Raw genomic sequence first — 72,089 nt, forward strand, 5'->3', positions numbered from 1 at the left:
TACAAAGGAGAGAAACTTTGCTAAAGCACGGGGAACTTTATCAATGGTCATTTACCAACTGCCCAACAGTAAAAAAGGACATAACTTTGCTAAAGCACGGGGAACTATATCAATGGTCAGTTACCAACTGCCCAACAGTCTGTAACAAGACAATTAAGGCACTAGACACATCGCATAAATAGCAGGAACAGTGCATAATGTTAGACCGAGTTAATAAATTGATGAATTGTTATTTTATGAATTATTTTTTATTGCGATTCTTTTGCGAGATTGAGTAATTTTAATTTGACAGTTAAAAGGCTCCTATATTAAGAAAAGTAATGGAAAACCATTCACAAAGAGCATTGAATAAATGATTGTATAAAGGATATTTCATTACAATACTACAACTAGTAATATAGTGTATTTATGAAATACTCATTAAAATACGTCAGCGGTTACTGGCAACGTTTTAAATGTCTGTATGATATTACCTTTACATAAAATTATGATATAACGTTTAGTTGTTCTTCGTGTACCATTTTATAAAACGATATGATAGTACCTTCACAAAGAAAATATGTCTAAAATTTGAACTATGACATGACTGTTTTTAATTGGTTAGTGGAACTGGTTCTTTATAAAATTGAAAATTTTGAAAAGAAATTGACAAACAATATTTAAAAATGATTAGTGATCATTTTAATAATAATAACAATAATAACGAAAAAGCATGATGAATCTTAATAAAGTACACATAAAACACGTTAATTTTAAAGTCACTGTTTTGAAGGGTCTACAATTATTTAATTTTCTTTTATAAATCCTTCTAATATTGAACGGATGTGCTGTCGTCACCATTATGAAAAGGTATCTGATTTTCCTCATCAAAACACCACGACATACCTTTGTGACAATCCTCTTTAAAACATGATTAAGGACCTTTGTGAACACCATGACAGACAGATACTGTATTTATTAAATACAGAAACCTTCCTTAACAACACTGACCAATTTAAGCAAATATTAGTCGAATTTACATGTCCGAAACATGGTCTAAACTTATTCCGCGGCGAAAATTATAGCACTGCATTATTATTGCAATTGCTTCGCCTCTTACATAATGCGTTTGCATATGATGTTTTAAAACATATAGAGTTTTAATACTTGAATTTACCATTTGTTAACTCACTAATATAATGAGTGTTCAAATAATAAGCCATTTTGCACATAATAATTATTAATGCATATTCTAGATGGATGGAGCTCAGCGAATTGTTAAGGTCATGCGCATTTACATCAAAGTTTATTATTGTTGCATTTTATAATTAAAAATAAATGTAGAATTATTAATAATTAATGTGTGCATTATAAGATGATGTCTTGTGCAAATAGGTTGTTTTTCCTGCATGTTTATTGTTAAATATCAATGATTCAAGCGGAACTATTTGAAACGCTGTAAGATTTACTGATGCAGAATTACGACTTGTTTTGTTATAAATGCATGTCTTAAGGCACTGATAGATATATGTGTAAAGATTAACTACTTCCTTTAATTAAGATGTTATATGTATATGATTGTTTCAGTTCCATTATTATTGTGTCATGACCGCAAATGGTTTACTCCTTTTAAACCGGTTTCCCCCACAGCACAAGACCACAACAACACTGAATATGTTTGTTTGTATATGTGCCTGCTCAAACTCTAATTGGCCGTACGTCCATTACAAAAATGTAGAGTCATACGAGTCGATGAGAGTATTATTTGTAAGGTAGCTTACAGTAAGGACGGTTGTGAATCCCTCCTTGAACAAGGCAGTCCAGAGACAGTTATATTCTCCGTGAAGATTCTCTTGACCTTGAAGTGGTGACCTTGATTTTAAGAAAGCGCGATTGGCTCAAGTTCTGGACGTCAATATTATGATATTTTCTTGTCATACAAACTCATTTAATAAAGATATGAAGCAGGTATGAAAACAATGAAGGCTTAACATTTGGCCATTAAATGTGACATTGAACCAGCGGGGCTGACTTATGCCTTCTACACATCGTCTCAATTGACGCACAATTATAGCCAAGTTTGAGGAAACTTCTCTAAGGCTTTGGATAACTGGAGCAAACATAAAACGTTTGACCATCACATGTAACCTTGACCTTGAGTCGCCATGACTGACGACTGCTTTCTGCATACATGTATCACCTCAATACCCTCAACGATGTAGTCAAGAATCATGAAAACCCTTTCATGGGTAAAGGAGATATAGATCGGACACAACAATAGAACAACTTGTGACATGGTTCCGATGTGACAGACTCATGCCTCTTGCATATCGTCTGAATAACCTGAACATTTTAGTAATGTTTCGCGAAAATCATTCAAACGATTATTTTAATACTGGAAGTACACAAAAAGTAGGCTTAAATGTTTGACCTGAATTAATGACCTTAACCTTCAGCCGGCTTGACTGACTCGTGCTTTGTGCGCATCGTCTCAATACCCGTAACATTTGATGCAAGTTTCATAAATTCCATGAAATGGTACCGGCGAAAAGCAGCGGACAATAGCGTGCTACCGAAAGACTCACGGACGAATGGACGAACAAAGAGTAAAAAACCCAAATATGCTTTGAGGCTGGATACAATATTATTTAAACATTTTTAATTGTAATCTTTTACAAGGAACAAATCTTCTTATGTTAACATTTCCTTTATTGAGATTTATATAATAAATGTAGTCATTTCAAAAGAATATAATATAATATGACAGCAACACGTCTTTGGAAAACCCAAAGGCATCCGAATTTGTAATTCTCTTGTAAAATGCAAGCAAGCAAATGTTCACCCTCAATAGGTTACATGAATAATATTTCAAATACAACTTAAAACTTTTGATTTTACGATTATAAACAGGTTCAAAATTATTTTCTACGTAAAAGTACTACTAATTAAATCCCACATAAATAAAACGTAAAATATAATGAATTATATAACATAAACCCATATCATCCCAATACAAATCATAATAACATAGACAATATCTTTTTCATCGACATTAACATCATTCACTTTCAATATAAATAATACAATTTTTTTAATGGGTAGATATTCTTTCTTTCTGTGTCATAAATGTATGCTATGCAAAAATTGGCTCCATCATTGTGTAAGCATATAATATGATTGTGCTTTCAAACTATCTGTCTTGTATTCGCCCAATATAAATGATCCTGAGAAACACCTATAAATTTAGAAAACCAAACTCATTATTTAAAAGCTAACTTTTGATAATTAAATCTGAATGAAATATAAATACAAAATGCGCATTCAAACTGAACAATGCGCTGTGAAAAAAACGCAGTTAATTAATATATAATAGAGAGTATATAAATGCACATACAATACTAACAACCTAGAAGATAAAAGAGTACATTCAATATAGGTGATGCTAATTATCATCATGGCACTTTCTTGAATATTTAAGGTGAGAAAAATCACAATAAATGTATATGAATAAGTATACATATTCCGGCAAGTGCATACAGCCCCTTTTATTTTAAAATAAGTACACCGATATCATATATAATAAGTTGAACAAGAGATGTGTTTGTCAGAAACACAATGCCCCCTATTGCGCCGCTTTGAAATAAAATTTCAATATAATTATTATCATTTAGCATTTATAAATTATCACCCTTTTAAATCTTATTACTTCCCTTGGATTAGTTTTTTAGACCTTTGACCTTGAAGGATGACCTTGACCTTTCACCACTCGAAACCAAGGTTAAAGTTTTGGGACACACACAATTAATGACAGACAGACAGACGGACGAACAGACAGACAGGCCAAAAACAATATACCCCCGATCTTTCGATCTGGGGGCATAAAAACAGCGCCATGTATACACTCATTGAGATTTTTGGATTTCTTATGAAAATAAATGACAATGGCTACAATGCAAGGAAATCCTGGTTTCTGGTTGGCTTAAATTTCTGCAGTTTGGCATAATTCTTAAGCAATTTCTTCCAGTAACAAGATACGTCCTCCATCCGTAAGTGGTCCCATATAAATTTGCGTCCTCTAAAAAAAAAAAAAGATGTTGTATATTAAATAGCGTCCTCTAAAAAAATCAGAAAAAAAGATCACCAATATAAATTTGCATACTCTAAAACATGTCCAATATTTATCCATTATCGTCCTTTGAAAATAAGCGACAAAAATAACTGAATCATGAAATATGTCCAAATTAAATATACTTACTACATCTAAACAAGAGGGCCAAGATGGCCCTATTTCGCTCACCTTTTTTACAAGGCCTTGTCTATTGCTTATTTGAAAATTCAGTACTCTAGAGCATATTTGATTGGTTCTCTTCTGTTTACTTTTGCAGTGTGGTGAGCATATGATTAATTCTGATTGAGTACTGTCCACCAGCATGTTTTTTTTGCATGCAAATGTTTGTTAGTAATGCTTATTCTACATGTGTTTACAAGGTTTTTGTAAGATTTGGATTTTATGACCAAGATTTTGACCCCACATGACCCAATGTCAAACTTTGTCTAGATATCATTAAAAAAAACCTCCTGGTCAAGTATAATCATTACTGGACCAAAATTATGGCCTCTAGTGTGTTTACAAGGCTTTTGTAAGATTAGACCCAATGACCTAGAATTTGTCCCCACATTACCAAACGTCAAACTTGACCTAGATATTGTCCAGACAAACATCCTGGTCAAGTTTCATCATTATTGAACCAAAACTCTGTCATATGGAGTGTTTATGATGTTTTTGTAAGTTTTGACCTTGTGACCTATATTTTGACCCCTCATGACCAATCATCAAACTTTGCTTACAAAAATTAATATTATGTCCAAGATTCATAAAAACAAAATTGTGACCTCTAGAGTGTTTACAAGTATTTTGTATAATATCATGAAAATGTTGACAATGTAAGGGCAATAATGCTGGCATTTATTATGCGATTTTGCTCATTATCAAACTTGACTGAGATCTTGTTGCCATGTAGCTTCTCAGCAACTTTGATAAAGAAAGCTATAGTGTTTACTAACCAAATCTGGACCGATGGACGACGGACAAAGACAGATCCTTACACCTCACCTGAGCATCAGGTGAGCTAAAAAGTGTTTTTTTCACCGATCTGAGCCATTTTCCAACTTGTCCGAGATATCCATAAAACCAATGTCTTGACTAAATTTCACAATGGTTAGGCAAAAAATGTGACTTTTAGAGTGTTCAGTTCACAAGGTTTCTCTATAGTCATATAAGGAAAACTGCCTCCCCCCCCTGGCGGCCATTTTTTAGACCGATCGGGACATATTTCAAACTCATCTGAGATATAAATAAAACCAATGTTTTCACCAAGTTTCATGATGATTGGGCAAAAAATGTGACTTCTAGAGTGTTCATAAGCTTTTTTTGTTATATAAATATAAGGAAAATGCGCCCCCCCCCACCCCCCTGGCAGCCATGTTTTTCAACGGACCAGAACCATTTTTCGAACTCAACTCTCGTATCTAGAAAACAAATGTTCTGACCAAATTTCATTGTGACTTCTAGAGTGTTCACAAGGTTTCTCTATAGCCAAAGAAGGAAAACTGCCTCACCCACTGGCGGCCATGTTTTTCAACGGACTGGAACCACTTTTGAACTCAACCAACATATCATTAAGACAAACATTTTGACAAAGTTACATGAAGATGGGGCATGAAATGTGACTTCTACAGTGTTTACAAATTATTATTTATTTAGTTTTTTACCTAGTGACCTAGCTAGTTTTTGACCGAGCATGACCCAGTTTCAAACTCGATCAAGGAATCATTGGGACAAATGTTCTGACCAAGTTTCATGAAGATCAGACAAGAAATGTGCCCTTTAGAGTGTTTACAAGGTTTCTCTATAGCAAAATAAGAGGAACTGACCCACCCACTGGCAGCCATGTTTTTCAACAGACCGGAACCACTTTTGAACTCAAACAACATATCATTAAGACAACCATTTTGACAAAGTTACATGAAGATTTGGCATGAAATGTGACTTCTACAGTGTTTATAAGTTTTTTTGTTTTTTTTACCTAGTGACCTAGTGTTTGACCCAGCATGACCCAGTTTTGAGGTATCATTGATACAAATCTTCTGTCCAAGTTTCATGAAGACCGGACAAAAAATGTGGCCTCTAATGTGTTAACAAGGTTTCTCTATAGCCAAATAAGGAAAACTGACCCGCCCACTGGCGGCCATGTTTTTCAACGGACCGAACCACTTTGGAACCAACATATCATTTAGACAAACATTTTGACAAAGTAACATGAAAATCAGGCATGAATGTGACTAATACAGTGTTTACAAGGTTTCTCTTTTTTTTTACCTAGTTACCTAGTTTTTGGCCAGGCATGACCAAGTTTTGAACTCGACCGAGGTATAATTGGGACAAAGCTTCTGACCAAGTTTCATGAAGATCGGACAAGAAATGTGGCCTCTAGAGTGTTTACGAACAAATGTGGACAGATGGACAGACGATGGACAAAACCGATCACAAAAGCTCACCTCAGCAATCAGGTGAGCTAAAATTCAGCAAAGATGTGATAAATGGTGCCATATACATATACCATATACATGTACCTCTAAGAACATGAGGAAGACATAAATGAACTAGAAGTGGTACGAGGTTAATCTGTTAAGAGGTGCTATGTTAGTCTACATCATCTAAAGATTATGAGTGATATTTAAATGATAAGCCATCGCATAAACATGTGCATCCTCCCAAAATCAGGAAACATGCCAGTTAATGGTGCTGAAAAGTGGAAAATTTTTATCACTGGTAATGACTTAATTGAAAATGTTACAATAATTTTAAGTTGTTTTATAAGTGTTTAGATTTTGCTTTAAGAAAAATCTTGTGTTTAGATTTCGCTTAAATAAAAATCTAGTGCATGATTGTAAAGATTGTTGTGAAGCTATACGGATTATAAGATTTTCAATGATCTGAAAATAGGGCCTGTATTCGCCAACTGGTTCTTCGACATAAGAATAAAGAATAGACTTAGAACAAGAAAAGTATGCACAGTGTTTGAGTCTTTACAGTCTACCACTGTTGATTTTGCCATAAACAAAGCATTCTTCATGAAGAATGATGTAGATATAGCACCTGTGATTAATTCCAAGTTAATTTGACTCTGAAATAAAGCAGCTCTTGAATATCCAATTTAAAGAATATTCTTTATGCAGTCTAAGAATTGGTTGGTGAATACGGGCCCAGATGTGTAATAAAGAAAAACTAAATTCATTCAAGTTTTGCAATGGAGTTAAGAAAATTTACCTTTTAGCTATTTCATGAACAACGTCATCGTTTTCTTTAGCAAATTCCAAAAGTTCTCTGAAATAACAGGAAACAATAAACTGACTTAAAGCTGCAACTTTGTGGACAAGGAAATGGTTAAAATATGTTTTAAATCTTGTAATAAAAGTTGAGTCATTAAAAAAATGTATTCATCAATCCATTGATCATTCCTGGATGCGGATGTGAAACATCTACCATTATAAAACTTCCTTAATTATTACTATTTTTGATAAGTGTCTTGTTTTCAACTGTTCACAAAATTATTTATGGGTGTGTTATGCATCAATAAAGTTAATTTAACACAATCAAGCAATTGCAAGTCATAGAAAAGACAAGAAAATGGTTGAAATGATATCGACAACATAATTCCCAATAACTTACTTTACATCACTAAGATCCTGTTTGACAGGTATATAATGGACCCAGGGTTTCATGGCCGGATAGAAAAACTCCAGCCACTCTTCTCCAACATGGAACACCACCGAGTCGCACAGGAACAAATGCTTTAAGCGAAAACTGGCTGCCACACCACGGAAATTGAACAGATACCTGAAGTGAAAATTTACACATATGAGTTGTGTTCTGAGAAAACTGGGCTTAATGCATGTGCCTACAGTGTCGTCCCAGATTATTATTATTATACCGGATTTATATAGCGCCCTTTTCATGCAAAAGTGCACGTTCAAAGGCGCTAAATTAGCATTGCAGTCCACACAGGCTAATCAGGGACGACACTTTCGACCTAAACTTGATTTGCGGTAAGCAGGAACTTCCTTGAAACTAAAAATACCATAAAAGCGGAAAGTGTCATCCCTGATTAGCCTGTGTGGACTGCACAGGCTAATCTGGGACAACACTTTACGCACATGCATTAAGCCCAGTTTTCTCAGAACAAGGCTTATATAAACAAAGTGAATCTTCAGCTGCACCAGCAGTAGAGAAACCTTTATTATAGCATGTTGTACTTCATTAATGACAAGGAACAAATTGCCCATCAGTGTGACACAGAACAAACACTTAAATACCATATAACAAATTATCATCAAACAAGTGCAACAAAATCTACCTTTGTGCCATTATTGATGCAAGGTAGTTAAATACAGAAAAATATCAATAAGATAAAGTCTTATATCAATATGACTCCAATACTTTTTAATGAGAGAACAACTAAAAATGATATTGAGCCTCGTTCTGGAAAAACTGGGCTTAATGCATGTGGACAACACTAATCTAGGTTTTTTCTAAAAAGAGACCTCCATGAAACAAACAATTCCATAAAAGCGGAGAGTGTTGTACTTTATTAGCCTGTACACACTGCTAATCTTGGAGGACTCTTTACACACATGCATTAAGTCAAGTTTTCCCAGAATGATTCTCATTTTACTAAGATATAGTCTAGTTTGAAGACTGCCCTACTTGTAATCACAATGTTGTTCTAGTCTTATCTCCTCGGCTGGTTCCTTTCCCAACGTATCCTGTATAATACAAATAACACACATCAGTCAGTTATCATTTGGCCTTATGGTCCAAAAAGTGATCTCTCTAATATTTGGCAGGTGAAAATGCATGCTTTACATTACCATTAGCTGAACATTTGCGACTAAAAAGTAATAAACAGCTGCGCCATGAGCGCATGATACGCCCGTCGTTCGCCAATGAAGTAGTAAGGTAATAAATAACCCTTTGAATCATTTTTTTACTTCAGTTTATTTGTATTTGAATACATGGTTTATTTTATAAGTACATGAGCATGGAGCGCCGTCTCCTTGACATTCATACCATATCTTTTTTTGAGTATATGTATGCATTTCTTTAGAGGATATGGAGTTGAAGTAAACCTGTTATAGATATTTTGACCAATAATAAAAGAGAAATGTAGATGGGTAAGTGGTAGTGTACAATCGGAATAGAAAAAAGCTCACCTTGTTCAATTTTTCAGGGATACTAAAAAAAAAAAAAAAAAAATCCATCGAAGGATATTTGAGCTACAGTAGGACATTCAATGAAATCACGAAATTTTGACGAACAAAGTCCCATAACTCTGGAACGACAATTCAGAATTCCGTCAAAAACGAAAGGGGATCAGGGTTTATCAATATTAAGATTGTGTTGAAATTTGAAAAAAATCCATCGAAGGATATTTGAGCTACAGTAGGACATTCAATGAAATCACGAAATTTTGACGAACAAAGTCCCATAACTCTGGAACGACAATTCAGAATTCCGTCAAAAACGAAAGGGGATCAGGGTTTATCAATATTAAGATTGTGTTAAAATTTGAAGAAAATCTGTCAAAGGATATTTGACGTAGCGTACGACATTAACAGACGGACGGACGGACGCGGGGTATACCATAATACGTCCCGTCATAGACGGGCGTATAAAAACAATTTCTTTGGCATGTGTTCTTATTGTGAGGGATTTCGAATAAAATCTAGAATGTTCAGCTTGATTTATCAACAATTCTATATCCTTTGCACACCTGTAACATATAAGAACGTACACGTTTTTTCTCTCCTCAAAACCGGGTCTATTTTTACAGTGAACGACTACAACGTTGAAGAACGCATACAAATTTAGTTGTTTCAAAACCTGACTCCTATTAAGCGTAGGAACCCTGAAACTTTTTTTCTTAAAAAATACAATTATCAATGTTTGTAAATGAACTGAAACTTAATCAAAGACAAAAATTAAAAAAGACTGCAGAGTTCGAATGTTCAATATACAGTCTGTTGACTATAAACTTGTCAAATAAAGTTTCGACCATTTATGGTTAATAATTGAGAGTTAAAATCAATAAATATTTAAATGCTCAAAATTCATCTTAAAAAGCAAATGAGTGGTATTTTGAAAACAATGATTTTCTGTCATGTTTGTTGTATAAACTTAATAAAGAGCTGCGCCATGAGCGCATGATACGCCCGTCGTTCGCCAATGAAGTAGTAAGGTAATAAATAACCCTTTGAATCATTTTTTACTTCAGTTTATTTGTATTTGAATACATGGTTTATTTTATAAGTACATGAGCATGGAGCGCCGTCTCCTTGACATTCAACAAAGTCCCATAACTCTGGAACAACAATTCAGAATTCCGTCAAAAACGAAAGGGGATCAGGGTTTATCAATATTAAGATTGTGTTGAAATTTGAAAAAAATCCATCGAAGGATATTTGAGCTACGGTAGGACATTCAATGAAATCACGAAATTTTGACGAACAAAGTCCCATAACTCTGGAACGACAATTCAGAATTCCGTCAAAAACGAAAGGGGATCAGGGTTTATCAATATTAAGATTGTGTTGAAATTTGAAAAAAATCCATCGAAGGATATTTGAGCTACAGTAGGACATTCAATGAAATCACGAAATTTTGACGAACAAAGTCCCATAACTCTGGAACGACAATTCAGAATTCCGTCAAAAACGAAAGGGGATCAGGGTTTATCAATATTAAGATTGTGTTGAAATTTGAAAAAAATCCATCGAAGGATATTTGAGCTACAGTAGGACATTCAATGAAATCACGAAATTTTGACCAACAAAGGTAATAAATAACCCTTTGAATCATTTTTTTACTTCAGTTTATTTGTATTTGAATACATGGTTTATTTTATAAGTACATGAGCATGGAGCGCCGTCTCCTTGACATTCAACAAAGTCCCATAACTCTGGAACAACAATTCAGAATTCCGTCAAAAACGAAAGGGGATCAGGGTTTATCAATATTAAGATTGTGTTGAAATTTGAAAAAAATCCATCGAAGGATATTTGAGCTACGGTAGGACATTCAATGAAATCACGAAATTTTGACGAACAAAGTCCCATAACTCTGGAACGACAATTCAGAATTCCGTCAAAAACGAAAGGGGATCAGGGTTTATCAATATTAAGATTGTGTTGAAATTTGAAAAAAATCCATCGAAGGATATTTGAGCTACAGTAGGACATTCAATGAAATCACGAAATTTTGACGAACAAAGTCCCATAACTCTGGAACGACAATTCAGAATTCCGTCAAAAACGAAAGGGGATCAGGGTTTATCAATATTAAGATTGTGTTGAAATTTGAAGAAAATCTGTCAAAGGATATTTGACGTAGCGTACGACATTAACAGACGGACGGACAGACGCGGGGTATACCATAATACGTCCCGTCATAGACGGGCGTATAAAAAAGATATGCATGGAATGTTTATATAACAACGTTTTGGCAAAAATGATCAAATCATACAACGGATCATGTGTAATATTGTCTATGGATCTGTATTGATTTTTTCAAAAATACGTTTTTGTACGTTACAGAGGTTTATTTGCTATTGACAAAGTTTGTAAAAATACGTTACAGTTCTTAGTATTCTCATGCACTTCATTTTTCAGTTGTATAAAAGCGTAAAAATACGGTAGAAACCGCCATGGGGCATCCCTTTCTTAAACAAATTATGAAGTATTTAAGCAGATAATTGTTTGACAATAAACAACTGTGACGGGTAAAAACGTATTTTAGGCCCGATTTTCATTGTGAACTGTAAAATGTATTTTAAAAATCGTGAAAATCCGTTGCAGTATTGAAAATTGTGAAAAACGTGCATGTTTAACAACATTGTAGGTGTTACCTTTTAAAAAAGCCCTGGTTCTGAGAAGATAAAAACGTTTCAATATGCTACAGCGTTTCGCTGCGAAAATCGACCAGGTGCCTAATGGATATATGGCGATTTTTTTTTATTCACGTTTAACCTCCAATTACTGACAATTAAGTTGTTGCCCTTATTATGAAAGTACTTATAACATCAGGAAAGACAAGTTAAAGACTTCAGGCAAAAATAAATTTCTCAAAAACGTGGGGTGTAGGCCAATATTTAAGCCCCAATTTAAAACTCACAAACTTATTATGGTAAAATGTAAGTCTTTAATGAATACTTCTAATGACTTCCAGGCTTGGTTTTTCGTGTACTCTGCATCCACTAAAGAAGGTTCTGACCGTGACAGACGGACCAGTGGGTCACGTTCCGAACTCGTACGGGAGCCTCGGAAGAACCCCTTGTTGTGTTTCTTTTCCCAGGGCCACTTTTCAGCAGCTCTATGAATATACCAATTTATATTTCATTACACAATGTTCATCAAGAGCACATAATTGATTGCCCTTGAAGGCATTTCGCTAAGTTTTGAGCATGTATGCATATTCTCATATTACAGGTATTGTGTATGGAGACAATTCTATAAATTTCCTTCAAGTAATACTGTTACTGTTACAACAAAATATGAATGTCTTATATCAATATTTTGCTAATTTGTTCATATTTACATCATAACAATGAATAATTATTTGGTATCTTCATTAAAATGAACGGAAATTGAAGTTTTTATGTACGTTAGCAATTACACAACGTTTGTATGTAATGGGAAAATAATTAAATAATAAGAACTGGTCAGCAAAATGTAAAACCCCAAAAGCCTCTCCCTATACTAACTTTGGTATGATTTCTCTCTGCTCATCCCACCTTCCCAGGCCTGTGGGGTAGATAGGCCACACTGCCGGACCCCCCTCCCAGAATGTCCAGGCTGGGTACATAATGTCCCAACTCTGGGAGTCCTGTAACAAATTTGTTGTCTGGGGTATATTATTTTTATTTTTTCTCATCACAATAATTAAGGCATGTACACGAACTAAGTCTTTCTTAACAAAATGATTCTTTTTCAACTCATTGATTTGGTCATGTTTCTTAAAAAAAATATTGTTTAACATAATGATTAGGACATGAATATGAATGAAGTCTTTCAGATTCTACACACAATTATTTGGCCATGTAAATGTATAAAGTCGTTATAAACATGATGATATGACCATGTATAAAGTGATTCTCATTAAAATGATTTTGTCATGTATAAAGTTATTGTCATCATGATGAATACCAGCACAATCAGTGATATATAATAATTACAACGATCTCAATAATACTTTCCTAAAATCACTACTTGGCATAAAATAAAACTCACCACTTTGCTAAAGGAGAACACTGGCAGTGGGTCGTGAAACTTGGGTGACTGGGGCCAGTCCCTGGTGTTCAGTATGAATTCCATGTCTGGCAGCTTCTTGATGATCTCTAATATGAAATGCTCCACTCCACTGCATCTACAACACAGTAAACCATACCAATATAGAATGAACTGGAAAATTGTTCAACTTGACCAATTACACAGTAACTTTAACTAATGAATACAAAATACAAAGTGGCAGTTTTTTTTAATACAACCTTCTATTTGCTGCAAAATTAAAGTTGAAACAGCATATAATCTAAGTTTAAAAATATTATTACCACTTCTTCTTAACAAAATCTCTATCTACCTTAATTATCATTGCCTGACGCTACATCTAAGCATAATCACAAAGGTATTTGTGTATTTGTATTTTTAGCAGAACCCTTATCTCACCTGACTTGAGCAGAATCCTGCGAATTATTCTTATTATAATCCCCTGACTGTGACCAAGAGCTCTAAGCATAATCCTTGAATACTCTTATTAAGATTATTATTCAGGTTAATCACTAACATCCCAGGCATAGCATACTCCATGTCACTATCAATACCTTGCTGGGAACATGCAGTCTTTCTCTCGGTACAGTTTGTGATTGATAATCTGGTAGTGCGTTCCTCTGGGCTTCGCCGCCTCAAGTTTTTCTCTGGAGATACCGTCCTTGACCCACACAGAAAGGTCATTGTTGATCACACTGAGAATGAAATAGTTACATAAATGCATCATAATTATACACAAATTATTTGTGAAAATGTATGGTATAAATGTATTTGGTATTTAACATATCTTTTTTAATTTAACAGGGGTTTTTTAACATTAAAAATGAAGATAATTATTCAAGTAAGAAAACCTAGACATTCAATTTCAGTATCATAGTAATTGAAACAGTTTTGCACAATTTATATGAGGACAGTAATGAGTTTATTAATAATTGCAATAAATGATAATAATAATAATTCAGCAACATTATTGTAATTATTATTTGAAAATAATAATAAGTAAATGTATATTTCAATTCAAGGCCAATACTTAATTTTTTATTTATACTGAAAAGAAGATCCTACCTTTCATGACAACTGCATCCTTCCTGTGTACACTCCTGGTAGTGGGACACTGCCTGCTCAATTTCTCTCAAGTATCTATCCCATTTCTTGTTTGATGCTTAAACATATTAATATTACACATTATGAAAAACATATGGAATTACTTAATATTATTGAACTTATCCAAGTACTCAACTTCTCTTAATGAAATTAAGTTAAGTATTTAGAACACTAGAACATACAACACAAATTGTGTTTGAAAAAGTATTTGACATGTACATACATGGTGATTTTTGTCCAATTTTCAACCTGTTAAAGGCAGTTTCCCAATAGCAAAAAAGTAACATTTTCCCCAAAAATGTGACAAAATTTTCCCAAAAATGATGCCAAACTTGTCCAATGAACTCAACAATTGGTTCATTGAGTTAATTTTACAGTGATATAATTATAAGTCAGTACACTTAGTAATATAAATTTAAAAATGCAGGTAAACATGCAACTAGTTGCAATAATCCAACTCCCAGCTATATTGACCCTCCGGGTTGCTACTCATAAAACCTCAGAGCATTCAAGAATAACTAAACATGCAACATGCTTATACAAACAATTTGAATACTGTTATTTACAATTAGTGCTGCAACAATATACCGGTGTATCGGTATATATCGCAATACGCAATTCGCATATTGTATTGCGATACGATTTTCATCATACCGGTACGAACATATTACAAAAATTCATTCACATTTCGTCCAGAAAGCCATTCGAAATAATGATAACAAGGTAAACAAAACAAAGCAGTGTAAAAAAAAATTCCGTAAAAATAGCATTCTGAAAGTGTATTATACGGAGTAGCGTTGTTACATCGGAGCATTCGTTCGATGCTTTTGAACAGATTATCGTTGAATTAATTGCGCACAGCTGTATATGTTTTGTTCGATTCTGAATTGAGCATTATTAAATTTGTATTCCGAACTTCGGAATTACGCTTCCAAATTTTAATGCTAATGCGACAATAAAAAATTCTAGCGTCAAATAAAAAGTGCTTTATCCTTTGTCTCAATAAAAAGCGCGCGAAAATTATATAGACATGTAGAACGTGGCATGGAAAGTATGGGTGTATTTTGTGTTGTATAAAAACGGGAACATCACGTCAGGTGAATTACGCGTGATTAGTGGAAAAAAACACCCCAGTTAGACGTTATTTCATCACATCTTTAAATAGTAACGAATGCCAAAATGTATTTGATACTTAAGAAAATTTGCGAATGTTTGTGTTTCTTGTTATTCTTGAGCACATTTATAGCAAATATATACCAGAATTTGCTTTAAAACTGGAATATATGGGATTATCAGGTAATTGGCAAGTTATAATTTTGGTACAAGTAAGCAATATATTGCGATATATTGCAATACAGGTTTTTGAACTAACAATATATTGCAATACGGTTTTTGGCGTATTGTTGCAGCACTATTTACAATGATATTAATAATGTCTCATTTTCCCAAGTTCATGGTGTATCACGCTATTTTTCCCTGTCCAAAGGGTACAGGCTGTGAAGTATAAAGCATAAAAAATCACTGATACATGTATGTGGGTTGAGATATAAGAGGATGGCTGAATGTCATTCCAAGTTTCCAACAGCAAAAAATATTTTACTATATTAAAGATTTAAAAATAATGTATAAAAACATCAAGAACTCAATAAATTTAGGTCATAAAACTGCTGCAAAAAGTGTAAGGTCAGGTTGACTATGGTAAAAAGTAAGTTTACTATTTGAGTGTCTTTGTCGTCTTTAATAAGCCCTGCCGCTTTCACGCAACACGATTTAATTACCTTTATTATATTTTGATTTACTGTGGTCTGTATTTGGTGGTGCTGTACATTTTTCACCGCCGTCGGCCAAACATTTATCGTCAATTGCAGTAACAAAGGAGACAACCAGGAAGAAAAACGCTAACGTGTTTACTTTCATTTTTAGCTTTTATCCTTTAATTGAAGAGTAATCTAAGGGCAATAATTATTGTGTTTTCAATGACGTAATTAAAAACCTTTAATGTTTATGCTTAGTTGTATTGAAATGGAAAGAGGTGTTTTGATTGAAGTTAAGCGATATTTATCTAACATATTTAGAAAAAAAAGTATTTTTAATCCTTTTGAATTAAGTGCTCAGACAGTCTAATAACTTCGCCCTTTAGTTTATAGCAACCTGACATTGTGTATCAATATCCCGGTGTGAACAGGTTTCGGTGTTTACCAAATATGTGGTATATGTCTACCTGATTTACAGAATTATTCATAAATGAGTTGCGTGACACATTTGTTAAGTTTAATTTATTGAGTGACACGATGAAAACACTTATCGACGGAACTATGTTTCATGAGTGCGTTTGAATAGGTTACAATACACCAAGAACAGTTCACTACAGTAATGGAGATAAAAATTGTGTTAATTACCAGCGGCAAATTGAACACGTTCTTAACAAAAGGTGTTGCTGAATACACATTCATGAATACCTAGTTTATGGGGGAAAATATATATGACATAAGTGGAACATGCAATGCGGGGATTTTTTTCGATTCGAGATCTAAAATAGTATAAGCAACGTTGTCAACAGGCGATGCGGGGGTACAGGATTTGGGGTTTGGTGGGCTGATTATACAAATATAATGAACGGGTTAAAACAGAACTCTGAAACAAATATAACATGAGAAATCGGCACAAAATCGCATGTAATTGTATTTTTAAATACCGAAATGTTATATAAATATAATAAAAAAGATCATAAAGCAAAAGTTTCGTTAAACAGAAAAATATGCTTACAAATACTAAATAATTAACTTTAAATTGATCCATAAAATCAATCAAATCACAAAGCATTTAAAAACTTCAGCGTGTCGAACCGTGGTCTTTATTTCATGTATTAATTATTTATTTTTTTCGGCAGGGGGGGGGGGGGGTACAACGTATCCGCCAACACTTACACCGCCTTTGGTTACCGTACTCGCTTCGTCTGAGTGACGACTGGTTACTGGTTGTCGGCATAGGAACTACTGAAAAGTAACCCGGGTACGGTTAAGTATACTACAAGTACCTTGGGCTAAGGAAAATATACTTAAAAGTACCGCAGAGTATGGCCGGATGACTATAAGCGTATTTTCCATACCCGGTGAACAGTGCAGTTTACTTATGAGTACCCGATTTACTTTTAAGTAGTACATTAGTCAACAACAAAAAATGATTTCTGATAACACACTGAACGTGTTAATATTTTAGCATGTTTCGCACTGGCAGAATAATTTGCCTCTAAATATAAGAATATTAATCGCTAAATTACTAAACAACACCTTTGTTTATATTTTCTATGTTTATTTATTTTCTTAAATCCCGTGTTATTTCTGTCAGTTTCTTTATAAATTCGATGTATTTCTTTTACATACAGATGGTATGAACGGCCTTTCATACATCAAGAGAACTACTTTCTTTATATTTAGTTCCCTGTATTTGTAATGCTACTACATATTCTTCAGTACAATGTATTGATCGATATTTTATGATTCAATCGATATCGGAAAGCATGTAAATAAAAACATGTCAACAAAATGACAAGTGGGAATGATCAAACAGGTAAGATTGAAGCTTTTCTGCTTTTACTCATAATAAAATTTAAATCAGTCTGATACATATTGATAACTATAGTAATATGATAGTTGATAAAGTATGCTTGATGTCTAATCATGTTTATTTATATAGGCATTTGCAAGTGTTCCTGAGTGCGATCATTTGTAAACTCAATTCTTGATTAAAAAGGTTCTACAAGTCAATTTAATAGACTCTCTCCTTCTTTATGATTGAAATATAACGTTGTTATGCAAGGGGTAACTGCATTCATACTAGCGGGCATATGGTTTTGCGTGTAAAACTCGTATATAAAGTATTCACATCTTTTACATATACAATGCATTTATTATCCCCCGCCACCGGTGGAGAGATATTGATTTGGCGTTGTCCGTCCGTTCGTCCGTCCGTCCATCCGTCTTTCCGTCCGTCCGGAGCCATATCTTGGAAGTACTTTGGCGGATTTCATTGAAACTTGGTATGAGTATATATATGGATAAGAGGATGATGCACGCCAAATGGCATTGTTTGTTAATTACGGAGTTTTGGCCCTTTGTATCTTGAAAAAAATGCGTTTTTGAGTGTCAGATATAACACTTTTGTGTCAAGAAGCATATTGGCGGTGGATATCAATTCAACGAATGTGCTTGTTTATATATTGATTAATGTCGTATCAATAAATTGTAACATACTTGTGTCAAGTTAAGCATTAAAGTTGAATACATGTATTGAAATGTATCGTTAGTAATCAAATACATATTTAACATTTGTAATTAATTGTATGAAATCATTTACGTTTTATTTATTTGCTATTGATTTCATTTGACAGGGTACACGTGTCATACAGAGGTTAATGTGTTAAAATCATAATTCGATAGGCTTTTTATGCCTCGCCATGATAATTTTAATGGCTAAAGGGCATATGGTGTTACTCTTATCCATGTGTGTTTGCATGTATGTCGGGAGGGGGGGGGGGGGTTAGTATCATTTAAGCGCGGGGGTGTCAGGCTTATAATTTTGTCGCGCAATATGGGATTTGCAAAATAAATTGCATTATTTAGAGGTCGTTGTTACGGTGGACATGTGGAGTTTTGTTATTATTATTCCTTATTAGGCAATAGTAAACGCGCGTGTTCGTGTGCGGTAAATAATTTGTTCGTGCATATTGAGATTTCAAAATAAATTGACGCACATGATCATAATATCCAGACGACATGCCGCGCAAAAAAATATGTCGGTCGCTTCAAGGGCCATGACACAGTGAGTGGCGGCTTAAACGTTTCACTTATTCCTCTTATGGATAAAGGGAAAGTACATATTTGTGTCTGGTCCGTAACGTTCGCTAGCTCGAATTATGAGATTTTAAAGTAAATTGCAAAAATGGTAACCATAAAAAGACGACTTGTTTCTTCAATAATCATGTAACTTGGATACTTGAATGAATAGCACATTTCAAATATGTAAATGGAAAAAGTAAATAGTTGCGTTTTTCCCATTATGGGATTTCGAAATATTGTGGCAATCATAGCAAGACAATTAAAGTGACATGTGCAAAACAATGTCAGACACTTCAAGGGAACGTATAAAAATGCAAGAGAAAATTTAAGTTTGGAATATGAAACGATAGACAATTCATGCACGGTTATTTTGACCAGCAATTTAGTAAGGCTGCTTTTGATGTGGTAAAATTCGTGAGATTTCGTTGCCCATATCTAATGAAGCTGAACGTTTTCGACATAAGTTTTACGTGTACAGTCGTTGTAATTTTCGCAACATAGAAATACCTGCACGTTTTTTATGTTCTCGTGTTTAGTGGACACTGCATACGCCGCGACCTTGCAGCAACTGATGAAGGACTGTCTGCCACCTATCTTGGTAGAGATCGTGGAGAGAAGACCCTCGGATCCCATACAGTATCTAGCAACCAGTCTCTATCAGTATCGGGTAGATATAAGTGTCCCATACAATATTTAGAAACCAGTATACACCAATATAGGGTTAATACTGTCGTTCCACTCATATATTAATATATCTGGTTTAGGCTAACCATTACTACGTCATCGCTTCAAGATTGAAAAATGCAAAAAGATACAATACATAATGGTGGATATCTTAATTATTCTATTTCAATCAACCATTAAGAATCAAGCAAGTAAAATCTTTGTCCATAAGTGCATGCGCTTGAAGTAAAAAGTTCCGACATTTTCAATATGAGATCGAAGATCGTCCCATGCACAATCATTTCGTATATAAAAAGTTTAATTGTTTGTTGCAACACTAAAATGTTAAAGTTATGTGCTTTATTTAATTTTGGACAAGCGGTTCATTTTAAAAGAACAGGTTCTTATTTTATGTCACAATTGAAATGCATAGTCTTCAATATATTTTACAGAAAAGGAACGATGTTGTCGTAAAGACGTCCCACGTGGTGAACGCAGAACATGCACAAGGTCGCACGAACGGACACACAGATGGACACACGGACGGACACACTCATGAGCGGTCCCATTTTACTTCTTTCATACACTCGGATTCGAATGGAGTTTCGGAAGATCCAATATATGACCACAAGAATTCCAGTCACGCGAACTTTACTCAAGACTATATCCACATTGAACGTGTTCTCGCTATGACTTCACTCGGCGATATTTTTGACGATGATGATGTCACGTGACTGACGCATGCACATTTTTAGCGCCAGACTCGTATACGAAATATGTGAACCGCGCAAAATGAGTACTCTGAACAATATCTATCATATGCCATAATGTCTCAGAACGGAAGAAAAATGAGATTGTGAACAAAACAACGGACAACGAGCGCAAACATCTCACAGAACTGAGAATGTTTGTCTTGGAGACATTGTGACTGACATATCGAGAATATGACGCAATCATTTTCAAATATGCTGCCCTAGCTATGACATCAGTTTATTTATCAATCCTGTAATATTACGAGAGTATACATATTAGGGAATACATACCTGTGACCAAATGCCACATCTTAGCAGCAATCTGCTGTACTACATTTAGTTCATTCATGTTTGATGATTAGAACCGGGGATATTTTGTCTTATGTGTACATTCATAATGAGTTTTCCGAGAAAAGTGAGGGTTACGGCAAACATGTTGTTTGCTGAATTCGTCGTTTGGAGTCTTTGTAACATTTGCGTTCTTGTGTTACATTTGCAGCGAATTCCAATTTTAAACAGTCTAATTTTATTCCAAAAAAACGACAAATGATTGAAAATATAAGTGGACTGTACAATGATGTATCACTTTCGCGCATGAGCACTTCGTGATTTGTAGCACACAACTTGAACCTTGTAAGAAACATGTATTTTGATCTGAAGGGAAACACTTATTGTTGGTTGTTGTTTTACACGTGCATATTACATCAGATAGATCGCACATACAGAAAAGATACGACTCTAAACCATATGTCATTAATTTACCCAATCAGGCAGAAAAAAATCCAATATATTTCATGAATTTCAATTAAAGAAGGCCGACTTTATTAGCTTAACGAAAGAGGATACACTTTTTTTTACAATTTATTAACATATAAAGTCCCGGTATTCGCGTTTATTTGGTCTGTGCTATATTTAAATTAATGACCAGTTTTGACAAATGACACGTTAAAGTAAGCTTTTTGTTCGTGCATGTTTTTGATCGATACAAACACCGTGAAAGCCTAACGTACAAAAAGTATTTCGTCAGTTGAAGTAACGACAACTTTACGCTATTCATACGTGTAAGGCTCAAAGTTAATATTATACAAAATAAATTGTGAATAAAAGGGTTTTACTTAGTGCTTTGTTAGTTTCCCTTCAGCCCTATATTAGTCAGAAATTATTTTCGGAAACGATAAATATAGACGCTGCATAGACTTATGACGAATATTTGTCAAAAAATCCTTTGACGGCGAGAAAGAATTCGTCGTTTTTCTTTTGTACGTCAATGGTCTTCAAGCTATTCTTCTTTAAATGTGTACCTAGCCGTGTTCAGTTATATTTATTTCCAGTCTGGATAGTGTGCAGGTAAGCTAAATGTGTTTATCTTATTTCAAGCAGTGTGATTGGCGGTTGAACGAGAGCGGTGCACGAGAGCGTCTTCATTTTGAAAAAAAATCCCACGACGGGAAATTACGAATTAAAACTGACCATAGATTGTCTTTAAGTTTTTCGGATGATGTCTTGTGGCATTAATGTAACCGTCGTCAAGAGCTAGTGTTCCAATGTCATGCAAACAAATACAGCCCCGATAGCTGATTGGTAACGTATGTCGTATATTTCTAGGCACAATATATGTAAAGTTACCTACATGTTCGTCATTGCCGATAATTAACTTTAATATTCTGGGAAATTGCATCTTCTGTCATTGTTAAGAAGTCTATCTTCTCTTACCACTGACCTTTTTTAATAGACAATCTTGTAGGAAACTCGTGTCTAAGGAAATAATGTAGCAATATGCCTTTAGAGACTGGAATTGATAGATTTTTATTAAATGTGACGTATATGTTTACTATTGTGTCTCATTAAATGTTACTTATATGTTTACTTTTATGTCTCATTAAATGTGACTTGTGTGTTTACTATTGTGTCTTATTTAATGTGACGTATATGTTTACTATTTTGTCTCATTATATGTGACGTATATGTTTACTATTTTGTCTCATTATATGTGATGTATATGTTTACTATTTTGTCTCATTATATGTGACGTATATGTTTACTATTTTGTCTCATTAAACGTAATGTATATGTTTACTATTTTGTCTCATTATATGTGACGTATATGTTTACTATTTCGTCTCATTATATGTGATGTATATGTTTATTATTTTGTCTCAATAAATGTGACGTATATGTACACTATTGTGTCTTATTAAATGTGACGTATATGTTTACTACTGTATATCCTTAAACGTTACTGATGTTTTCTAGTATGTATGCATCCCAACATAACTGACGAATACTGTTTGCATGTTATTAATTGCGGCTCACAGTTAATTCGGTTACTTGTTTTATTGTTAAAAACGAACAAAATCGGTCACTCAAGGAAAAAAATACGTAAACGTTTACTTTCGCATAATATTTTAATTAACTGTCCCGAATTAAGTCAACCAAATTAATTTATTTATTCTAGTAACCAATAGTACAGTATTACTTTATTACGCTTACATAATATTTATGTAATATTTTATTCGTGATTATCCCGCGCTAAAGGCGGAGGGATATTGTTATGGCGTTGTCCGTCCGTCCGTCTTTCTGCCTGTCCGTCTGCCCAGTGGGCATCCAACGTTGCTGCAACGTTGTATTTAGGTTGCATTCGAACGTTGCAGTTTGGTTGTACCAATGGTCTAAAAGAAAGTTTTCCCGACGTTTTTTCCAAACGTTGCTGCAACGTGGTATTTAGGTCGCATTAAAACGCAGTATTTTTAAATTCTATTTTTTTTAAATAATATAAAATTAAAAAACTAAATTATTTACTGCTCTTCCGATTAGTATCGGCAGGTTATATGGACATTTTCGAGTTCGTTACTTAGAAAGAACCATTATTTGATGTCTATAGAGGAGTCAATGAAACGCTCCCACTACACCACGGCGACAATTGAAAGTTTCAGACAAAATGTTGATTATTTATTTTTTGTTGAAACTTTGAAATTAGATTCTACCATTTTAATGCACAACACAACTTAAACAAAATATTTTATCCGGCGATTTTGAGTTAAGGTTCATCTTTAGCATCTTTAAGTTTAAGCAACTGATCTGTAAAATTTAAAAAATTGAATTTCTAAAATTTACAATAAATCATATTTTCATTGATGCTATGCATGAACTGTATTATTATAAAGTACGATTCCTACTCGGGGACCGTTTTATTATCTCCTCTTTAGACGCCAAGTACTGGTTCTTTATAGGAAACGGACTCGACAGTGTGCATATCTGCCGATAATACTCGAAAGAGCGGTTGGCAGTAAATATTTTGTTTATTTTTTTTTTTTTTATTATTTAAAAAAAAAGAATTAAAAAATACTACGTTTGAATGCAACCTAAATACAACCTTGCAGCAACGTTTGGAAAAAAACGTCGGGAAAACTTTCATATACACAATTGTGACAACCAAACTGCAACGTTTGAATGCAACCTAAATACAACGTTGCAGCAACGTTGGAAAAAAACGTCGGGGAAACTTTCATATACACCATTGTGACAACCAAACTGCAAAGTTTGAATGGAACCTAAATACAACGTTGCAGCAACGTTGGAAAAAAACGTCGGGAAAACTTTCATATACACCATTGTGACAACCAAATTAACTGGTTCCCCGTTGAATATAACCGTTGACTATAAAATACAGGCTAATGTATCGGCGATTTTAATTGGATAACGCGAAGACCAATCGGAACGTTGTTTATTACTGTCGGGAATTCATGACGTTAACGTTTATCCGCTAACATGCACGCGACGTCATGTATACTATCGACGTCACTTTTCATGTTGTATATTAAACAACTTCGTATGAACGTCTAATAAAATGTCGAAACTAACGCAACTGTTTTCGTATTTCGCAGTTTTTTAAAACCATACGATCATCATACGCAATAATAACGAGCTTTTATTCTTACCTGTCAGCTGGCAAAAAGTTCGGGAAATGTTTTGTTTCCGGTTTGGAGATGGTACACGGATTACTTCCCCTGAACCTCGTATAATCTCGCGATATATTAACCGGTCCAAATTTGGACCGGTAAAATTAGCCTGTACCGATCCCTATATAGAGAGTAACGATAGATAAGGGGAGGTAACCAATCTAACAACCAAACTGCAACGTTTGATGAAACGTCCGGGTAATGTTTTGTATGCAACGTTGTTGCAACGTTCGGTAATGGTTGCCGACGTTGCGACCTAAATATTACGTTGCCACAACGTTGCATACAAAACATTACCCGGACGTGTAATGTTTTGTATGCAACGTTGTGGCAACGTTCGGTAATGGTTGCCGGCCTTGCGACCTAAATATTATGTTGCAGCAACGTTCGCACAACGTTTGATGCCCACTGGGTGGAGCCATATCTTGGAAGTGCTTTGGCGGATTTCATTGAAACTTGGTATGAGTATATGTATGGATAATAGGATGATGCAAGCCTAATGGCATTGTACACCATCTGTTAATAACGGAATTATGGCCCTTTGTTTGTTGAAAAATGCTTGTGTGTGTGTCCGGAGCCATATCTTGGAAGTGCTTTGGCGGATTTCATTGAAACTTGGTATGAGTGTCCAAGAGCATATTGGCGGGGGATATAAACTCAACGAATTTGCTTGTTTTTACCTGAAACGGTTATCATATGTTTGGCTTTGATTCATATTCGTTTTATATACTGTAAAATCTGGACAAAAAAATGCCCGACAAAAGTGCGATCATTGTTTTCAAAAGTCTGACATCAGTCCACTCAATATTTTAAAACCTGGACATTGCGTCTTTTCCACTTAAATGCATACAACATGGCCCTTTAATTTAACGACTCACACCTCAAGCAATTCATCCACGTCCAAACGCGATTGATCTAACTAGATCTACCTATCAACAAATACGATATAAATATTAATGTTCATGGTTGTTTCTTTGGAACGGTGAGGTGTCAACGTCGTGTTTACTATAACCAAAACAACAATGGCGGACCAGGTTATATTTCAGCCAGGAACTGGCGTCGCGCCAGCCACTCTGGTCGAGTTGACAGTCGGTGCCAGGTATATAAATAGATTATGGTTCACTTAATGTTTACATGCAATAGTTTGCTGAACTATATTTCCGTGTTCAGTAATAATCGCAATTGTGTTGACCTAAAAACAACACCAAACTCCAAAGAACATTCATTTTATTGAAATAATTATTGCGCAATACTTGTTTACTACTTATTTTACATTATGTGTTGTGAGTCACATCAGCCCGCAGATTTTATGAAAGGCAAAAATAATAAATAACAACAACCAACTGCTTTGACTAAAACTATTTTGCAATGGGGTATTACCTGGACACTTTCTGTTGCAATATCAATGCATGCAAGTTTAGAAATATGTAACCACATTTACAAAAGATAGGATTTTCATGAACTCATAAGGCTGAATCACCATTGTTGTTGCGAAAGTTTGACCTACATGACACAATCGGTTTGAGGTTTTATAGTTACTTCATAAATAGTGAAGCCAGTAAAGCATATAGAACAATTCCCTTGTTAGTGGCTATGGACGGATTTGTACCAGGGACTGGATTTAACCCCCAGTGTTTGGTTGAGCTGTCAACGTGCTGCAGGTTTGTACAGTTACTTTAGGATTTTAGCAAATGATTATTTTGATTTCTGTGAGCTCAAACATGACTATTAGCTTATTCAGATACAGTCTAACCTGACCTATGTGTGATCACTCGGTTAAAGTGGTCAGTCTTGTTTCCCCTTGATGAAAATTGGTCCTTATTACACCAGTATAAAACTCATCAGCTGTATGGGGCCAGCAGCCTGTATCTTTCACAGGGATTTTTTTTTTCAACCTGTTTAGTGGTCACAAAGTAGTTCTTCTTGAATGCTCTGATTTTTTATGAGTACATACGTACAGCTCAGGGTCAATAGCTGGGAGTTGTATTATTGCAACTAGTCACAAAGAAGTCATTTTGAGGTGCAGGAAGGCATTTATGGAAATAATAAAAAAAGTGAAAAGATAGAATTAAAATGTGACTTTCCTGGGGTTTAAATGCATGACCTGTTGAAGTAAGAGCCAACATGCTACCACTACACCAATCAGACTTGTAGTTTTGATGTAAAGCTTATGCTTAATTATTTTGTTCAAATTTGATTGTTGATAATGTATCCCATTGTTGGGTTATACATGCGTTAACTAGTGAATTGACCTACTTCACTTGTTTAACATATTGACTGAGTTAGTTTCAATTGTCCAATAAAAACAAGATTTTGTAGGTGAAATGGCTACACATGTCTTGATTATTACATCATACAGTATACAAATTTGATTATTGTTGCTATGGTTGCCATGGAAATAACTATATACCAGTAACTCAAGTTTTTCAGTTTAATATTTCTTTATAACACTTAAAATAGTCAGTTTCACTTTTAAGTCATGTCACGTTCATCCTTACACTAGGTAAAATCTTTAAAATAGAAACACATTATTTCCACTCTAGAGGCTACAGTAATTGCTCAATGTTGATTAAACTTGATCAGAATGTTTCTCTTGACATTATCAAGGCCAAGTTTGAATACGGGTCACACATGTCTATAAACTAGGTCACTGGATCAAATCTAAAAATACACTTATTACCATGTTTGAGGCCTCATTTGTGACTAGATGAAACTTTGTTGGAGTGTTTATCAGGGCAATATGAAAGCCATGTTTGAATCTGAGGCCAGTGGGGTAAACAAGGAGATCATGAACAGTTTGGTGTCTGTAAACTCAGTTGAGAGCTTAAAGGCAATCATAGCCCTTTTGTTTTGCTTTTGGCATTTCTTTGCATGAGAATGATACTATCAGCTTACCAGCCATCTAAAAAACATTCAAATTCCTTAACCATCCACATATTAGTTGGTCACTTAGAGCGATGGCTTCTTAACACAGATTAGACTGCTAGTAAAAATGTATGGTAAAAAGCCAGGTTGGCCATACATTACGAAATGCAAATGTTGAAGACTGTAATCGTTAAACTAGAAATTGCGCTACAGAAGCAGACATGTATCCCCACGCCGCATGTTTGATCCAGGGGGCACCCCAGGGTTGGTAATGGGGCCATGTATAGTTGAGATTGACTGTATTGTCATAAGAGATGTTCAGTATCAATTGGAAGTGAATCGGTGTAGAAATGAAGAAGCTTATGTAAAATAACATGAAACAAGAGATGTGTTTGTCAGAATTACAATGCCCCTCCTGCGTCGCTTTGATTTATTTAAAAAAAAAATCATTTGGCAGGTTCATTACTTACCTCCCTTTAAAGCTTATTACTTCCCTTGGATTTGTTTTTTTTGACCTTTGACCTTGAAGGATGACCTTGACCTTTCACCACTCAAAATGTGCAGCTCCATGAGATACACGTGCATGCCAAATATTAAGTTGCTATCTTCAATATTGCAAAAGTTATGGCCAATGCACCATACCTGGGGCATAAAAATGAGTGAAAATCTCTGACCCGGCCCCACCCCAACCCCCAGTACTTTTGACCCAGGGGTCAGATCAAAATTCCAAATAGTGCAGGGTCGCACATCTGCTTATTGCTACCATGTGTGTAAGTTTCAAGGTTCTTGTCCTTATAGAGTAGGAGGAGATAGTGGCCAGGATGGACAGACGGACGGACAGACGGCAGAGATAACAACAATATCCCAACGCTTTTCAAAAAGCTTGGGGATAAAAAAAGGCATTTAGATGTCACATGTTTGTCAGATGCATAAACACTCTAAGATACTTGGAAACCAATAGAAATAGGTGTTCAAACAAAAAGGCCACAAGGTAACTTGAATTTTGATAAACATTGAGATTCACTTCAAAACACATTTGTCACAATCTTAAATTCTCTTTACTGCAATACGGATACATTTTGTCCTCAGCTGAATCATGCTACAAAAGCCCCAAAAAACAATAACAAACTTCGTGTAATCTACATTGTAAGTTGCATTTATCTGTGCATATTTATTTGTGGTTCTGAATTATTTTCTGTGCAACATTAACACTAAATTTGTTTGAATTTAAGACATTGAACATTGATTCAGATTTTTAATTAAAAAATGTGTAAATGGTAACAGTAGATAGAATAAAATGTTTTATAATTATAATGAAATAACAAATTACCATTCTTTTACAATTTCAGGAATTTGATAGATGCTGATGTGTTCTCCAAATCAGATCCGAGTAAGTGATTAAGTCCTTATAATGACAGAGTGGTCAACTCTAAGTCCCTGATAAATGTAGATGCTTTTATCACATTATGCTATACTGTTTTAGCCTACCTAAGCACAAGGTGCTCATGGTTAGCTTTTGTGATCGCCTTTTGTCTGTTGTCCATAGTGAGTCATCAACATTTACCCTGAAAACACTCTACAGTCACATGTATTGTCCAATCTTCATTAAAATTGGTTTGGTCAGAACATTTGTCTTAATAATATCTTGACAGACTTTGAAACTGGGTAACTTGAGGTCAAAAACAAGGTCACTAGGTCAAATTTAAGAAAAAGCTTGTTAACATACCGGCTGATGTCGCATTTGTAGTATATGCATTAAACTTGGTCTGAACAGTTGTTCTAATGACATCTCAGCTAAGTCCAGTTCCAGTCTGTTGAAAAACATGGCCACTCAGAGGCAGTGAAGTTTTCCTCATAATAAAACTAAATAAAAGTCACATTTTTGCCAAATCTTAATGACATTTTCTGAGAATGATAATTTATTCTAAACATATCTGGATTGAGTTTCAGAATGGTTCAGGTCTGTTGAAAATTATGGCTGCCACTGAATGTGTTACATGTAGTAAAGCTTGTAATTTTGATTAAAGTGCAACCTTTTAGCACATGTTGAAGTTTTTTCTTATCAAAGATAATTGCAACTATTAAAGATATGTGTACTATTATAGTGTGATGTTGAAGTTGTTTTTGAAAATGATGATGATTCTCCTGAATGAGGATGATGATACTGGTGATTGACTAAGAAACATAAACATTCACCAAAATGTCTAATGGTATTAAATGACAGGGTTCCCAGCCAACCTGGAAATCTGGGAAAACCTGGAAATAGACTTTTACTTTTTCCAGTCAGGTAAAAGTCAGGGAATTTGGGAAAAGTTCCTGAAATCTGGGAAAAATCAGGGAATTATGTTTGGTCAGACTTTCCTGACTTTCAAAACAAACATTAAATGAAAATAAATGAAAAGACGAGGAAAGGATGGCTGTGAGTGAAGAAAGGAGGCCATGGCTATAAAATTACATAAATATAATACATGTTATTGTCTGCAACTGCTTTTTTTTAAGAAGGTCTAAAACAAGAAATAGGACGAAATTATGATACTGGAATTTTTATTTTCCATCAGGGAAAAATCAGGGAATTTTGTTCATACAAAAAGCTGGGAACCCTGAATGATTCAAAAAAAATAATTCAATTACTTCAGATTATAATATTTATTTTTCTGAAAGTGATACACACAGAAAAAAAGACAAAAAAATGACAAAGAAGGATCAAGGTATGTATAAGTTTGTTTAAAACGTTGACCTGCATTAAAATCTTGCAGTCCTGTGCTAGGGCCTTCTTCAGTGATACAATGTTTCCTTTCCTAAATTGAGAAGCACTTGTTGAATGGGTTAGTTCATGGTCTGTATGCTTATAATCTACATGTACATATATAAGATGTTTATCTTGTATTTTGTATAAATAATGTTCATCCATTTGTCCTTCAGTGGTGGTTCTCTTCGTCTTTGATGACAGGAGCAGAACATGGAGAGAGGTAGGAGAGAAACTTTCCATAATTAAGAAATCTTCCATAACTTGTCAATGTACCATTATTGGCCAATGTCCCATAATTGGGCAGTGTACCTTAATTTGGAAATATTCCATAATTTTGAAGTTAACCATTATTGTCCCCTACCGGTTTCACCGGAGGGGACTTATGGTTTGCGCTCTGTGTGTCCGTCAGTCAGTCAGTAAGTTTGTCACACTTTTCTGGATCCTGCGATAACTTTTAAAGTTCTTAATATTTTTTCATGAAACTTGAAACATGAATAGATGGCAATATGGACATTATGCATGTCATTTCATTTTGTTCCTTCGTAAAAAACTCTGGTTGCTATGGCAACAAATATATATAAAAAAATCTGACTATGGTGGAATTTCTTACAATGGTGGAGCCGGTAGGGGACATAATATTGCTTGGCAATAGTCTTGTTTTGCTATCACCATAATTTTGCAACTTTCCATGATTTTCAAATTATTTACTATTTCACAACTCACCATAATTTTGCAATTTATCATTTATTTTGCAATTTACCATTAATTAACATTATTTTTGGACTTACCATATATTTCGTATATATTTCTTAAATTGTTTGTATTTGATTTGATCTTTTACCCATGTAATGATCACATAAGGTACATTTCTTGCAATATGCTATGATATATTAAACTAGAATTTTTGGTGAGTCCTATATGGGTTTTGTGTTTTTGATCCTGTGTGCAGAAAATATATGATATTGTGCAACTGTGTTTAACAAAAATTATTTAGAACTTACCAGCATTGGCAGATTTTTTCAAAATATCTGCATGATGTTTCTATTTAATAACCTTAAGTTTTATAGAAAATTGATGTGAATTTGACATAAATCTAGTTTTTTTTACAGTTTGGACGTACAGAGGTCATCTGGAACAACCTGAATCCGGACTTTGTGAAGAAATTTGTTATGCAGTACTACTTCGAGCAGAGCCAGAAACTGAAGTTTGAAGTGTAAGTGAAGATCCTGCAAGCATCAGTTGCAGAGGCTTGCCATTTTTTGATGCAGATTACAAAATCGAATATAATGGTCAAGAATGTATATCATGAAATAAAACAGATAGATGCATATTTTTTTCTGACTCACAAAAATGATATAAACGAGAGCTGAAGGAAACATGCTTAATCCTAAAAATTGTGAGGGGATTTCGGTAACATTTTATGTGTGAAATGTACACGCAAACCTCCTAAGGAGGTGCACCAAAACTCTTAACTTGAAAACATCTCTAACGAAGTTAAGACCTGTTTGTTAAACTATATTGAAAAAATGGAGGCCATGTGCTGAAAGAAGAAAATTACATCACTAAATTGGTATTTTAAGATTTTCTGGCCAGTTCCAACTACATTTACTTGGAAAAAATAAGGTTTCAATGTAGTTAATTGTTCTTGGCTATTTTAAGGTATGATGTGGATTCTACCTCAGCTGACCTCAGCAAGCATGTGAGTACATATTTACCTTTGAGCAAAAATGGGCATCATTCTGTCTTATAAAAATATTTAATATGATTTTTTTCCCGCCTTGTATCTTTAAAAAAAAATTCTATGATCACTAGTGAACAAAAATCAATAAGTTACAGAGAACAAACAAATTTTATATTTTTTTTTTAATCCCTTTTCCACTGCTTATTTATATTTGAAAATAGTTAAACTCCAGAATTGTTTAGGAAACATTATGTCATGACTTCAAAAATCTACGTCATTTCACAATGAAACTTATTAAAATATTTCAATGCTATTTTTCACTGTTTGAAAGAGTAAATAATTTTTTTTTTATCACTGATCATTTCTTATAAAACATAGAAAAGCGTGAAAGAAAAAAGAAATCTTAACACAGTTTCAGTATTTCACCCTTGAATTGATTGTGCAGTTGTAACGAATTGTGACTGATTCTGTCCTATGTTGTAGGACTTTCTTGGAAGAATAGAGTGCTCATTGGGAGAAATCGTGTCCTCTGGCACTCACCTTAAGCGACGTCTGACGTATGTTTGAATCCAGGATTTTATTCTGAAACTAAATAAATTTACAAACTTTTGTGGTTGGACTTAGGCTCCATAAATATTTGTTTCTGCTTTATCTTATTAACATGCTTTTATAGATCTTAATATATCTTCTTATCAGTCTATTATTATACCCCTCGTTACTTAGCAAAGGGGGTATAATGGAATCAAATTGATGTCTGTCTGTTTGTTTGTACTTCCGTCCGTCCCTCTGTGGGTACGTCCTTAGAAATCAATTTGTGTGCAAATGTTCTCCTGCACTTTTCAACATTCAACAATAAAACTTGAATTTAAACTCTCTTGAAGTCACATTTTTTAACCAATCATCATGAAATTCACTGATAACATTTTTAAAAAACGTGTTTGTATGATGTCTTAAAAATTATTTTGTTCTTTCCAAAAATATTGTTTGAGACTGGTTTTGTTCTTTTGAAAAATATGGTTGCCAAGGGTTGGGAGAGTTTAACGTTTTTTAGTGTAAAGTTAAACACTACCTGCATAATCGAGTTTAGTTCCTTCAGGTTTTGGTTGAATACCTAAGGCAGTGTTTATTCTAGACTGTGCAATTGCGTTATTCGCTCTGTTTTTTCAACGATTGCGCACATTTTCACCATGTGTGCGAAAAAATATGCGTAATGAATATCGTTTTGTTTTTTTTACCTGCAAAATTTGCTTTGCTGATTTTGATGGAAACATTGGAAAGTCAAAGGGAATTAACTCTCTGATACTGGGGTTAATACAATCTAAAGAATGTTCCTTTAAAAGGACATGTGAGTTAACACAAATGAAATAAGGAATAAGTAAAAACATACATTTTGTATTTTCATTTTAGTCAAGTCAGTGCAATACTAGGGAAAGTTCTGTTACATTGAACTGCAGTTACCATAGTGTGTCACTGACCTGACTGTATGCAATAAGTTTTAAGATAAAACAATTAACATACAAACTAAAATGTATAAAAACATTATTTGATTATTGCCCCCCACCCCCTGTTTCTGGAAAAAAATGAATGGGAATTTCTCCCTACCTTCGATTTCTAGAATAGACACTGATTTAAAGGGCCTCTGGCCTTATTGCTTTTGACCTTCCTCTGTCAGGCATTTTCATGGGGACCTTGCTCACAAGCTTAATGTGCATGCATCTCATACCTGTGATTCTCCCATACATGATTGACATTTTGTTTCACATTTCAGAGGACCAAACATAAATAAAGGAGATATCATAGGTAAGCAAACAAAGTTTTAAAATAATTTACTGGTAATTCATTAGCTACTTTCATGAGAGAAAGGCCTTTACCATCTGTTAGTATTTTATGTAATGCAAGCCGATTGTCTTTACAATTCAGGATGTCAGGCCACAGACAAAATATGCCAGTTTTAATACAGCTTCTTGCTTCTAACTGTTAACAATTCATCAGTCTTCTTATGTTTAATAAAGTTTTTTCCAGTTATTCAGATGATGTTTTCACAGTGGATATGTTGTCAGTTGTCAGAATTATTAATAAATGATAGTCTTAGACTTAACAATTTGTAAATAAAATTGGAATTATTCTTAGTAAAAATTGTGCAATTCAGTTGTGAAAAATAATTGTTGTTAATTGATATTCTGTAAGTTTAAAGACACAATACCATGTCAGATTGAAAAAAAGTGCATTCTTCAAGTAAATTAAAAAAAACAACACTTTTTTTTAGTGTTAAGTGAAAGAATTGGTGGGTTGATTCACGACAGAAAAAATAGCCTTGTCAAAACTGTACATAGAAAGTTGAGACATCTGAAATATTAAGTCCTCAGAAGTAATGAGTCTTCCTTTGTGCACATTATGAATCTATAAGTAACATAATTATTTCGTTGTGATCAATACTATCATGTTTCTTTGGGATCAATACCTCCATTTCAGGGTTCCCTCTTGGCTTTAAAAAGTTGTCGCCACTTTATTTCGCAAAAATTCAAAAAGGAATCAATACACTGGGGCTACATTGGGGCGATAAAGTTCATGTCATTATTAGACAAACAAAAACTTAGAATTTTACATTATGTATAATAAATTGATTGATGTATAACCTTTCAGTTGGTGCAGAAGAACTAAGCAGTTGTAAGGTAGGTACATATGTATCTAAGATTGCAGGTTGGTATTGAGCCTACAGGATATGCTTAACTGAAACAGGGCCATTAGTAGTTAGAATAGATTTTAAATTAAATGAGTCACATTCTAAGAAAACTGGGGATAATGTATGTCCAGTATGTACTGTGCAGACTGCACAGGCTAATCAGGGACAACACTTTCCACCTTAATTGGATTTTTATTAAAGAGAGACTTCATTTTAACGAAAAATGTCATAAAAGCGGAAAGTGTCATCCCTGATAAGCCTGTGCAGTCTGCACAGGCTAATCTGGGACGACACTTTAAGCACATGCATTATGCCCTGTTTTCTCAGAACGTGTCTCAAATATTCTGTTTTTTTTTGTAAGATTGTTTTAGTAATTTGCTAAGAATAAATGGTCGACTTTGCTTAGCAGAATCGGTTATTATAAATTGTATGTAATTCATGTGTGAATATAGCTTACATAACAGTGACAATTAAGCATGTATTTAAAGAAAAAAACTGCTTTTCACGCAGCAATTATTTGTTAACACCTAAAGGCTGCATAAACTCAGTTGTTAAGTACAATGAAAGTACTACCATTACTGTTAAGATAACTGCGTTTGTTTGGCTTTGACTGTTAAGTCCTCATGTTTTTCTATGAGCTTGTATGAATGATTATCATTTTGTGCAATAGCTGTGGTCATTTTTTGAGACTTTTTCACAGTACATATTTATCAGTAACTTGTTTGTGCAGGTTTACAGCTTGTTTATGAACATTTGTTTGTGATCTTAGGAGCAAGTTGTGATGCAGTTCCGGGCTCACAAGCTTGACAAGAAAGATTTCTTCGGCAAGTCGGATCCCTTCCTGACATTTTACAGAGCCAATGAAGACAATACGTTAGTTCATTTCATTATTTACATCTTCTCCAGTACACGACATCAACATAATACACGTTTAAGAATATTTTTATTCACTGAAGATTTTATTCTTTAGATAGCAACTTAAAATAATTGTTAACACTTTTTAAATATTTTTTTTACAAACATGTTACAATCCTGTTTTAATGTGTGAACATCATACCTGATAGGCTTGTCATTATTCATTAAAGAAATTATGACATCAAACATGAAAAACATAGTTCTATTCTACAGGGCAATGTGGTTATGATATTATTAGTGTATGAAAACCTCTATCTCAACACAACGGCACAACATCCACTATGTTTTTAGGGGGCTGTTATATTAAATTAGCCATAACAATTTTCAGCACCTGGGCCGGTATTCATAAAGGTTTAGAGGGGAATATTAACTAAAAAAAATCCAAACGGAAAATTTCAGATTAAGTTTTCTTTGTGAAGTCCAACATTTTCTGCTTGCAAACCGAAACAATTCTTAACATTTTAGTAGCATTTACTTATTATGCCCCTCTTCGAAGAAGAAGGGGTATATAGTTTTGCTGGCTGTCTGTCTGTAGACTGTCGGTAGACCAGTCTGAATGTCGGTAGACCAGTTTGTTTCCGAACAATAACTCATCAACTAATTGACCAATTGGCTTGATACTTCACATGTGTATTTGAAATTGTATTGAAATTGGGGTAACAAGGTCAAAGGTAAAGGTCACTGATACACATTTAAAGTACAATCATTTCTGATCAATTACTTGTCAACTGATGCACTGATTTGCTTGATACTTCCCATGTGCATTGGCCTTGGGCAGTAGATGGCCTCTATTGAAATTGGGGTCACAAGGTCAAAGGTCAAGGTCATTGTTACACACTAAGTGTGAAATCATTTCCCATCAATAACTCGTCAACTGATTCACTGATTGGCTTGATACTTCACATGTGCATTGGTCTTGGACAGTTGATGACCCCTATTGAAATTGGGTCACTAGGTCAAAGGTCAAAGTCACTGTTATACACTAAGTGTGAAATCATTTCTGATCAATAACTCGTCAACTGATTCACCGATTTTCTTGATACTTCTCATGTGCAATGGCCTTGGGCAGTAGATGACCCTTATTGAAATTGGGGTCACTAGGTCAAAGGTCATGGTCACTGGCACAATAAGTGGGAAAAGCGTTTCTGATCAATAACTTGTCAACGAATGGACCGATTGGCTTGATACTTCCCATGCTCATTGGCCTTGAACAGTAGATGACCCCTATTAAAATTGGGGTCACTAGGTCAAAGGTCAAGGTCACTGTCACAAAACGCGTGAAAATTGTTTCTGATCAATAACTCATCAACACATAGACCCATTTGCTTGATACTTCACATATGCATTGGCCTTAAAATTCATGAACAAGACATTTTCATAGTTCCATAGACTTAGAGAACTGTGTAGATTGAAAGAATCTCCTAAGATTTTTCGTATGGAGCATGAATAATGTCTCTGGTCAACTTTTCATTTAAAATTCGTCTTTTAATTAGTTATCGCTATGTCTGACATTTTGCCTGATCTTTGCCAAACTATATTATTTTAAAGATTACTGAAAACATAATTTGGTCTTTCAAACAGCTGTTGTTCTGTTAGAATAATATTTTATTAAATGACCTTGCTTAATTTGCTTTTTTGTCTTGCAGTTTTACAGTAGTTCATCGTACAGAGGTCATTAAGAAGACTCTGAATCCCACCTGGAAACCAATGACGTTGTCAGTGCGATCTCTCTGTAATGGGGACTATGACAGGTGAGAAGGAATAGAATTTTGTTTAACCCTTTACAGCTAAGATACGCATTTTGGCACGTTTGTAGTCCCTTACAATATTAAAATAAAGTCAAGACTTTTCTTACTTGATTCAAGTTTTAAAGGCTTTATTTCCAACCCAAGATAGTGATGAGCAGCAAACAGCATAAAACCTGAACAGACTGTGAGTTACTTTTGTGCTGGTTGCATATGGCCATTTTCACTGTGCTTCTTAGTGGAAAAGGGTAAAGATCTGGATTGGGTGTCAATTACATCAAACCCATTTATATTATTTTTCAATGATATGTTTTAAAACAATATGTGAAGTGTCTTGTGTTTATTATGCATTATTGAGTTTAATAAAAGTTTTTATTAGTTATCACGTAATGAGGTCATATATTCCAACAATTTCCTTGGAAGGATTTTGGTGTGACTAAAATTGTAATTGACTAATAATTGCTGATGTTTATTTCAGGACAATGAAAATAGAATGCTATGACTGGGATGCAGATGGTGGGTAAGTTAATATTAAATAGTTAAGCGAACCAGACTGTCAATTTGTGTACGAATTTGGTCTCCATTTTTCAAACTGAAATTTACATAAGTGGGCAACGTTTAGGGATAGGGGAAAAATATAAACCTTTAAGCAGGGGCATGGTCCCCAAAATAAGCCCAAAAAATATCTGAGACATGTATACTTGGCAAAACATTTCAACACAAAGGTCCTGTTATGGGTGGAGTCTGCTTGGCAAAATTGAAAATATCCAATTGAAGTGCAGTACTTGCAGAAGACCAGAACTATCGACCTATCCGCCCCAAATATTTGCATTAGCACACAAAATTGACCTAATACTGTTGTGTACATTTAATCTGAAGGCCCACCTTATACCAAGTAAACAAATAACTTACCCTCTATCGTTGTTATACCCACAATTTGTATAAGTAATAATATGGCACTTTTGTCAAATAAGTCTATTTTCCTTGGAATTTTTATGCCCCCCTTCAAAGAAGAGGGGGTATATTGTTTTGCACATGTAAGTCCGTCGGTCGATCCGTCTGTCTGTCCGTCTGTCCATCAGATGGTTTCCGGATGATAACTCAAGAACGCTTAGGCCTAGGATCATGAAACTTCATGGGTACATTGATCATGACTGGCAGATGACCCCTATTGATTTTCAGGTCACTAGGTCAAAGGTCAAGGTCACAGTGACTCGAAATAGTAAAATGGTTTCCGGATGATAACTCAAGAATGCTTAGGCCTAGGACCATGAAACTTCATGGGTACATTGATCATGACTGGCAGATGACCCCTATTGATTTTCAGGTCACTAGGTCAAAGGTCAAGGTCACAGTGACTCAAAATAATAAAATGGTTACCGGATGATAACTCAAGAATAATTAGGCCTAGGATCATGAAACTTCATAGGTACAATTATCATGACTGGCAGATGACCCCTATTGATTTTCAGGTCACTAGGTCGAAGATCAAGGTCAAAGTGACAAAAACTTATTCACACAATGGCTGCCACTACAACTGACAGCCCATATGGGGGGCATGCATGTTTTACAAACAGCCCTTGTTGTTTTTAATCAGATAACGGAAAAAAACACTCTTAGCATTAAAAAGGTGCAGCAAAATAATACATGTAATCTTAATTATCATGATCCTGTGACATAAACAACATCATGTGTCCTGCATGAAAAGCATCCTTGTATAGCCCATGTGCTACAACTAGAAGTGTCATGAGAATTAAAAGAATTTCTCTCTAAAAGTGTGGGTTGGGTCTGATGTATTACATTTTAGAGGACCAAGTAATAGATATTATTTATCAGTGTGTTCGGTGTTAACACTTCGTTAATATTGATAATTAATTTGCCATGAACAAATATGGTATCAATTTTTGTTCGAGCAGTTTGACAGCGCACGTTACAACCATCTGTGCTGGTTAAAATAATGTTTTTATAGAAGTTTAAATTCAATAAATAAGATAACTTTCCTTTTGTTGGACATAACTAAACAGATTGTTATGGCATGGGTGAATATTGTCAGTATAATCATTTCGACTTCATAATTTTGTAAACATTGTTACTTACATATGAAATAATGGAGAAAAATTAGAGTTTACTATTTTAAAATCATATTTGTATTGTTATCTAAATCCTGTTGTTTCACCCATGCATTGATGTTGTTTCACCCATGACTTTTTCATGCTTTCAGCACATCTTTGAAGGAAGTATGGATAAAACGATGTGTTAACTAATTTTGAAATCAAATAAATTACTAATTTCAAAAATTCTGTTTTGTTTAACCCATATAATGGTGGTTGTTACAGACATGACTTTATCGGAGACTTCACAACATCTCTTAGGGAACTTTCCCGGGGTCCAGGCAGCAGTAATCTATATGAGGTCTGTGATGGTGTTGCTTACAGACAGACAGACAGACAGTCAGACAGACACACAGACAGACAGACACATGGACAGACATTCAGACACACAGACAGACACACAGACAGACACACAGAGAGAAGTTTCATCAGACTTATTCTAATGTACATCATCTTCATGCTTAAATATACACATTATTCTCTTCTTGCTGAAGATGAATTCAATTATTTGGTGTGTGTGGTTTATTTAAATTTATCACCCCTGTTTCTTCTCCTTATGAATTTGGGTTGTTTTTAATATTTTCATGTAAAAATTATTATTAAAAGTACATATTTACAATGTAAGTCTTTAACCAAATAAGTGTGTACACATGAGGGAAAGACAGTTGTAAAACCATTAAGTTTAATTTATTGTGATTATTTGCTTTTTGTCAATTATAGTGTATAAAATTAAATACTTAAAATGACAATATGTTCACTTAAGGAAATGGTAACTTATGTTCCTATTTCTCATTGTAACAGTGTATTAACCTAAAGAAAAAGAAGAAGAAAGGTGCCAAGTACCAGAACTCAGGCACGGTAGAGTTAATGAGTTTCAAAATAGAGAAGATCTACACTTTCCTGGACTACGTGCGTGGAGGGTAGGCCAAGAATATAACCCTAAACTTTGGAATAAGATGATTCACAATGGTTGTTTAAATGTAAAAACTTAAAATGTTATCATAAACGTTTTTAAGATAATTATTTACATTATGGTTGCTTTATTTGGGACACTTGGGCCTAGTACATGAATATACCTACGTCATTATACTGAATCAATATACAGTTTGTGCTCAATTTGCGAGATTATGTTGACCATCATGCTTAATTTGGTTTTCTCATCTTTAGCTCTGTCACCTGATTGCTCAGGTGAGCTTTTCTGACCGGTCTTTGTCCGTCGTATGTCCGTCCGTCTGTTACCATTTGCTCGTAAACACTCTAGAGGCCAAATTTCTTGTCCCATCTTCATGAAACTTGGTCAGAAGCTTTGTCCCAATGAAATCTCGGCCGAGTTCGAAACTGAGTTGTGCCGGGTCAAAAACTAGGTCACTAGGTCAAAAAAAAGAAAAACCTTGTAAACACTGTAGAAGTCACATTTCATGCCCAATCTTCATGTAACTTTATCAAAATGTTTGTCTTAATGATAAAATTATCTTGTTTGAGTTCAAAAGTGGTTCTGATCCGTTGAAAAACATGGCCGCCAGTGGGCGGGGTAGTTTTCCTTATTTGGCTATAGAGAAACCTTGTAAACACTCCAGAAGTCACGATTTTTGCCCAATTATCATGAAAGTTGGTCAAAACATTGGTTCAATTGATGTCTCGGACGAGTTCGAAAATGGTCGAGATCGATGAAAAAAGATGGCCGCCAGTGGGCGGGGCATTTTTCTCTATATGTATATAGTGGCAGTTTTCCCTATTTGGCTATAGAGAAACCTTGTAAACACTCTAGAAGTCACAATTTTTGCCCAATCATCATGAAAGTTGGTCAAAACATTGGTTTTATCGATATCTCGTTAGAGTTTGAAAATGGTCAGGATCGGTGAAAAAACATTGCCGCCAGTGGGCAGGGCATTATTCTCTATATGTATATAATGAAAACATGTGAACACAGTAGTAGTCACATTTTTGGCCCAATTTTCATGAAATTTGCTCAGAACATTTGTTTCCTTGATACGAGAGTTGAGTTCAAAAATGGTTCCAGTCAGTTGAATAACATGGCTGCTGGGAGGGGGGCAGTTTTGGCATTATACCCCTCCCCCCCCTTTCGAAGAAGAGGGGGTATATTGTTTTTCTCATGTCGGTCCGTCCGTCCACCAGATGGTTTCCGTATGATAACTCAAGAGCGCTTATGCCAAGGTTCATGAAACTTCATTGGTACATTGATCATGACTCGCATATGACTCCTATTGATTTTCAGGTCACTAGGTCAAAGGTCAAGGTCATGATGACCCGAAATAGTTAAATGGTTTCCGGATGATAACTCAAGATAACTTATGCCTAGGATCATGAAACTTCATAGGTATATTGATCATAACTCGCAGAAGACCCCTATTGATTATCAGGTAACTAGGTCAAAGGTAAAGGTCACAGTGCCAAAAAACGTATTCACAAAATGGCTGTTAAGGTGACGGTGACTCAACTTAGAAAAATGGTTTCCCGATGATAACTCAAGACTGCTTACGCCTAGGATCATGAAACTTCATAGGTACTTTGATCATGACTCGCAGATGAAATAATGATGAAACTTGACCAGGATGTTTGTTTGGACAATATCTAGTTCAAGTTTGACATTTGGTTAAGATTGAATGAACCGACTCCTCTCAGGTGAGTGAACTAGGGCCATCTTGGCCCTCTTGTTTTGTAGAGTGTTGAGTCTGACTCTACCGTGAGTTTGAGGAAGAATAGGTGGTTATTCTTATGGCTGACTTTTCAGATTATTAAAGATCTGACCAACATCCTCAATACTAAGCTGAGTGAAAACTTAAAATCATCTTCAAAGTTGAGCTTAAAAAAAAAGAGAATTTTTTAATGAAACAGGGCTCTGTTATGATCGGTTTCGATAAAAATGCTTCAAATCCTGTGTCTTACAGGACACAGACACAGAAAAACAATCACTCTTTCCTGATACACTTTGCCTCACTAGGCTTTTTTAAAGTATGTTTTATACATGGACTTAAATAAAATAAAAAATCTCTAAGATGAAAAATGTCAGCAAGAATTATAATTTGCGCTTTCTTTTAAATATCTGTACTAGATGTGGAAATGAGTATTAACATTACTACAGGACACAGCTGAACTGCACTATTGCCATTGACTTTACCGCCTCAAACGGCGACCCCAAGACACCTTCCTCCCTTCACTTCATCAGCCCCTACCACCCTAGCCCATACTGCAACGCCCTGAGAGCTGTAGGCAACATCATCAAGGACTATGATTCGTAAGTATTTTGTGATTTAAATTTTTTGCAAGGATATTTCATTAGAATTTCTTATGTTTGTTTAATACAGTTCTACGAAAATGTATGAATTTTGTTTGGTCTGTGGTCATTTATTCAATGAGTTCAAAAGGATACTCATGAACATGTGTCTTATAAAAAAATGAACAAGAACTTGGCTCATATTCTATTTTATATTTCACTCAAGTTAGCTTCCTATATGGCATTATGATTATAACTGTTATAAACTTCCCATGTATAATTTTTGGTTTGTTTGGATTTTTTCAGAGACCAGATGTTTCCAGCACTAGGTTTTGGAGCACGACTTCCCCCTAATGGGATTGTTTCACACGAGTTTGCTTTGGTGAGGTTCTTTGTTGCTCCTTATTTAATTTGATTAATTCTCAATTGATTAATTAATTGATTTATTAAGTGTATTCATACTGTTTTGCCATATTAAAGAATGTACTCCCTCACAGTGCATAGTGGTATCTTCAAACATGCTTACAATTATACAATATTCACAATAATTATTGACCAGTAAAATCTTAATAGGATTTGTTGAGTTTTGAATCTTAAGATATCTGCAATCCTGTCTTAAAGGTGCGTCTGCTCTTTAGATACAAACCTTTCTATCCATTGTTTAGCAAGTTTAATTTCAAATGCAGGAAAGTAGGTATCAGAATATTACATTAAAAAAATCTGAACATCTTTTATGAGTAAAATTTCATTGATGTTGTACAACTTTTTCGTTTATGTGGTTAAATGATTTTGTAAATTCTAGTCTTATAGAAAGATGATTACCAAGAAAGTTATGAAGTATAATTTTAATAAACTCTAATAAATATTGTTTACAATCTTATTGTATGCTTTTGAGCTTTTTATTGGGCAATGTCAGTTTTAGTACAAACACCTTGCATGGTTTCGCTGTTAAATGGCATTATTTTGTCATTACACAGATGTAAATGTGTTATTTTTCCTGCAAAGTTCTCCATGGATACACTTTTCAAATGAAAAAAAACTGAGGAAAGCATTAAATAAATAGAGAATAATAGGTTAGTGTTGATTATAGATCAGGTTTATCATGCCAGGCTTAGAAAACAAAAGGGAAAATGTATTGGTTTATCTAAATTATAGATTTTTATCCACTTTTGATCATTTACAGGTAAAATTCTTTTAAAACTGGTTAACTGAAATCATTGTCTACTGCTACAATAATTAATATCTTCAGTTCACTTGCCCTCAAATGCATCTCTGTGAACCCTTTGCATGCTGGGAAATTTGTCGTCTGCTAAAATGTTGTCTGCCGAATTTCTAAAATTAGCATTTTCTTCCGATTTTTTTCAAAGAATACTATCAGAATAGCAAACAGTTTGGATCCTGATGAGACGCCACGTTCTGTGGCGTCTCATCTGGATCCAAACTGTTTGCAAAGGCCTATAAAATTCAGCTCCAGCGCTTTAAGGGTTAGACTTGAAAATGAGAATGGGAATCTTTTAATTCAAAATGGATTATATTACAGAATGGGAATATAATTCTTCAGAATGGACATCTAATATTACAGAATGGGAATCTAATACTTAAAAATTGGCATCTAATATTACAGAATGGGATTCTAATACTTAAAAATTGGCATCTTATATTACAGAATGGGAATCTTATACTTCAAAATGGGCATCTTATTTTGCAGAATGGGATTTTTATACTTCAAAATGGGCATCTTATATTGCAGAATGGGATTCTTATACTTCAAAATGGGCATCTTATATTGCAGAATGGGATTCTTATACTTCAAAATGGGCATCTTATTTTGCAGAATGGAATTCTTATACTTCAAAATGGGCATCTTATTTTGCAGAATGGGATTCTTATACTTCAAAATATAAATCCTATATTACAGAATGGGAATCTAATACTTCAAAGTGGAAATCTTATATAACAGAATGGGAATCTTTTACTTGAAATTCATCATCTTATTTTAAAGAATGGGAATCTTATACTTCAAATTCCCATTCTTTAAGATGTTGATTTTCAAGTAAAAGATTCCCATTACATCAAAATGGACATCTTATATTACAGAATGGGAATCTTATACTTCAAAATGTGAATCAAATACCCGGTACTTCAGATTGTGAATAGTATACATTAGAATGGGAATATTTCACTTCTGAATATAGATCTTCTACTTAAGAATGTGAAGGTTAAAATTTAAATGTGCATCATTTACTTTAGAATGGGAATCTTATACTTCAGAATGGGAATCCACAGAACCCCTACTGCCAGGGTATAGAGGGTGTGGTTGAAGCATACACAAAAGCGATCACATCAGTGCAGCTGTACGGACCTACAAACTTCGCACCGTGTATTAACCATGTAGCCAGGTATGAGAGAAACAAATTTTAACAAGGTGTTGTAAATGCAAAAGGTAGATGTATGCAGAACTTTCTGTATACACAAACAAAATAAAGCTCCAGTCCTTGAAACAACCGAGTGAAATGAATTTGTGTTTTTCAGTTTCTAAAATATTTCAAAATCATGTTTGAATTTAGATAATATTTGCATTATAGTAGTTATTTGCCAATAAACAACTCTTTCTTTCTGATATCTGGCTATTGTGACATCTGTGCTAAAACCAATATATATGAATTTATATGCCTTTTGGTAGATAAAATAACAATATAAGACTTTATAGATGCCATAATCTGTGTTATGTTAAAGTAACAAATGGTATTTGAAGCTTAGAAAAAACATCACACCGGACCAGCTGCCAAAGTGTTGGACTAAAACCCAGAGGATAGCTGTTTTGATTCCAGGCCAAAAAAAACACAACGTAACTTGTGAGATTTGGTTGTAAAATTGTTTCAACAGCCATTCTCTCCCAACCTCTAATTAAAAGGAATCTTTTCACGTTTTGGTAAATTGACAACATTGAAAAAAGTTGTTTCAGATTCGCAAATTTTCGTTTTTGTTATGATATTTTTGAGGAAACAGTAATACTGAACATTTACCATGGTCTAATATAGCCATTATATGCTTCTTTCGACAATTTAAAAACCTGAAAATTATAAAGGGTTGCAACGTGAAACGATTGAATAATTTGGAGAGTTCTGTTGTTGTGGTTTAATTTTGTGAAACTACGAAGGTTGCTTATTTAAAGTATAAAATACGTCTTTCATACGTACTTGGCAGGATGGCCGAGCGGTCTAATTGGTTTTTACTCCAGGACTCCGGGGGTCACTGGTTTCGAGCCCTGATACGGTCTATTTTTTTTTTCCTTTTTTAAATTTTATTCTTGATTTTTTTACTGGAGCTTTTTAGATCCAATGTTCACATTTATCAATATAAAGCATTTAATGGCAAACTTCAAAATCTGTGAAAAGGCCCCTTTAAGTAGGGCAGTTGTCAGATACTGGTATAGGGATGTGCTCGTAGTACTGGTTCATCAGTTTACAAAGGAAAGTGTGTGTTGGTAAACTGAACGCCATGATATGACTGAAATACTTATGAAAGCTGGGAAAACATGAATTATAACAAAGCTTTCAATCTTATTTATTGATTTGACAATGTTCTGTCATAATGAAGAACACCATCACAAACACAGATTAATAGTATGGAAATTATAAAATTACATCACAAAGATGACAATATATTGTGCATGTTTGCATTACTCACGAGGTGTGAATAAAGTAGTTAATGCCAGACAGGGAGGGGGGGCTTATTTTGTAATTTCTCTGCTGATTATGCGACAAGAGAAACTATTAACAGTGTTAATTCACAGGTTTGCTACTGCCAAACAGAACGGGGACGAGTATTTCATCATGCTGATCATCACAGATGGAATCATCACTGACATGGAGCAGACCCGCGAGGCCATAGTGCAAGTATGTATGTGACTGCTTCAAGACTATTTAATGAATGAGCCGTGTTCTGTGAAAAGGCGGTTTAATGCATGTGTGTTAAGTGTTGTCCCAGATTAGCCTGTGCAGTCTTCACAGGCTAATCAGGGACCACACTTTCTGCTTAAACTTTATTTTTGCTAAGAAGAGACTTTCTTAAAACGAAAAATATCATAAAAGCGGAAAGTGTTGTCCTTGATTAGCCTGTGCGCACTGCGTACTGAACAGTTTAATCTGGGACGACACTTTACGCACATGAATAAAACCCCTTTACACAGAGCAATGCTCATTAATAAATATTACAGTTAACAGAGGGCCTCCTTGAATGATAATTTTGATTTTAGTGACCAAACAGTCAGCACCAAAATGATTGGCAATATCAAAAGACTGAGGTCTTACTTTATAACTCATGTGCTAGCACTATTAGGTGAACTCATATCATCATTGTTTTGAGGTTCTTTATAAGGAGCAATATTAGATTTAGTTTAAACCTTTTTATTCTAGCTGGATTGCATTGAAAGCCAAAGGCTGATTGAAGTGCTCTCTAGTTGTTTCTTGGGACCAAGAACCAGTACTTGGCGTCTTTGGAGAAGATCAATAGAATACACTGTCACAGTGGGGATTGAACCCGTGATCTCCTGGTCACTAGGCCGACAATGTATCCACTACACCACGGTGACTAGCGATATTGATTACTGTCACAGTGGGGATTGAATCCGTGATCTCCTGGTCACTAGGCCGACAATGTATCCACTACACCACGGTGACTAGCGATATTGATTACTGTCACAGTGGGGATTGAACCCGTGATCTCCTGGTCACTAGGCCGACAATGTATCCACTACACCACGGTGACTAGCGATATTGATTACTGTCACAGTGGGGATTGAACCCGTGATCTCCTGGTCACTAGGCCGACAATGTATCCACTACACCACGTTGACTAGCGATATTGTTTACTGTCACAGTGGGGATTGAACCCGTGATCTCCTGGTCACTAGGCCGACAATGTATCCACTACACCACAGTGACTAGCGATATTGATTACTGTCACAGTTGGGATTTAACCCGTGATCTCCTGGTCACTAGGCCGACAATGTATCCACTACACCACAGTGACTAGCGATATTGATTACTGTCACAGTTGGGATTTAACCCGTGATCTCCTGGTCACTAGGCCGACAATGTATCCACTACACCACGTTGACTAGCGATATTGTTTACTGTCGCAGTGGGGATTGAACCCGTGATCTCCTGGTCACTAGGCCGACAATGTATCCACTACACCATGGTGACTAGCGATATTGTTTACTGTCGCAGTGGGGATTGAACCCGTGATCTCCTGGTCACTAGGCCGACAATGTATCCACTACACCACAGTGACTAGTGATATTGATTACTCACATGCTTAAGTTTCTTGCAGGCTGCCTCACTTCCAATGTCCATCATCATCATTGGCGTCGGAGATGCAGATTTTACAGGTATGGTCGAAATGTGAGGACGAGTAAATTCAGATCGAAATCAGCTCTATGAAATTTGATAATGTGTAGATTTATTAAATATTACTAATAAAAGGGATCAAATTGTTTGCGCAGAAATATGTTTGAATTTAGGCTACCGCTGGTGATCAAATCATTAATTGACAATTTTAAAAAGATGTAAGTGTAGTCCCTGACACACATTTAAAGAAATAATAATGTCTTTTTCATGACACTGCTGAACACAAATCAAGAGAATTTGTTAAATGAAATTAGCAAGTTTTAAGGATTATTTATATAATAATGAAAAAGCATCATGTATGTGTAAGAACACCTGCTTTCCAATGCATACCAAATATAATGTAATATTACTTTTTCTTACATACGTGATTTTACTTGATTTTCCAGGTGTAACAAATACAGCCAGAACATTGTTTGAGCCTTGGTCTGTGAAAAAGGGTTTAATGCATGTGAGTGAAGTGTCGTCGCAAGTAAGCCTGTGCAGTCCACACAGGCTAATCTGGGATGACACTTTCCTCTTTTTGTGTGTACTTTTTGTTCAAAAGAAGAATCTTCTTGACCAAAATCCAGTTAAAGGGAAAAGTATCGTTCCTGATTACACTGTGCAGACGGCACAAGCTTATCTAGGAGGACACTTACTGCTTACTACTCATGAATTAACCCTTTCAGTGCGGGAACAAATTTTAAAGGCCTTTGCAAACAGTTTGGATCCAGATGAGACGCCACAGAACGTGGCGTCTCATCAGGATCCAAACTGTTTGCTATTCTGATAGTATTCTTAAAAAAAAAATCGAAGAAAATGCTTATTTTAAAAATTCTGCAGACGACATTTTAGCAGACAACAAATTTCCCAGCATGCAAAGGGTTAAACCCCCTTTTCACAGAGAGAGGCTCATGTACACTGTCATGTTTCAGCCATGGAGGAATTAGATGGAGATGATGTCAGACTCTCTTCCCGTGGCAGATATGCAGAAAGGGACATAGTGCAGGTATGATGTACAAAAAGTGTACCCCTTAGTGGTGAAAATAAAACAGATTAATAGTTCAAAGAATATCAGACATAAAATATCAGACTTATGTCTATTATACCAGCTGAGAATTTGGTAGGAAGGTTTATTTCTGAGGACTTAAAGAACTATCTGCATAGCATACATGATTTAAAACCGAAATACTTGCCGTATATTAGTTTTTAAGATGATGAATGTTTAATGCTTAGAGCCAACGGTCATGAGGTCCACACATGACATCTTTACTGTTTTTGACAAGGTAGCTTTTACCAGGTTTCACATTAGACTCACTACATGGCATCTATGCTTTTGAACAAACCACACTAATTTTCGTACTCATCCCAAATATCATAACAAGGCAATGTTTTTATGTTATAAGCAAGTTTCATTATAAGGTCAAAATTATCGTGGACAAAAATAGTGATAGAATAAAGCTTTTGCTTTTTATGCCCCCGGATCGAAAGATCGGGGGTATATTGTTTTTGGCCTGTCTGTCATTGTATGTGTCTGTGTGTGTGTGTCCCAAAACTTTAACCAAAACTTTTACCTTTGTCATAACTTTTGCAATATTGAAGATAGCAACTTGATATTTAGCATGCATGTGTAACTCATGGAGCTGCACATTTTGAGTGGTGAAAGGTCAAGGTCATTCTTCAAGGTCTGTCATTGTATGTGTCTGTGTGTGTGTGTCCCAAAACTTTAACCAAAACTTTTACCTTTGTCATAACTTTTGCAATATTGAAGATAGCAACTTGATATTTGGCATGCATGTGTATCTCATGGAGCTGCACATTTTGAGTGGTGAAAGGTCAAGGTCATTCTTCAAGGTCAAAGATCAAATATATGTGTCCCAAAACTTTAACCAAAACTTTAACATTCTGCATAACTTGTGCAATATTGAACGTAGCAACTTGATATTTGGCATGCATGTGTATCTCATGGAGCTGCACATTTTGCATGGTGAAGTCAAGGTAAAGGTCATCCTTAAAGGTCAAAGGTCAAAATTAAAAAAAAATAATTTTCATTTCTTCATTGATTCAATCTCTTACTTACTTCTCACGCAGCTGCACATTTTTAGTGGTGAAAGGTCAAGGTCAAATATCATTGTATTTTTCTTTCCTATAACTTAAACCTTCATTAAAGTTTTATGATAACCTTTTATGCCCCCGGATAGATAGATCGGGGGTTTATTGTTTTTGTCCTGTCTGTCTGTCTGTCTGTCTGTCTGTCTGTCTGTCTGTCTGTCTGTCTGTCTGTCTGTCTGTCTGTCTGTCTGTCTGTCTGTCTGCCTGCCTGCCTGCCTGCCTGCCTGCCTGCCTGCCTGCCTGCCTGCCTGCCTGCCTGCCTGCCTGCCTGCCTGCCTGCCCCTCCCAAAACTTTAACCTTTGTTAAAGTTTGGTCATAACTTTTTAGCTCACCTGAACACATGCTCATGGTGAGCTTTTGTGATCGCTTTTTTTCCGTCGTCTGTTGTCTGTTGTGCTGCGTCAACATTATCCTTGTTAACTCTCTAGAGGCCACATTTATTTCCAATCTTCATGAAATATAGTCAGAAGATTTGTCTTAATGATATCTTGGATGAGTTCGAAAATGGTTACGTTTGCTTGAAAAACATGGCCTTCAAGGGGCGGGGCATTTTTCCTTATATGGCTATATAAGGCTATTGTAAAATCTTGTTAACACTCTAGAGGCAACATTTATAGTCCGATCATCATGAAACTCGGTCAGAAGATTCATCCCAATAATATCTTGAACGAGTTAAAAAATGATGCTGATTGGTTGAAAAACATGGCCACCACGGGGGCAGGGCTATTTTCCTTATATGGCTATAGGAAAACCTTGTAAACACTCTAGAGGTCACATTTATTTTCCAATCATCATGAAACTTGGTCTGAAGATTTGTCCCAATGATATCTTGGATGAGTTCGAAAATGGTTTTGGTTGCTTTAAAAACATGGCGGCCAGGGGCGGGGCATTTTTCCTTATATGACTATAGTAAAACCTTGTTAGCACTCTAGAGGCCACATTTATTGTCCAATCTTAATGAAATTTGGTCAGATCTCAATGATATCTTGGATGAGCTCAAAAGTAATTATGTTTGCTTGAAAAAAATGGCTTCCAAGGGGCGGGGCATTTTTCCTTATATGGCTATAGTAAAATCTTGTTAACATTCTAGAGGCCACATTTACTGTCCGATCTTCGTGCAACTTGGTCAGGAGATTCATCCTGATAATATCTTGGAAGAGTTCAAAAATGATGCCGGTTTTTTGAAAAACATGGCTGCCAGGGTCGGGGCATTTTTCCTTATATGGCTATAGTAAAACCTTGTTAACACTCTAGAGGCCACATTTTTTTCTGATCTTTGTGAAACTTGGTCAGAAGATTCATCCCAATAATATCTTGTTATCTCAGGTGAGCGACTTTGGGCTTGCAGTCCCTCTTGTTTAATATTGAAGATAGCAACTTGATATTTGGCATGCACGTGTATCTCATGAAGCTGCACGTTTTGAGTGGTCAAGGTCAAGGTCATCCTTCAAGGTCAAAAGAAAAAAACTACAATCCAAGGGAAGTTATAATCTTTGAAAGGGAGATAATTTGTAAACCTGCCAAATGATATATTGAAATTGTATTCCAAAGCGGCCCAATAGGGGGCATTGTGTTTCTGACCAACACATCTCTTGTGTAATATTGAACACAGCAACTTCATATTTGGCATGCATGTGTACTTCATGGAGCTGCACATTTTGAGTGGTGAAAGGTAAAGGTCAGCCTTCAAGGTCAAAGGTTAAAAAAAAAAAAAAAAAAAAATTTCTTAACTTTTTATGCCCCCGGATAGAAAGATCGGGGGTATATTGTTTTTGGCCTGTCTGTCTGTCTGTCTGTCATTCATTGTGTGTGTCCCAAAACTTTAACCTTGGTTAAAGTTTTGTCATAACTTTTTGAATATTGAAGATAGCAACTTGATATTTGGCATGCATGTGTATCTCATGAAGCTGCACATTTTGAGTGGTGAAAGGTCAAGGTCATCCTTCAAGGTCAAAAGTAAAAAAATACAATCCAAGGGAAGTAATAAGCTTTTATAGGGAGATAATTTCTAAACCTGCCAATTGATATATTGAAATTTTATTTCAAAGCGGCGCAATAGGGGGCATTGAGTTTCTGACCAACACATCTCTTGTTTAAAATGATTTTATCCAATGATTGTGGCTTCAGTAATGGAATACAAAAAAGTCGCTGGAATCAGTCAACCCATGCAAAAGACACACAAAAATCACAGGACAGGAGATCCTGTTTCTCATCAGTTTTACTGGACCTCACTAGATTTTACTTTACCTTTTTTTTTTAACCTTACAAAGGAAATTCTTTTTTTCGTTTATGTTAATACATGTACCATGTTTTCAGAGCCCCTTGCTTGATTGACTGCAATTCACCAAATTTTCTCAATTCATCTAAGCAACGCAAAAAAGAAGAATCGTTTTCCGTAACTTAATACTTTAGAGTTAATATAATACAAAATAATGTTTTATTGAAATGACATCTTCAGATAACATAAAATGAACTAGTGAAGGCTTTGCTTACAGAAAAACTGCCATCATTAAACAAATTGTAATATTTGACTTCAGCTAGGCACTAGGAAGGGAGGGCTTATTGCATGTGCGTAAAGTGTCTACCCAGTTTAGCCTGTGCAGCCAGCTTAGGCTTATCAGGGAAGACACTTTCACCTTTTATGGATTCTTTTTTGTCTACAGGTAGTCTATTTAAGACAAATTCCAGTATAGGCAGACCGTGTCATCCCTGATTAGCCTGTGCAGAACTTGATGACACATGCGATAGACCCTGTTTTACCAGAGTTTGGCTCATTCATACTTTCAGTTTGTGCCATACAAAGAGTTCATGGGCAGGCAGGGTGACAATCCAGCTATGGTTCAGGCTCGACTGGCCCAGGAGGTGCTGGAAGAGATACCAGAGCAGTTCCTGTCCTACATGCGAGCCCGGGGCGTGAAACCCAAGCCACCGCTGCAGAGGCAGCTCACCATCTCCTCCGTGCACTCCTTGCCACCTTCAGAGCAGTGACAATCAGGTAATATGTGCCTCGCTTTGTGAACTGTGGGTTTAATGCATGTGCGTAAAGTGTCGTCCCAGATTAGCTTGTTAAGTCCACATAGGCTAATTAGAGACAATACTTTCTGCCTTAACAGGATATTTGCTAAGAAAATACTTTCTTTACAAAAATATCTTAAAAGCTCAACAGTAGTTCTGGACTTCACAGGCTAATCTGGGGCAACACTTTACACACATGCATAAAACCCCGTTTTATTAGAGCAAGCCTTAATTACTTATTATGGCTTTCACTGCCTATCGCAGGTGTAACCATATAGAACGGGTTTTAAATTGGCAAATACATTTTTAATTTGGTGAAAGTTTGTTGAACAATTGTGTTTACTTTTTTTTTTAAAGAAATTCAACTTTTTTCAGCCTTCATGTCAGCACTTGTGCGTGATGCAAGATTTTTATGCCCCCCTTCGAAGAAGAGGGGGTATATTGCTTTGCTCATGTCGGTCAGTCGGTCGGTAGGTCGGTCGGTCGGTATGTCGGTCCGTCCACCAGGTGGTTGTCGTATGATAACTCAAGAACGCATATGCCTAGGATCATGAAACTTCATAGGTAGATTGGTCATGACTCGCAGATGACCCCTATAGATTTTGAGGTCACTAGGTCAAGGTCAAGGTCACTGTGACCCGAAATAGTAAATTGGTTTCCGGATGATAACTCAAGAACGCATACGCCTAGGATCATGAAACTTCATGGGTAGATTGATCATGACTTGCAGATGACCCCTATTGATTTTGAGGTCACTAGGTCAAAGGTCAAGGTCACGGTGACCCGAAATAGTAAAATGGTTTCCGGATGATAACTCAAGAATGCATATGCCTAGGATCATGAAACTTCATGGGTAGATTGATCATGACTTGCAGATGACCCCTATTGATTTTGAGGTCACTAGGTCAAAGGTCAAGGTCACGGTGACCCGAAATAGTAAAATGGTTTTCCGGATGATAACTCAAGAATGCATACGCCTAGGATCATGAAACTTCATGGGTAGATTGATCATGACTCGCAGATGACCCCTATTGATTTTGAGGTCACTAGGTCAAAGGTCACGGTGACCCGAAATAGTAAAATGGTTTCCGGTTGATAACTCAAGAACGCATACGCCTAGGATCATGAAACTTCATGGGTAGATTGATCAAGACTCGCAGATGACCCCTATTGATTTTGAGGTCACAAGGTCAAGGTCACGGTGACCCAAAATAGTAAAATGATTTTCGGATGATAACTCAAGAACGCTTTGCCTAGGATCATGAAACTTCATAGGTACATTGATCGTGACTCGCAGATGACCCCTATTGATTTTCAGGTCACTAGTTTATTCTGTTTTCAACACTGTCCAGTAAAGAGACTTACAAATTGAATTTTTGACACATGTTCATTCATAATGATGTATAAGCCTTTGTTTCTGTGCCAGTAAATACTATGTTTATGGAAATGACGTGAGAATTCAACATTTAAAAAACCAATGTAATATGATATGTAATATTATATGGCAACAGGACAGTTGTGATTTGCTGGGTCAATTCTATTTAGCTTGACCATCCAAGCGGTTGATACATGTAGCTTTGACAAATTGGTGGTCTGAAACATTGAGAAAATGTCACGATACACTGACAATAAATCAAACATGTAATTCTTGCTACGCAACTTGCATTTAATTTTGTCAATTCAAATTATACATAAAAATATACATGTAATTAATTTTTAATCTGCTTGTTAATTGAAAAACAGCAACACAGTTTGTATGTATGAAACAATGTTAATACATAAATAGGATCAAGCATATTAAAATATCAACTTAGATTTAGTTTCCTTTACTGTACAGGATTTGTAAAGTTAGGTTAATATTTGTGTATTGAACAAAAATAACAACAGTGTAAAGAAAAGTTAATTTGGGGATGTTCTATCCAAACCCTGAGAGTTCAGATTTCCTCAAATGCCAAGTAAAGATTGTAAATTTCAACCTACTCCTCTGGTTAGTTTTCAGAGGCACATATAATTAACTTTTGAGCTTAGTGTCTCATTTGTACATGCATTACTGTATTAACTCCAAATCAACTAGTACAAGTGGTAGGCCAGTATTACATGGACTGGTGTTCACTGTTTACACAGTTTCACAACCCCATCTGATACTGGTCAGTATCTTGGCAAGTGGCCAAAGTTGGGAGTGGAATTAATGGTCTATTACATAACTGACTTCTGTGTGTGGTAAACACATGATACTGGTCATGTGGTCAAGTTGCACTTGTATACATTTGCCCAATACACGACACTAGCCTTGGCTATTTTTAATCAGATTGCATTGCTATCTATGGTGGTCATTGACTAGGGGAGTTAACTGCTATAAATAACATGTTTCATTACCATTAATAAATAAAACATTACATATTGTGTGCACGTTTCACATATTGTCAAATAAGTCAAAATGTGTGAAAGGAATCCAAAAAATCAAAGACTCAATCATATAATGGATATAATTGATTAGTATAGGTCCTGATTGGTTTTTGCACTATTAATTGGATACATTTCACAGGTCATTGACATACAGTGACAAAAAACATATTCACACAATGGCTGTCACTACAACGGAGAGCCCATATGGGGGGCATGCATGTTTTACAAACAGCCCTTGTTAAGCACAGATATGACTAAAGTTTCATATAAGTGTCTATCATAGATTGATTCTGTGAAAGTTTAAGTATGTAACTGGTTTCAAAATGGTCTCTTGTTGTCAAAAATTGTGAAGATTTTTTTATTAAGTGGAAGAAAGCACCCTAAATCTAGTGAGAACTGTGGCTTATATTGCTTAATTGATTAAATGCGGTATTCAAAACTGAAATTAATCCCTTAAAACAAACAGCATTTATGTCTCCTTTCTAAGAGGCCGAATCTGAAAATTCCTGCCTCAGCCATAACTTTGCCACGTATTGATGGACTTAAAAATAACTTGGCAAATATGCTTATCGTCAAAAGAGGATTTAGAAGATGTTAAACTTGGCTCCCTGTCTCAAAGGGCATGTCAATACTTCAAAAATCAAACATGGTTATAAAAGTGCTTATTAAGACTTCACCTTTGTCATTCATCATGCTATTTTAAGACAATTTACCACTAATGAAAACCATGATGACATTGCATTTCACTTGAAAACTTGTTTCCCTAGTGATATGTGGGGACATCCTTGCTCTATAGACTCATTTCTTGTTCATTTAGGGCTTTAGAATTCTTCTCTTATGCAGTTGGTACCTTCTATCAGATCAAGTCTTCAACAATTTGTATCATAGTGGTGGTAGTTGTTAATTGAACAATACACTAGACAAACTTGTAAACAAAAATTATACCTTTATTACAGATACATAGACCGCAACCACACAAAAGCAGAGAGGTATAAGCATATGCCTAATTGAAACGGAATCAACCGAAAATGAATGTATAAAAATGGATGTTGAAGATAGCGTACTTTTATTCGAATCATTAAGGAATACAATAGTACTGCACAGTACGCAATAACTAAGATGCCAAGGATTCCCTTTGTGTCAAATATACACTGCAACTCCAATATATCACGGTCCGTTATATCGCGTTGTCCAATATATCGCGAATCGGCTATGGCTCCCAAAAATGTGACGAGCATAATCCTTAAATAAAATGTTTTTATCTGAGAATTTGATGCATTAAAATCCGTTTCAAGCAAGTATTTTTCCCTTTTTTTCACCAACTTTAATCCAACATTCATAATCCAGTTTTGACCAGATTGTTTGCTTACATTGTACATCACATTAACACCTGTGTACTGCGATAAACAAAAGACCCATTTGTCAAACATGACAGGTCATTTCGGGTGTTACAATTCTCTATTGAATTTGCTTTGAACTGCCGAAACGCACCAGTGCACACATGAAGGTGTACACAATTATAACATTAAATGTCTTGAACAATAAAACTCGGCAATGTTTTTCGGATTAAAAATTTAATTATACGCATTTGAAAATACTCACATGGAATAATGTTTTGTGTTATACCAATTAATGACATATGGATATAACACAAACTTGAATAAGGTTGGTAAATAGCGTGTTTTGAGATTGCATAATGATGCTAATGTTTACATATACATGCATACATAAACTGACAATTTATATCGCGCGCCGGATATATCACGGTCGCGATCTTTGGACCCCTTCAACCGCGATATATTGGAGTTGCAGTGTACTATGTGCATCTTTAATGTGAGAACATTATTGAGTGTTTTTTTAATCTCTGATAAATCACATATCGTCGCTGTCGTTCTCAAACCTCGTAGCTACAAAATGCCAACTTTTCAGGAAAGAGAAAAAACCGACAATTCGTCCTGATAGGAAACCTCGTAGTTGCAAATAAAAAAATAAAAAAAACGTTTTTGTCAAATTTGTCAAAACGAAACGACGTACCTATAGGTGAAATGGCGTCGCTACGACTTTCCGCCGGGAGAAAAGCCAACAATCATTCTACAACATTTCGTCACGTGGCTTTTAAAAGGGCTCTGATTAGCGTAGCGTAGAGCTACGAGATATAGCACAAAACACGCACCAGACTTAATATATTCGGAAAAGACGAAAAAAATATTTTGAAAATTTTGGAGCTACGAGGTTTGAGAACGACAGCGACGATATACAATATGTTTTTGTAGAACATGCAATTCAATAGACAATGTTATAAAGGTTATGTTTGTTGCCAACTTACTCAACCCATAGGTATAAACCATAAATTCCTTTTGAATTGCTTCTTTCATTCATTATGTAAACTTTAGTTAAGTAAGATAATATCAATTTACTTTGGCAATCATATTATAATAGTGTAAAATGATTTTTCTTCAATTTACAAAATCATGACATCCGTCTTATTTATGTTATAAAAAGTGGCTATGTTGCGATCATTTAATATATATTGTATTATGAATTAAGAATTGAAAACATGTCCAAATAAACAAAATTAAGTAATTTGAACCTTGAAGTTTCCAACAACAAAATTAACTACATTTTAGCTCGGCTGTTTTTGGAGAAAACCAGAGGTATTGTGATAGCCAGCTTGTTGTAGCCGTGCTAAAACCTTGACATTTTGCTCTAAAATCAAAGTGCTTCCACTTACAACTTTGAAACTTCATTTGTATATGCACCTTGTTGAGCACTACATGCCACACCCATTTTGGGTCACTAGGTTAAAGGTCAAAGTCACTGTGACCTCTAAAAAAATAATTCTGACAAGCTTTCATGTATTCAAAACTGCACCCGCAGCTGAATGTGGCACCCGTTATGTGGTGCTCTTGTTTATTATATTGAGCAATTTATCCACAGAAGATTATAATGCCCGAATGCCTCTATATGCAATGCCAGCATTCATGTCATCATACTTGTTCTCGTTTTGTTTATCAGGGGAGGCAACTTCTGCAGAATTCAATATTGAATGTTAACATGTTTATTCCTGCTAATATTACTAAAAAAAGTATAATACTCTAGACAGACAGCTCAGTCTCGGCTAATTAATCAGTCACTTAACTTGTTTGTATGTTACAATTGATAACAATTTGATTATTTTTGAAAATAACTATATTTCAATTTATCAGTGTCGCACTTAACATACACTTTATCATTTAACTTGAAAAACAATTGGACCTAATCATGGAAGACACTTTCCGCCTAAACTGGATTTTTGCTACAAAGAGAATTTCTTGAAACAAACAATATCATAAAAGCGGAAAGTGTGGTCCCTGATAAGCCTGTGCGGACTGCACAGGCTAATCTGGGACAACACTTTACACATGCATTTAGCCCCCTTTTCACAGAGCACAGCTCATATTTAATGCTATGTTTCAATGTAATGTTTTCCAGCTACTGATATATCTGTGCATTATAATAAGTTATGGACCTGGCTAAAAATGAATGGAAATTAATCAGCAAGCTACAGTCGGTACATTTTGGTTCATTACATAAAATTGCTCAAACCTCATTGAAACCATTGTATTATTTCCCCTCAATATGCATAATTCCATAAATAATCGTCTTTTTCGCATAATCATATCTTTCATTGTGTATAAAACATTACCTCATTAATAAAATCATTAAATCGTCTAAAAAATACTTTTTTTTAGCTCATCTATTTAAAAAAAAAAAATTATGAGCTATTGTCATCACCTTGGCATCGGCGTCGGCTTCCGGTTAAGTTTTGCGTTTATGTCCACTTTTCTCAGAAAGTATCAATGCTATTGCATTCAAACTTGGTACACTTACTTACTATCATGAGAGGACTGGGCAGGCAAAGTTAGATAACTCTGGCGTGCATTTTGACAGAATTATGTGCCCTTTTTATACTGAGAAAATTGAAAATTTTGGTTAAGTTTTGCGTTTAGGTCTACTTTTCTCAGAAAGTATCAATGCTATTGCATTCAAACTTGGTACACTTACTTCCTATCATGAGGGGACTGGGCAGGCAAAGTAAGATAACTCTGGCTTGCATTTTGACAGAATTATGTGCCCTTTTTATACTTAGAAAATTGAAAATTTTGGTTAAGTTTTGTGTGTAGGTCCATATTATTCCGTAAGTATCAAAGCTATTGCTTTCATACTTGCAACACTTACTAACTATCATAAGGGGACTGTGCAGGCAAAGTAATGTAACTCTGACTGGCATTTTGACAGAATTATATGCCCTTTTTATACTTAGAAAATTGAAAATGTGTTTAAGTTTTGTGTTTAGGTCCACTTTATTCCTACAGTATCAAAGATATTGCTTTCATACTTGCAACACTTATTAACTATCATAAGGGGACTGTGCAGGCAAAGTTATGTAACTCTGACTGGCATTTGGACGGAGTTATGGGCCCTTTATACTTACAAAATTGAAAATTTGGTTAAGTTTTGTGTTTTGGTCCACTTTACCCCTAAAGTATCATAGATATTGCTTTCATACTTGTAACACTCGCAAACTATCATAAGGATACAGTATAAGGACAAGTTGCATAAATCTGGTTGTCATTTTTACAGAATACTGGCCCTTTTTTGACTTAGTAACTTTGAATATATGGTTAAATTTTGTGTTTCGATCCACTTTACTTCTTAGTATCAAGACTATTGCTTTCAAACTTCAAATTCTTTCATGCTATCATGAGGTTACTGTACCTGGCAAGTTGAATTTTACCTTGACCTTTGAATGACCTTGACTCTCAAGGTCAAATTTTTAAATTTGCTAAAATTGCCATAAATTCTTGATTTATGATTAGATTTGATTGATACTTTGACAAAACTACTCGTACCTGACATACCACAATAGACTCCACCCAAACCATCCCCCATGCCCTCCCCCAACCCCCCCCCCCCGAATCCCCCCCCCTAAATTGTTTTTTTTTATCATCTCACAAATGACCACCACACCCTCACACTATAACCCCCCCACCCCACCCCCACCCAATTTTTTTTAAACGGTTAAAAAAACACAAATATATTTTTTTATTATTTGATGTTTGAAATACCGTCCAGCCATCGCACCCAAGAATCCCCCCTCCCCCCACCCGAATCTCCCCCCCTAAATTTTTTTTTTCTTTCTTTAAGATCATCTCACAAATCACCACCACACCCTCACACTATACCCTATACCCCCCCCCCCACCCCCACCCCACCCCATCTTTTTTTTTTTGAAACGGTTAAAAAACACAAATCACAAATATTTATTTTTATTATTTTATGTTTGAAAATAGCGTCCAACCATAGCACCCAAGAATCCCCCCCCCCCCCCCCCCCCCCCCCCCGATTTTTTATTTATTTTTTTGGATTTTTTTTCCGCATTTTTGGAAAATAATGTAATAAATGTCCACACCCCCACAACACTATACACCCCTCTTCACTCCACCCCTCCCTCCTTTGTGATTGAAAATGAGAGTCCCTTCACCTTTAAAAAGAAAATAGATGAGCGGTCTGCACCCGCAAGGCGGTGTTCTTGTTTTATCTTGATATATTGTCAATACTAATCTACAAGTATTAATATTTTAAGCATTACTTGTGATCCCCCCGAGCGACCCAAGAATTTTGCTGCAAATCAAAATATTTAAAAATTATCAGATGTAAAAATGGTACAATATTAAGTAAAAATTTCTCTATAAACCATTGTTAACTGCTGTGGTGTTAAAGAACTGTAGAATCAATGGTTCCTGAAATATGAGCCTTTCCATAAACACTTGTAAAACAATGTATTTAAAAACGTGTTTTATGATTTGAAAAAAGTCTCTTAAATTTCTGTGTTTCTTTGTTAGGTTTTATTAAATTTTGGCCAAGTTTGAAAATGGTTTCAAAAACAGTCCAAAAGTTGATGAGAGCAGTTCAGTTCCCTAAAGTCTCAGGGGAGCAACTCTGGGCCTATGGCCCTCTTGTTTATAAACACTACTAACTTGTTTGTTTGGAACACAGAAGTTTTTAGTTTTTTATCTTAAGAAAGTCAATTATCTGACATATAATCCAGATATTTACACTGTTAATAATTTTCAAGTTATAATATACTATATAAATAGTATATCTGAATTATAAAACTGTCAACTGTGTTTGTATAAATAAAATACACAATTTATAAATTATATGAGTAGCAAAGAATATGTTATACTTTTTCATACAACTTCATGAGATTTAATATACTTAAAAATATACAATTTACAGGTGAAGAAAAAATATTATAAACACCTTGTTTATTTTGGAGTTTATTTATGTACATTTTTTTATTTTTATATCTTTACTTTAATGCATGTTGGGTTTATTAGATTGCTTTTACTGTTGTAAATAATGTTTGTAGATATTTTCAGTAACAAAGCTGTGTTTAAATCAATTTTGTTATAAGTTGTGCTTCTTTTTAAGTTAAAGATAAACTCAAATAATTAATCTCAATTTACCATGATTTTAGTTACTTGACAATGTATTCGTAAATTACATGACAGTTACTGTATCTTATCATCAAACAGACATAGACGTCATTTTTTAATAGTTCATTTGTTAAAACACAATATAAGCATTTATACTTTTTTGTGAAAGAAAATATCACAATAAAAAACTGTGTATTGTATTGCTGAATGACCGTGTGTTGGTGTTACAAACATGACTGTGTATTTTATTGCAGAATGACTGTGTGTTATAGCTTGCCAATATTCACCTGGCACTGTCCATTCTGCATGAATATATTAAATCACTGTTATGATATTATAGATATGTTCCGTTATGGAAGCAATTTTAATCGATTCAAGCATACTGTTATGGTCTCAATAAACACATGCTAACCGTGCATGACCAATCCAGATGCGAATAACGGAAAAATCATTTATGCTAATGGAGTTCATGAGTGCCATATCAAGATTGGCGAACTATACAATATGCTGTAAATACTGGAAAAAGGCAGCTGTACTTCTGATTTGACTTAGAATCTGGCTTTTGCTGTTTTGCGTGTCATGTGTACATATGAACTATTCTGTTTAATATGAATAAAGCTGCTAGTATTTCACAGTTTACTTTTTGTTAACGATTTGTTAGACTGATTTATAGGGTCTTTATAAGTTTATTATCATAGAAAAAAAAATTCAAAATGTATATTATGTTTTGTGGTGATATTCGTATTTATGTTTCTGTAAGTGATTAGGTTGCTATTTTATTATCATAGATACTTTCTTTTCAAATGTATATTATGTTTTTGTAATATTCATATTTTTTGTGTTACCTGATTAGGTTGTTATTCATAATATTTAGTCTTGAATTCTTGTAACAAACAGATCTGCACATAGATCTACATACATTATTTTATGTTATAGTTTGATGTTCAGATTAACCCTTTCAGTGGCGGGAACCGAATTTTGAAGGGCCTGTGCAAACAGTTTGGATCCAGATGAGGACGCCACAGAACGTTGGCGTCTCATCAGGATCCAAACTGTTTGCTATTCTGATACATGTAGTATTATTTGAAAAAAAATCGAAGAAATGCTAATTTTAGAAATTTAGCAGACGACATTTAGCAGATGACAATTTCCCAGCATACAAAGGGTTAGCTGAAAATAATTCGCGTTCAGAATAAATCTGAACGCTGAAACTCCGGTTTGCAAAAACCATAACGAAAATTAAATACAATACTATTATATCAATATGCTTAAAATTGCAAAAGAACATAACCAACTCATAAAGTTTTAGTTAATTAGTCCATTTTTACCTCAAATAGCGTCGAATTGAAGTTAAAAGGCATAATTTGTTTCAGTTAAACTTCTGCTTAAAATCGCAATACAATCACTGACCTCTCGCCATGTTATGAAATATTTAAATATCAACCAATCAGAAGAAGGCGATACGGTGTAATAGGCTGGCGTTATCGATTAAAATCTACCTGCCGTATACAGCGGGCACAGCGATTGGGAATTGAAAATGTGAGTAGTGTTTGATTTAAATTGGTCAGGCGTGCAAAATTGAAAGAGTCATTACATAATTCTTGACGGAACATTATTGAGAAATGAATTATCTACACAGGTATGTAAATGTTATTGCAATCCGTTGATATTAACTGTCTGATATCGGGGCTTGAATGTTGCGCACCAAATTCCTTGCGCATCAGATAGACAAAGAAGGAAAAACTCGCTATTAAAAAGATAGAGTGGACTATTGACGCCAAGAGTCTGCCAAAGAAAAAATCATCATAAGACTCTTAAGGCGGCAATTTATATTGACTACAAAGGGTTAACATATAATTCCCCCCATTGGTTCAAAAAGGTACCATGTGCCTTTTTTCAATGTCACATGGTACCTTTTTGCACCAAAGGGGATCATGATGCTTTGATTTGCAATACATGCAGCAGGTTTAAGATTTTATGTTAAAAAAATATTCAATATATTTTTATGAACATATTGTATATTAGAATGCTTTGTTTACAGTATGTGACCAAATGATGTGCATGTTTGTTTAGCTCACCTGAGCATGCTCACAGTGAGCTTTTGTTATCACCTTTTGTCCGCCATGTTTCGTCAACATTTGCCTTGTAAATAGTCTTGTCCGATCTTCATTGAACTTTGTCAGAAGATTTGATCCAATGATATCTTGAACCAGTTCAAAAATGTTTCCAGTTGGTTGAAAAACATGGCCGACAGGGGCTGGGGCATTTTTCCTTATAGTAAAACCTTGTAAACACTCTACAAGTCACATTTATTGTCCAATCTCCATGAAACTTGGACTTAATATGTTCTCTAATGATAATCTTGGACGAGTTCAAAAATGGCTCTGGTTTGTTGAAAAACATAGCTTCCAGGGATGGGGCATTTGTCCTTATATGGCATTAGTAAAAACCCTCTAGAAGTCATATTTATGGTCCGATCTTTATGAAACTTGGTCAGAACATTTGTTTGAATAATAGCTCGACTGAGTTCAAAAATGGTTATGGTTGGTTGAATAATATGGCTGCCAGGGGCATGGCATTTTCCTTATATGGCAATAGTAAAACATTGTTCACACTCTAGAAGTCACAATTTTAGTCCAATCTTCCAGAAACTTGGTTAGAATATTTGTTCTATTGATATCTGAGTTTGAAAATGGTTCCTGTACATTGAAAAACATTGCTGCCATGGGGTGGGGCATTTTTCTGTATATGGCTTCTGTAACTACTTGTTAACTCTTTAGAAGTCACATTTATTTTCCAATCTTTATAAAACATGGTCATAACATTTGTTTTAATAATAGCTTATTTTCCAATCTTTATGAAATGGTCAGAACATTTGTTTTAACTCTTTCAGTGCAGGAACCGAATTTTAAAGGCCTTTGCAAACAGTTTGGATCCAGATGAGACGCCACAAAACGTGGCGTCTCATCTGGATCCAAACTGTTTGCTATTCTGATAGTATTCTTTGAAAAAAATCGAAGAAAATGCTAATTTTAGAAATTCAGCAGACAACATTTTAGCAGACGACAAATTTCCCAGCATGCAAAGGGTTAATAATAGCTCAGCTGTGTTAAAAAATGAATATGGTTTGTTAAAAAAAAAAGTTGCCTCCAGGGGCCGGGCCATTTTCCATATATGGCTTTAGTAAAACTTAGTAAACTTCTCTTTAAGGGGTGTTGCGGCAGTTTATTTAACCGATAATATATTTATAGCAACACCGATGATGCTGTTATCACAACTCAACATTTTTGTTATCAGTTTCATCAGAAATTACCGAGTTGGTTCATAATTCAATTGTCAGTGGTTCGATCCCAGGTGGGTTTAACTTTTTTTTATACTTTTTTTTAATTTCTTTAATTTCATTATTGTTTTATACTGGAGCTTTTTAGTTAGTCATGTTTTTAAATTAATCAATTTAAAGCATTTAATCACAAACTTCAAAACAAGCCGAAATCTGTGAACAAGTACATGTAAGTTATTAATGATTACGGTCGAGTTTGATACTGTGGTATTTTTATTTTTGTTATTAAATATTGTTTTTTATTAATGTCTTTTGTAAGCTGTTGTGATCCCATTAAGATTGTAAACAATTTCTATTTTATGTTATGCATATTTCTTACAATCTATGTACCGGTACTTTGGTTTTGCCTAATTGATGATATTTTTATAAAATTTGGCGTAGACGGTAGGGATAGTTAAAACAAAAAATCTCGGTTAAAAGTGCTGTGACCCCCTTTTTATTTTTTTTTTTTTTTAATTACATTTTGATGTTAAAAAAATGGTAAAAAATGATGTTTTTTGGGGGTGACATAAAATTTATTATTTTTTTTTTAATTTAACTTGTGTTCTCCATTTTTTTTTGGCATTGTGTTGTTTAATTAAATGGTATTTTATGTATCTCAGCTTATATAATATCTATATGTTGTCTATTTCATAGGTTTTAATTGGTTTGAGGCAATTAGAGATTTTCCAGTTTAAATGAAAAAGTACATGTTATAAAATGGTGAATAAAATCAAAACAAGGCCGGTGACCCAATATTTTTATTTCATTTTTCATATAGTATTTGTATATAGTACTTGAATATAAATTGTGAACAAAATCTATTTGGTGGAAAAAAATCAGCAAAACTGCAGCAACACCCCTTAAGTCACTTTTTTAGACAAATCTTCATGAAACTTGGTTAGAACATTTGTTTTAACGATATCTTGTCTGAGTTCGAAAATGGTTTCCGTCTGTTGAAAATCATGGCCGCCAAGAGGCGGGGTATTCATCCTTATATATATTGCTTTAGTAAAACATTGTTAACTCTCTTAAAGTCGCATTTATGGCCCAATCTTTATGAAACTTGGTCAGAACATTTGTTCAAGTATTGTTATGGTTCATCAAAAAATATGGCCACCAGAGGACACTCACAGGACAGGGCATTTTTCCTTATATGGCTACATATATAGGAAAACCTTCTTTAATCCAATTGATATTTTGGCCAAGTTTGAAAATGGTTTCAAAAACAGTTCATAAGTTGCTGAGAGCAGTTCAGTTCCCTAAAGTCTCAGGTGAACAACTCTGGGCCTATGGCCCTCTTGTTTATAAACACTACTAACTTGTTTGTATGGAACACAGAAGTTTTCTGGATAATTTTACATATCATCCAGAAATTTACACTGATTGTTAATAATTTTATAATTAATATAAGAATAGTATATCTGAATGATAAAACTGTAATCTGTGATTGTATAAATAAAATACACAATTTATAAATTATATGCATAGCAAAGAATAGGTTGTGTTTTATACAATTTTATACAACTTCACGAGATTTAATATACTTATACAATTTACAACGTGAAACACAAAACAATATTTATACACCTTGTTTATTTTGGAGTTTATTTTATACATTTTTTTTTTTTTTTTTTCATCTTTACTTTAATGCTTGTTGGTAATTGTGCTTACTGTTAATTGTTCTTGTACAACCAATAAAAATAACCTGAAGTGATTACAATTACTATGTTGTCATTTTATAATGTGTACTTCAGTTGACCTAATAGCACTTTGCCAAGCATTAACGGATGCCTGGTGTTAGAGGGGCGGGACAGGCTCAAGATGTAATGCACATAAATGTCAGACTATAAACTAACTACATCATGCAACATGAGTGATGAATACCCCCCCCCCCCCCCCACCTCATAACCCCAACAGACCATGCATGCTGTGTCATGCAGCAGGTTTGAATGATCATACAATGTAAATTCTAAGTAAGCAAGAGATGTGTTTGTCAGAAACACAATGCCCCCTACTGCGCCGCTTTGAAATAAAATTCCTATTTATCATTTGGCAGGTATATAAATCATCTCCCTTTAAAGCTTATTACTTCCCTTGGACTTTGTTTTTTTACCTTTGACATTGAAGGATGACCTTGACCTTTCACCACTCAACATGTGCAGCTTCATGAGATACACATGCATGCCAAATATCAAGTTGCTATCTTCAATAGGGCAAAAGATATGGCCAATGTTAAGGTTTTCGGACGGACGACTGACAGACAGACAGACAGACGGACTGACAGTTCAACTGCTATATGCCACCCTACTGTAGACAGTATAAAATTACCAAGTCAGACATCGCTGACTACCAAGGCCTGTGGTTTATCAAGGAGATCATAGCCACAGTTCATCGTGTATCTATGGACATAAGACCACAGGTAAGTAATGAAACCTACCATTCACAAATTAGCACAGGAAAGAAATGATACTTATATCATAAAAAAAACTTTGACTAATCAATCATTTAAGTTATAAATAAACAAAATACAAAATCTGTAAAGAAACTGTGAAAGGAACTTAAATTCTTAGCAAGGAAATATATAATATGAGATTAATAATTATATAAATTACTTCCCTTGAAAATAATTGTTTCTAACTAACAATCTCTTTTTTTAGTAGCAAATAATTATAAGCCACTACCGTGAATGTAGATTCAAAGGTAACCTTAGTACCTAAGATACTTGTATGCCCTTAAGTATAATTGTGTGCTTGGCTTGACCATAAAATGTCATTTTGATTATGCTTCAGTTGTATGGTTTCATATTATATATAATAATTATCTCCCTTTAAAGCTTTTCGACCTTAGACTTGAAGGATGACCTTGACCTTTTACCATGATGTGTTTGTCAGAAACACAATGCATCCTACTCTACTGCGCCGCTTTGATTTATTAAAAAAAAAAAAATAATTTGGTAGGTCAGATAATTACCTCCATTTAAAGCTTATTACTTCCCATGGATTTGTATTTTTGACAATAGACCTTGAAGGATGATCTTGACCTTGAAATTTTACCACTCAAAATGTGCAGCTCCATGAGATACACATGCATGCCAAATATCAAGTTGCTATCTTTAATATTGCAAAAGTTATGGCCAATGTTAAAGTTTTCGGACGGACACACAGACAGACAGACTGACAGTTCAACTGCTATATGCCACCCTATTGTGGGCATAAAAACAGGGCTAAAGTAGGAAAATGCACATTGCACATAAACTTCAGATCGTATGAAAATGCATAAAACTGATGTTTTAAAGGTTTTTAAGTTGTGCCTTAGCATGTTAACTGACAATTTGCAATTATAATGTTATAACAAGAGCACCGCATAACGGGTGCCACGCTTTTGCTGCGAAAGCTTGTCAGAATATATTTTTTTTAGAGGTCAAACTGACCTTGACCTTTGACCCAGTGACCTAAAATGGGTTGGGCGTGTAGAAGTCATCAAGGTGCATGTACATATGAAGTTTCAAAGTTGTAGGTGGAAGCACTGTGATGTTAGAGGCAAAGTTAAAGTTTTATATTAGAGGTCATAGTGACCTTGACCTTTGACCTAGTGACCCAAAAAAGGGTGTGGCATGTAGAACTCATCAAGGTGCATGTACATATGAATTTTCAAAGTTGTAGGTGGAAGCACTTTAATTTTAGAGGCAAAGTTAAAGTTTTATATTTGAGGTCACAGTGACCTTGACCTTTGACCTAAAGACCCAAAAGTGGGTGTGGCGTGTAGAACTCATCAAGGTGCATTAACAAATGAATTTTCAAAGTTGTAGGTGGAAGCACTTTAATTTTAGAGCCAATTTTAAGGTTTTAGCGAGACGGCGGACGACGAGGTGGCTATGACAATACCTCGGTTTTTCTCCGAAAACAGCTGAGCTTAAAACTAGTCAAAAATAGGGCGTAACTTTAACAATTTTTGAAATGGTATACCAGTAATAAAAACTGTGTATGTACTGATTTTTATAAAGAATTTAATTAATAACTAAAACCACTTTAAATATTGTACATGGAAACAATTCATAAGCGATGATCGCATTTGCAATAAATAAACTATACAAACATCTTATATTTGCAATAAATCATTAAATATGTACTATTTTATGTTGTAAAAATATTTCTTACTGCTGTATAATGGTATTTGAATAAGATTAATTGATGATAAACATTTATATTTAAAACATTCTCATAAAACTACATTTGTATGGCCCCCTTCGAAGAAGAGGGGGTATATTGTTTTGCTGGATATCGGTCGGTCCGTCTGGCTGTAGGTAGACCAGTTTGTTTCGGATCAATAACCCTTCAACGAATTGACCATTTGCTTGATACTTCACATTGAAGATGACCCCATTTGAAATTGGGGTCACTAGGTCAAGGTCACTGTCACAATAAGTATGAAAATCAATTCCGATCAATAACTCGTCAATGAATAGACCAATAGGCTTGATACATGTACTTCACATGTGCATAGGCCTTGGACAGTAGATGACCTCTGTTGAAATGTGGGTCACTAGGTAAAAGGTAACTGTCGCAATAAGAGTTAAAATCATTACGATCAATAACTCAATTAATTGACCAATTGGCTTGATACTTCGAATTGGCCTTGGAGAGTAGATTACTCCTATTGACAATTTGGGTCACTAGGTCAAAGGTCAAGGTCGCAATAAGTGTTAACATTGTTTTTGATCAATAACTCTTTAACAAATTGACCAATTGGCTTGATACTTCACATGTGCATTGGCCTTGGACAGTATATGACCCTTAGTTTATAATATTCCCAACCTATTCACTATTACGAAGATTTAACAGAAGTCAATAATTCTATGTCAACTTAAAACATATTGACATGCTAAAGTCACACTAATATGATAAGATTAACTCTGATGGTCAGTTTTGTTGCAAAAAAAAACTGTGTCAAGGCCCTATTGGGTGGGCATTTGTCTCAGACAGCAGACCTCTTGTTTAAATTACAATGTACCGGTATATTTAAGAGCAGTTCAAAACTATAAAGACAAATTTCAATGCAAAAGAACAAGAGCAGCAACCGCCTAACAGGTGCCATGCTCTGCTGCGGGTGCAGTTTTAAACGAGCACCGCCTTGCGGGTGCAGACCGCTCATCTATTTTTCTTTTTAAAGGTGTAGGGACCTATCTCAATTTCAATCACAAAGGACAAAGGGTGGAGTGGAGAGGGGTGTATAGTGTGGGGGTGTGGTCATTTATTACATTATCTTCCAAAAATGCAAAAAAAAATGCATTTTTTTTAAATTTTTTTTTTGGGGGGGGGGGGGGGGGGGGGGGGGGGGATTCTTGGGTGGGATGGTTGGACGGTATTTCAAATAAAATAATAAAAATAAATATTTGTGTTTTTTAACCATGTTTGAAAAAACAAGAGATGTGTTTGTCAGAAACACAATGCCCCCTATTGCGCTGTTTTGATTTTTTTTTTTTACCTTTGACCTTGAAGGATTGACCTTGAACTTCCACCACTCAAAATGTGCAGCTTAATGAGAAGGCCGCTTTGAAATATTATTTTTTTGACCTTTGACCGTGAAGGATGACCTTGAAGGATGACCTTGAACTTCCACCACTCAAAATGTGCAGCTTCATGATAACGCCGCTTTGAAATTATTTTCTTTTAACTTTGACCTTGAAGGATGACCTTGACCTTGAAGAATGACCTTGACCTTGAACTTCCACCACTCAAAATGTGCAGCTTCATGAGAACGCTGCTTTGATTTTTTCAATTTATTTTTGACCTTTGATGTTAAACGATGACCTTGACCTTAAAGGATGACCTTGACCTTAAACTTCCACCACTCAAAATGTGCAGCTTCATGAGAACAGGGCTTTGAATTAAAAAAAAAAAATTTGACCTTGAAGGATGACCTTGACCTTGAGCTTCCACCACTCAAAATGTGCAGTTCATCATGATAACGCCGCTTTGATTTTTTAAATATTTTGTTTGACCTTTGACCTTGAAGGATGACCTTGACCTTGAAGGATGACATTGACCCTACACCACTCAAAATGTGCAGCTTCATGATAACATCGCTTTGATTTTTTTTTACCTTTGACCTTGAAGGATGACCTTGACCTTGAAGAATGACCTTGACCTTAAACTTCCACCACTCAAAATGTGCAGCTTCATGATAATGCCGCTTCAAAATTTTTTATTTGTTTTTTAACCTTTGACTTGAAGGATGACCTTGACCTTGAAGGATGACCTTGAACTTCCACCACTCAAAATGTGCAGCTTCATGAGAAAGCCGCTTTGAATTATTATTATTTTCGACCTTGAAGGATGACCATGACCTTGAACTTCCACCACTCAAAATGTGCAGCTTCATGAGATACACATGCATGCCAAATATCAAGTTGTTATCTTCAAAATTTAAAAAGTTATGGCCAATGTTAAAGTTTTCAGACAGACAGACGCCATACATTTGACATTTGACCTTGAAGGATGACCTTCACCTTCACCTTTCACCACTCAAAATGTTCAGCTCCATGAGATACACATGCATGCCAAATATCAAGTTGCTATCTTCAATATTGAAAAAGTTATGGCCAATGTTAAAGTTTTGGGACGGACAGACACCATAAATTTGACCTTGAAGGATGACCTTGATCTTGACCTTTCACCACTCAAAATGTGCAGCTCCATG

At 35.0% G+C, this 72,089-nt stretch overlaps 3 protein-coding genes and 1 long non-coding RNA gene across 5 annotated transcripts; 3 read left to right on the top strand and 1 right to left on the bottom strand.

Moving 5' to 3' along the window:
• Positions 1-2,743: 2,743 nt before the first annotated feature.
• LOC127880915 (protein O-glucosyltransferase 1-like) lies at positions 2,744-16,573 on the bottom strand. The gene is made up of 10 exons (XM_052428416.1): positions 16,242-16,573; positions 14,425-14,521; positions 13,914-14,054; positions 13,324-13,459; positions 12,798-12,919; positions 12,247-12,406; positions 8,747-8,805; positions 7,712-7,879; positions 7,310-7,366; positions 2,744-4,054 (listed from the first exon to the last, which is right to left on the bottom strand). The coding sequence occupies exons 1-10, from the start codon at positions 16,378-16,380 to the stop codon at positions 3,925-3,927; spliced, it is 1,209 nt and encodes a 402-aa protein (XP_052284376.1). The 5' UTR covers positions 16,381-16,573; the 3' UTR covers positions 2,744-3,924.
• On the top strand, positions 10,207-11,016 carry LOC127880947 (uncharacterized). The gene is made up of 2 exons (XR_008049822.1): positions 10,207-10,277; positions 10,874-11,016. It is a non-coding gene; the product is annotated as an uncharacterized LOC127880947 (long non-coding RNA).
• Positions 16,574-17,874: 1,301 nt separating the features above from the next.
• On the top strand, positions 17,875-21,834 carry LOC127880934 (uncharacterized). The gene is made up of 3 exons (XM_052428453.1): positions 17,875-18,033; positions 19,838-19,968; positions 20,417-21,834. The coding sequence occupies exons 1-3, from the start codon at positions 18,009-18,011 to the stop codon at positions 20,696-20,698; spliced, it is 438 nt and encodes a 145-aa protein (XP_052284413.1). The 5' UTR covers positions 17,875-18,008; the 3' UTR covers positions 20,699-21,834.
• A 3,852-nt stretch (positions 21,835-25,686) lies between these two features.
• Positions 25,687-56,734, top strand: LOC127880906 (copine-8-like). Of its 2 annotated transcripts, none has more exons than XM_052428402.1 (21): positions 25,687-25,774; positions 28,890-28,930; positions 30,463-30,509; positions 31,399-31,502; positions 31,949-31,988; positions 32,454-32,527; positions 33,739-33,770; positions 34,614-34,642; positions 35,423-35,526; positions 37,215-37,319; positions 37,792-37,833; positions 39,650-39,725; positions 40,226-40,344; positions 42,528-42,680; positions 42,966-43,041; positions 44,931-45,058; positions 46,456-46,558; positions 47,997-48,054; positions 48,988-49,061; positions 52,953-53,160; positions 56,543-56,734. In XM_052428402.1, the coding sequence occupies exons 1-20, from the start codon at positions 25,698-25,700 to the stop codon at positions 53,151-53,153; spliced, it is 1,683 nt and encodes a 560-aa protein (XP_052284362.1). In that variant the 5' UTR covers positions 25,687-25,697; the 3' UTR covers positions 53,154-53,160; positions 56,543-56,734. The 2 variants fall into 2 exon arrangements, with proteins under 2 accessions (XP_052284362.1, XP_052284363.1); XM_052428403.1 differs by lacking the exon at positions 25,687-25,774 and adding an exon at positions 25,978-26,336.
• The last annotated feature ends 15,355 nt before the right edge of the window (positions 56,735-72,089 follow it).

The sequence above is a fragment of the Dreissena polymorpha genome, chromosome 5 (genome assembly GCF_020536995.1).
Source record: "Dreissena polymorpha isolate Duluth1 chromosome 5, UMN_Dpol_1.0, whole genome shotgun sequence".
Taxonomy (NCBI): domain Eukaryota; kingdom Metazoa; phylum Mollusca; class Bivalvia; order Myida; family Dreissenidae; genus Dreissena; species Dreissena polymorpha.

What these genes read in the sequence shown, in the direction of transcription:
- LOC127880934 (XM_052428453.1), top strand. Translation starts at nt 18,009, where the DNA reads ATGACAAGTGGGAATGATCAAACAG. An exon ending in AAGTGGGAATGATCAAACAG is followed by an intron (nt 18,034 to 19,837) that starts GTAAGATTGAAG and finishes TCTCGTGTTTAG; the next exon opens with TGGACACTGCATACGCCGCG. An exon ending in CCAGTCTCTATCAGTATCGG is followed by an intron (nt 19,969 to 20,416) that starts GTAGATATAAGT and finishes TATATTTTACAG; the next exon opens with AAAAGGAACGATGTTGTCGT.
- LOC127880915 (XM_052428416.1), bottom strand. Translation starts at nt 16,380, where the DNA reads ATGAAAGTAAACACGTTAGCGTTTTTCTTCCTGGTTGTCTCCTTTGTT. An exon ending in GGATGCAGTTGTCATGAAAG is followed by an intron (nt 14,055 to 14,424) that starts GTAGGATCTTCT and finishes TTTCATTCTCAG; the next exon opens with TGTGATCAACAATGACCTTT. An exon ending in AAGCCTGGAAGTCATTAGAA is followed by an intron (nt 8,806 to 12,246) that starts GTATTCATTAAA and finishes TGTATTATACAG; the next exon opens with GATACGTTGGGAAAGGAACC.
- LOC127880906 (XM_052428402.1), top strand. Translation starts at nt 25,698, where the DNA reads ATGGCGGACCAGGTTATATTTCAGCCAGGAACTGGCGTCGCGCCAGCC. An exon ending in GAGTTGACAGTCGGTGCCAG is followed by an intron (nt 25,775 to 28,889) that starts GTATATAAATAG and finishes TTACAATTTCAG; the next exon opens with GAATTTGATAGATGCTGATG. An exon ending in CACCTTAAGCGACGTCTGAC is followed by an intron (nt 32,528 to 33,738) that starts GTATGTTTGAAT and finishes TTCACATTTCAG; the next exon opens with AGGACCAAACATAAATAAAG.